This window comes from Brachyistius frenatus, unplaced genomic scaffold (assembly GCF_029030835.1).
Source record: "Brachyistius frenatus isolate BFR_SWC_R1_liver_20210118 unplaced genomic scaffold, ASM2903083v1 Contig_3, whole genome shotgun sequence".
Classification (NCBI taxonomy): Eukaryota; Metazoa; Chordata; class Actinopteri; family Embiotocidae; genus Brachyistius; species Brachyistius frenatus.
In genome coordinates, this window is record NW_027210602.1 from 4,344,534 (window position 1) to 4,416,622 (window position 72,089).

Below are 72,089 nucleotides of genomic sequence, written 5' to 3' on the forward strand. Positions count from 1 at the left end.
TAATACATTTCAAATAGTCCACAAATAAGACTTTAGAGTTCATGTTTGACATGATAAAAAGCTTTGTTTTAAGCTGTGAGGACGTTATAGATGAAAGAGATAAAACCATAGAAAGGTACAGAGAACTGTTACAACACTGTTACAATGTTGGAATAATCTGATTAGGAGATAAAAAAAAATAACTCAGAAAATAAAATGTATGAAACGTTCACTGGCGGAAACATACATTATTTTAAGATATACAGGGTGACCCAAAACCTTTTTTTTTAATCTAGTACTGTGTATGCAGAGGTGCCAGATACTGATTCATCCTCCCTGCAATCTTATCATCTTTCTGTTTGTATCTGCACACTTACTTGAATTTCAGTGTGTTTGTGTACATCCCGAAACATTTGAAGGAAAATCATAAACGCCTTGGCAGCTAATAAAAGCTTAAATCTGTTTTAGGTGATTCTCAATCACAGCATTAATCACTCAGATAATGTGAACAAAGCAGGTAAACAGCCCCAAAGGTGCCAAACTCAAAATATATCATCTAAATCTTTCGCACAAAAACAAAGTCCTGATTAGCAGGGCCTCATTTGAGAGGGCTATAAATATTCATAAATTAATTTCGTACTTTGTTTAACCCCACCTGGAAGGGTTGGTTCTGTGTGAAAAAATGATAAGAGCCCAGGGTTCCCATTAAGTTCCTGACTAATCCCAATAAATCCACTTGCCTCCACACAGCAATCCAACTTGACGTGTCTTGCTTCTGAATAATAGCGACAGCTGCAGCACAGAGACATTTTGTCCTTCATGGGTCATGCCCTGTCCAACCTGTCACTCCAGAGAGTCGATCACCTGGATTGACTGCACAAATCTTGACGTGAAAGGTGTGTGAGACATGCCCGGTGTCCTCTGGGGTTATGACACCGCATGAAGCAGGTGATAAGGAGAGACAAAGAGGCCTTCATAACAGCGTTGTCTGACACCTGACCGTTAAACACGGAGACGAGCTGACTCTGCTTTCAACAGCTGTATCAGTAACTGATCAAGACTTGAAACTTTGTCCAATGTGCTGCTGGATTCATTTTGCGCCAATAAATTTAATGCAAACTCATTATTCAAGATGGTCAGTCACTTTAGTAAATTTTAAGGTGTTGCATCAAGCTTAACAAGAAAAAAAAAAAAAAAAGATTCTAAATGTGGAGAAATGTCCATTTTCCATTCATGCTGTCACACAGCTGCTCGATACAAGAGGATGGAATTGGAAGATTTATATTATTCTCCACAGAGTCAAATCTATCTAATGTGATGATTTAATCCTCTCAGAGAACTATTCAGCAGGATTAAAGTACAGAATTAAAGCATTCAAAGTTCCTTCGTGTTGTTGTCACATACTAATGCATAAATTCTTACAGCCGATTATGGAGACATCGTCCCCATTAGGTTCTAAAGGGTCACTCTGTTGAGGCATGTTTTTCCAGCAGTACTAAGTATTAAATGATTTCTCAGTTCACAAATTTCATTGTGAAACAGCAGGTGTTTCATCGTACATTTCATAAATTCAACTGTCAATATCATGTCCTTAATACTGGGTGGGTTTGGCCGAATAAAAAACTGGACAATGCTGTGATCTTTTGACTGCATCATTTCAGAAATACAAACTCCTGTAAAGAGAATTTTTAAAGGATTTTTTTTATTCCCAGCTCTCAGCACGAACTCCCTGAAAAGCCTTCATACTGCAGCTCTGTGAGAAAAGGCACTCGGCTGCATCCTGAACTCTTTATATCACAGGGTTTAACAACAGAGCAAGAACTTGGCTCCTCCACTTATTTACCAATACATCAAGAACTGATGTTGTGATCATTTGTGTTTTAATGCACTGTGTGAAGCCCATGATATCAGATGAATGAGGCACTAACTCACAACAAGAAATTCCAGAAGATATCAAGGTGTGCTGTTTGACTATCAGACAGGCAGCATCATTCACCAGCAGCCTTGCTTGAATCTTAAAGTGGTGAGTGTGTCATTGGACATATGGTACTATGCAAAAGTTGTTTGGAAAGTTGTTTATCCATCATGCATTAACATCAGGGATCATTATGCAGCATGACAGCAACCCCAAACATAAATCCATAGTCCGCTGTCATTTCAGGGGCAAGATGAGGTAAAAGTCATGCAACAAATGGTCCCAACACAGACCTGAATATCATGGAGTCAGTCTGGGATTACATGAAGAGACAGAAGGCAACGAGACCTTCTGAATCCACACAAGAACGGTGGCAAGTTCTCCAAGGTACTTGGAACAACCTGATCAACAAGTGACTTGAAAAACTGCAAAAGAATACCTTTGAGCAGAGCAGCCAAATTTTGACCTTCTTTGTTTTGCCCCCATGGCATTTGACAAGCTCATGCTTATTCTCTTTATTCTTAAGTGCAATGAAATCCTAAACATAGACAGATAGATAGCAAGAGAGAGAGCGAGAGAGAAGAGAGAGAGAGAGAGAGAGAGAGCCTTAGAAGACTGGTGTTTATTTAAGGCAAAAGGATGGTCGCGCCAAATACTCATAAGATTATATTTTTTTGTTCACTGCACTTTATATTAAGTGAAGTGATAATTAATGGCGTTGAAGGCATTTTTTTTCAGAAAACAGCCTTGTTTTACTTGTAGTGCCTAAAACTTGTGCTCAGGACTTCATCTCAGTATTTGAACATTCACTGTTCCTCCAACTTTTATGGCCTAGTAGTGCTAATAAAAGTTTAATTAACATCAGCATGTAATATAGTCCTAAGTATTGATAGATTGGACTCTTCTATTGTCTTTTGATAATTCAGAGAACACATGGCAGAACATACAGCTTGCTTTTATTCAGTCTGTATTCTGTTAAAACTGCACAAAATGGAGCGCTATTTCATATTCCATACATATTAGAGAAGAAGATGCATCATTTATTTAGAAATGACTGAAATTGTTAAATAGCGGTCAGCCCGAGAAATCAATCACTCCTTGCTTTTGTCAGACTGCTGGCGGCTTACCTTGCTTTCTCCTGTCACCTATATCTCAGGACTGCCAGTCTGTCCAGTCTGATGAGTGTTGCTTTGGGCACACTCCTGCAGTGCTGCTCTTCCTGGTTATTGGTGCACCCTGCAACATTAGTCCATTGCCAGGAGGTTTGGTGTTTTTCCTGCCTTGGTCTATGCTAGGTCTGGACAGGACTAAACATACCGAGTGTTTTGAGTATTGCATATTGGCCACCTTTTTGACATAGTCCATATTCTGGAAATCAAGTATTTTTACCTGATTACCATGATACTTGTGTTTATTATTTTTACATACCAACATACATGTGTATATATAGTACTGGTACTATTACTGTTCTCCCATGTTATTTAGTATGTTGCTCATGTTAGATTTTAATTCTTTATTTTAGTTAAATTTAGTTAGATTGTTCAACAGACTGTAGAGGCTGTACCCATGTTGCTGTCCCCCTCAGAAAAGGAAGATCAAAATTAGATTCTTTGTCATGAGTTGTCCTTCCTCCTGCAAGTGTTAATTGAAGCTAACAGTATACATTGTATTGCAACAGTAGCTGAAATAAGTATAACATATTAGTATATCAAACTGCACAAGTCTAACAGGCACTAAAAGCTGTGCAACCAAACTGTAGCAGCAAGTCCACAGGCAGCAGAAACAAGGTGTTCACAGGTAATCAACCTGCTGTCTGACTGGTACATGGACTGATCAGGTGAACCCTGAAGCTCCTGAGCTGTCACAACTGTTCGGTATTCGTGAGAGTTGTGGCTGCTTTTAAACTAATGATTAGGGAGTCTGGGAGGAAATACAAGTGTTTCTGTATAGATTTCACCTGTTGCCGTTATAAAATGTTAAACTGTATGGACACAGCTTCTTTTTTTTTTTTAAACCTTTTTTTCCCATAAATATTTAAGTAAATTTCCCCACTGTGGGATTAATAAAGTCAAGTCTGAATCTATATTTTTTTCCACTGACTGACTTCTTACTGTCTTACGTGGCTGGATTTTATCTTTTGTTTATTTCTCTTTTTTAGTGGTATATCAAACATGCTCCTATTTTACTGATCTCAGCCCACTAAGCTCTACTGATTGTACTGATTTATGGATGTATAGTGGTAAGAACATACAGGCAGAAGATGCCAACCATGTTATGCTTTCCACTCTGTATCCTTTCAGCACTGACTTCAGTTTTTTTCAATAAAAAATACTTTATTGTTGAATTTTTGTCTACTCAGTGAATGGGGTTGTGTGTCTTCTTGTTGTTAAAGTGTGAACGTGGAGTCCTTGGTTGTTAGCATCCATTTCCTGTCAAGGTTTTGCCTTTTACTTTGTTGGGTTTCCTGATTTATTTTGAAGTTATTCACCTTTTGCATCTTGTTTTACTTCCTGCCCTGTGTTTTTTACCACCAGTTCTTGTGCTCACCTGTGTGTCATTGGCCTTTCAGCACTCTGTGTATTTAACTCTGTCTTTCCCCCTTTCAGTTGTCAGATCGTTGCATGTCTTCGTTCTGCCTTGTGAGCTCATTATGTTCCAGTTAATTACCCTACTCATGCATGACTTTAGCCGTTTTCTTTTTCCTTTTTGCCTGCAGGCTTTTGAGAATTGTGTGAGTAAATCCGACAATTTGCTTTAAGGTTCAGGTGTTGTGTATTTGGGTTCCTGCACTTCCTGCAATTGTGACAATTTCTAGTAATTTCCTGGGGTGCAAATCCCCTGGTGGTGTTGTTAGTCTTCTTATTCACCCAATAGAAATGGCCTCTTTTCCCCATATGGTTTGCATTGTACTGTAACATGTGCCTAATTGAGCACAGAGTTGTTTTAAGTGCATATTTATATTAACATCTCTAGAGCCCATTGCATGTGTTGCTTGTGTCGAACTGCATCTGATATGTCGCTTTATGTCCTGATATTTCTACTGACTAAAATCTTGTATTTCTCTGCTTGTTTAACTATTTAAAAAATACAAAAAAAATAATATTATGATCTATTTTTGGGTGACTGTGTCCACAGATTACAGTAAAACATGTTGTCCCTGCTAAATACATTAAAATCTTAATTTGTCTCCTTCCTTTAAAGCAGTCTGGCAGATGGACATTATTAATCCTTGAACACTTTATTTATTCACTGTAAGAGTCTGAGAATTACTCCCAAAACGACAGTGGATGTTAGCAATTCTCATGCTGCCAAATCACTAACAATATTATTCAAGCACCCAAACAATGACATGTTTACATCTGACCTTCCTCACAAGTCCACACAGAGCTACAAGCACAAAGGGTGAGACAGCAGGAGAGAGGCATACATGATCCACATTAAATCCTTAAGTGTACGGGGGACTTTGCTGCCAAGATTAACATCAGTTGGCTTTCTGTCCATTTGTGAATACAACTCTCCAAGCTATTTAATTTACCATCTAGTAATTAGGAATGGGTTATTATAATGCCTGAATAAAGCCCAACATGACCTACATACCAGCCCCTGAGAACAACTCTTAAAAATGTATATTTCACTCACGGTAATTAGAGCTAATTTGTGTTACCCTGCGTTTTCACACCTGACAAGTGTGAGTACACTTTTCATGAGCACACCTATGACTTAAGGCAGGTAAACATTTAAGGCAATAATTATAAGGAAGTCCATAAGAAGTACCCAAAAATCCACTGTGTACTGTGACAATGTAGAAATATTATTTCACATTTCATCCAAAATTAAATAATATGCTTTTTTTTTTTTTTCAGTGCATCTTTGATGCACATGCTTACAAGTAAGTCTTACATGTGTACAATTTTAAGCTTGTAGAGACCTAACGGACTAACTGAGACCATATCCCTACATACAATGTCATATTTAATAGGTTATACTGGTGAGAAATGGAACTCACAAACAGACCAAGGTCCCATATGCATCTGTATAATACATACAAATGTGTCCACTTCAGTAGCACAAAGCATTGTCTCTGAATACTTCATTGCTCTCAGTCCTTCTTGTCTCAGCCTCATGCTTTCATGAAAACCTATGGACAAATTTTAACAGCCGGAGGTTATAAATAATAGAAGGGGCAGAAAAAAACCTTTGTGATCAGAGCAACAAAGCCAACGTGCTCTTTTCTCTTTGAGTGACTGTAGCTCAGCTTTTTACGTCACCAGGCTTACTGAGATACTCAGATTGTCTGTGGTAAATAATATGACATTAAATGGAACTGTTTGTAAATAAATAAAAACATGCATTATAATATTTAAATATTAACACATCAGTGTATATCCGACTCATTACAAATGCACTTCTTATTTCCCTTATTATTTTTTGACTACAATGTTGTTTTGATCCCAAGAACATGTGAATATATTTGATTGGAAGGAACCAGTAGAAAAAAATATATTTTAAATAATCGGAAATGACTGAGAGGATTGCTCATGCTTATTTAAAGTCCAACATTTTCACCATTTTTGGGGGAACTTTGACCTTCATCATTTTGCATCATAATTGAATGCATGTTGAGAAATCAGTTTTTATGATTTCAGCTTAACAACAAGTTAAGTCACTGATTAGTGTTCACCTTGTGTATAAGTGCGAATCCAGGTCCCTTAGAGAAAACGGGGGGGAGTGAGACAAATATCAGATTTTATGTTCCTGTTTTAAAATAGTGATCAGTTAATAGGTGTCTGTAATATGTCCCTGAACGTATCATCATATAAAGCTATAAACTATCCAGCCAGCACTACAATTGCCACAACAGTGGCAGGTTTTAAAACTCGTCAAATGTTTTGTTTTTTGTTTTGTTTTTTAAATATGTCTTACATGCATATATGTTGCTGTCAATTGTCCTGTTCTCACTTTCATTACATGTGAATGTTATTGATAATAAATATATATATATATATATTCGTCCATGCGCCTCTCCCTTGGGTGTGTAGATTACATGTTTGATACCATAAAAATGGAGCTGTTTGCGACGGCAAATTATTTTAAGAACAAGAAAGAAAAAGTCAAAAATAATGAATAATTGAATAAAAATCATTTTGAGAAGGAGGTTCACACAACATTTTTCCAATGTGCTGTTTATTCACAACTATTTTTGGCTACATTTCATTCAGGAAGAGGAACCAATGGCCAGTAGCTGCTTCAAGTCCTGCAGGTTTCTGTAATAAATTAACAGTATGGTGATCTTAGCTTATTAAAATCTAAATAAATGTAAACCTAAACCTTCCTCATCCCCCGATGCTATCAAATTGAACAGTACTGCTGCTCTTTAGTCAGAAATAGCATCATAGTGTCTCTTATTGTGTACAGGATCCCCACAACAAACACATCAAATATTCATTGCGCAATGCCACCATCAGTATTTTCTCCCCCATTTTATTGTCTCCTTTGCATTTTGCCTCTATGTGTTGCTTACATGCTGTGTACACAGGAGTACTGAAGAAAAACAATCTCTTTTCCTGTATTCAATTCTTTTCATAGGCTCTGGAGAAAAAAACATTATATATTCTCAACCCAGATATAGAAAAGCCTCTCTTTGCCCACTTACGGTGTCACATGACTTCAAGTTTTGACTTTGACCACAAGCTTTCTTGTAAAAATTGTATTGCAAAAACCTTATCAAATGAAGCAAAGAGGATGTATGAGTAGCTATCTGATATGTGGTGAAAGGGTAAAAAAAAATAAAAAAATAAGTAAAAGCAAAACAGCATACATACTGAAGAGTAAGCTTACTTTATATCCAGTTTTATATCCACGGACAGCAGATACGTCTGAGGGTTCTTCAGATGATTATTGGAAAAGGAAAGAAGACAAAACTCAGAAGTTCTGTACAATATCTCCCTCTGATATGTAGTTTCGTGGAAGTATAAAGTTGCATCAAATGGAAATACTAAAGTATAAGTACCTCAAACTTTTACTATTCTGTTGTACAATACTTTTTTTGTTGTTGTTTTTAATCACTGCAGAGAAGTAAACTTTAGCCCTATAATATGTGGATTCTTGATCACAGTATTGATTAGTTCAGTGCTGCCAGCTGTGACAGCACAATGCAACGGTTCGTTAACTGAAGCACATTCGACACGAATCAAAAAAACGACTATAATGGCGAAAATACGATTCTTACACAAGTTATTCTTCAGACGAAAAAGTTCGTTAATAGCTCTAAAAAAAAAATAATAATAATAATAAAAAAAAAAGTAAAGTGCAATGATCGCACATTATAGTACATTTTAATGACGCAGAGGGGAAAACGTCGTAAGTGCCGACCGGATACGCAGCTGCATTTACTCTCTTTTCAACATGGCGGCGCTCAGCGTGTAGAGTTTTGTTTTGGGAGAACAAGTCACGGATTATCGTAACATTTGGAGCACTTTCAAAACACCCAGTACCCGTCATTACTTCCCTACCTCGTAAGAAACAACAAAAAAACAACCCTACTATTTCCTGGGAGATGTATCGGCGCGGAGCGGCGAAGAAGGAGCACAGCAACAAGCCGGCGAAGAAGAAGAAGGACGTGAGCGACAGCGACAAATACGCCGACCTCTTGGTTTTCGGCTACGCCTGCAAACTGTTCCGAGACGACGAGCGGGCTCTTTACCACGAACACGGAAAACACCTCATCCCGTGGATGGGGGACAAGAGCATCCTGATTGATAGGTCGGTTGAACCAAAACGTAGACCGAAACATTATGCTAACCATGTCTCCTGTCCCCCGCTAGCCTTGTCGGACCGCTTCGGAGTTTGTCGGAAACAACTCACGACCTCTTGTTGTAAACATTTTTGTTTTGTTTTCTTTGCCTGCTAACTTGTTCTGAACTGACGGCACATGATAATCTGAAGCTGCTACAATAACATGCCGACATGCAAACGCCTCCCGGTCCTCAGTAGCTTTCAGCCCTCGACAGCGCAAACACCTGGTGAACCTGCCGTGAAGGATGTGGTTCAGCAGTGGTGGGGAAGTAACGGAGTACATTTACTCAAGTACTGCAGCCTGCTGAAGTATAGGTTTGTACATGAAGGTGTTCAAAAAAAAAAAAAAAAGCACGACTTCACGTACGTCCAGCACCAAAATTGCACATTATTAATGCAGCAGTGACATTAATCCCCAAAAAACAAACAAACAAACAAACAAACCAAACATTATGTGTGATAAAATGCTGACGGGGTGAATTTACTTCATCGTTTGCACTTTCATTTTTGATCGTTTTAGTGCATTTTTCCTGATTATAATTACATAGTTTTGAACCCGGGGCTTTTACTTGTAGTGGAGTTTTTTTTTTTTTTTTACTTTTCACAGTGTACTTTTACTTAAGTAAAGGACCTGGATACTTCTTCCACCGCTGTGGTTTATGTCAGAGCTGTTGTATTTGAGGGCGTTAGCGTTGGAAAAAAAAAAAAGGCTTTGCATCTTGACATGTTAGGAGAATTTCCTCTGGAAACTTAAAACTCCTGGCGAACTTTACAGTTGAATAATATGAAGATGTTTCATTCCTTCGTACCTTTTTTTTCCAAACTGAGTTTTTCCTAAAATATCAAATGGGATTTTATCCTGCATTGTTGATATTCACAAGGCCAGAGCAAATTCTAACCCAAGACTTAAGTTACTGCAGTTAAGGTGATTCAAGGTGTTAAGGAGAACCTCAAAAGTTTTCACCCTTTCTGCAAAATGTTTCTGCGGGCGGAGCAGCGTTTTGTCGTCACCTCCTTGCAGAAACAAAATAAAACAAATGTCTCTCAACAGTGTCTATGTATTTATTCTACTGAATCACCTTGCGCTGCAGTGACCCACTTATGTTTCGTTTGTACAGCCTATGTATGTGTGTCTTTATCACATAACCCGGTTTTTCCCCAGCAAGGTAGGCTAAGGGGTCCTTCCAAACCCCGAATGCCACCCACAGCATTGCCTTCATGAAGAAACTGCAACAGAGAGATGGCGTAGAGGGACGAACCCTGGAAAATGTCGTCCATTTGGGTTCTTACGGATAGGTATTTATGTGCTCGGGTTTGTGTGAATGTAACTTTCTTTGCAGATGTAGAAGTAATGATGAGTGTTACAGGGGGGAATTGAACCCTGTAAGGTAAGAGGCGAGTTGCTTTGTTTGTCTTTTGTTTCTTTGTTTTATATTTTTGAATGTAGGGTGGTTGGTTTGTAAGACTTGTCCAGGAAGGAAATAAAAACAGAAAGTTTGCAAGGTATATTAAAAGGACGATCAAAAAGTAAGTCCAAGGACCTAATTAGGTCAGTATAGTGTGTTCAGTAGTTTGAGAAAATGTCAGAACTCCTAGTAATTTGTATCTGTACTCCCTCATGGCAGACTTGCAGAGGTAGACCAGGTTTGATGTTGTAAATTGTGGGTTTTAGGTCCCACTACCTTGGTAAGTAGGTCCATGTTTTGTATTTTGGAAAAACAACAAAAAAAAAGCTTTGTCGGCTTCCTTCTCTCTAATCCTTTTTATCATTCAACAGATATGATGGCCGTGGTCACTTGCATGACCTCTCAGAGTACGACAGCGGGTCATGGAATACATCCTACCAGCTGTCAGAGGAAGAGGCCAGGATCGAGGCGCTGTGCGATGAAGAGAGATACCTGGCGATGCACACGGACCTGCTGGAAGAAGAGGCGAGACAAGGTGGGTCAGAGCTCTGGTTATGAAATTCACAATATTTGAAATGTAAAAAGTAAAAGAAAAAAAACACTTGTGGCACACCTTAATGTAAATCGGCCTATAGTGGGTCATGCATGAATACGTAACCTCTTTCACATTTAATGAAGGCAAACGGCTCGCTGGCAGAGGAATAGTAATGTTATTGGAATATTTGTAGACACAGGAATCCTTCACATCTTTCACCCCATCATGCAAATTCATAGTGCTGTCAACACAATGCATGTCTTTTAAAAAAGATGGCAGTAAACGTCATTATCTGCCCTCATGGTGTGTCTCTGTAACTTCTACTACCAGTGTTTGAAATGCAAAAGCTTATAATAGAATCCTGATCAATTCAGGCAGCAATCATTAGGATTAATAGATTTTGAAGGCCATAACCAAACACTATCAACATGGCACAGCAGAAATACAGCCAAGTCATTGAAACCGAGCCTGACCGGCACTGCATTGTTGGGGCTGATCCTGTCTTTGGGAGTAGAAAAGTTCTGATATCAATTTATTGACATATTATTATTATTTTTTAAATATATAAATAGAAAGATAGGTAGCTGGATATAGATATTGTATATACAGAAAAAACACAAAGACCAAATTGGTCTTAATCACTTTAGACACTTATGACAAAGATATACAATGGAGGCTGGATATTTCACAGTTTATTGTGCACACTGGTATCAGTACATTGAAACAGTAAAGTTCACTGGGAATTTTATGATGATCAAATAATTAAGGAAAAACACTCACAAATAGAACAATTTCTGATTTACTTCAATCATCTTTTCCAGAATTATGTTCTGTAAAATGAGTCAGGTCAGTGTTTAAATTAGTATCCAGATGATTTTCTCTTGTAACACGTGTCCTGCATACTTCCTCTTAGGATAAAACAACAAGCCTTTCTGTACAAACAATAAAGCGGTGACTGTTAAACTTGCTCCAAACTTTAATCTCGGATTCTTGGCAAAGTCAGATTTCCCAGGACGACTCTTCAGAGCAGTGACATCCCTTCAAAGGTATATTCAGCTTTCTATCTCCAAAAAGGGCCGGCTTTAAGTGAGCTCAAGAGCTGCCATTTCATCGGGGATACTTGCATCTCCGCCATTTTACAGTACAATGAAACTGGCTGCTTTGATGACAAAGCACCCTTCTGAAAGATGGAAGTAACGACTGTAATTGAATTAATAGGCCACAGTTTTAAGTGAAATATGGTGTCTTATGCCCAAACTGACAACAGCATATGAGTGAAATGGTAAATGGTCTGCACTTGTAGAGCACTTTATCACCTTTACAGTCTCAAAGCGCTTTATCAGCAGTGGCTAGCAGCTAGTTTGAATGAATCCGGTACGTTGCCTTGTTGATAATGTGGGCAGATGCAGGAGGACCTTTTTCTGGTTTACCATCTCACTCTTGCCTCAGGCACATCTAACCAGTGAGCAGAGTGAACATTCTCCGGTGGATTATTATGATGCATTGTGGCTGATTTTTTTGTATTTCTGTGTGAAAAGAGAAGGAACCAAGGGAACCCACAACAGGTTAATAACTCATCCGCAGATTTGGACCATAGCAAACAGATTATTGGTTTGAAAAGGCCCTAATATTGTCATAGAGTATTTGGTACCAATTTGTGATGTTACCTAAATATTACAAGTAATGCAAATCTGCCTGGTAAGAATAATGTAAGTTATCCATCAAGATGATCATCACTGTAGTACATTTTTCTGTTTCTTATCTCCCACAGAGGAGGAGTACAAGCGTCTGAGTGAGGCTCTGGCTGACGAGGGCACTTACAATGCAGTGGCCTTCAAATACAGCGCTGACTACTACGACCCCTCACAGCCCACCGAAGAGGAGGAACTTAACAGGGAAAATGGTAAGAACTCATCAAATATATATAAGTATGTGTATATATATATATATATACACACACACACACACACACACACACACACACACACACACACACACACACACACACACACACACACACACACAGCTTTTATTAGTAGAGTTAACACGACACAGAAATGGAAATATGCAGAATGGCCCTTTGTAAATTCAACAAAGTCTATTTTTTTTGTTCCACTGTGGCACTAATGTTCTGGACTTCTGGTGATTGAACATAATCACACTGCAATGTGCATGTGAATGGTCTGCATTAAAAATCTGGGACCTTTGTTCCACATCTTGGTCTGTGATATATTGTTTGTGCTGCTTGACTTAGTTTTAGTAGTTTTTTGTGAAGAACACAGAATCAGATTTATTGCCAAAGTATGTCAACACACATAAGGACTTTGGTTCTGGCAGTACAGATAAGATGCGTTATTTGTATACAATCATTATACAGATCATATAGTAGACAATCAATATGCATGAAACAACAGTAATGTGTGGGAATATAATTGTGAAGTGTATTTGTAGATGTGGAGAGTGATAACTAACAAAAACACAGCAGCTCTTTCTCATGCTCTTCTTATTTCTTTTTGAACTACTTTAAGCTGAGTGACAATCTGCTGATGAACACCCTTGAGAGGGTTGCTGATGTTTAATTTCTGCCTGCACAGTGCACAGTGAATGTGTTAAAATCTTCAATATTACACAAAAGTATCATCGTATTCATTGAAAGTACCAGTATTTATATCAAATATTTGAGCCCTGAGTGGAAGGATGTGTGATGTTTAGACTGCTCATCACATGTCAACTTTAGTTTTCCATTAACATCTGACTTCACACACACACATCTGTCTTTGTGAGGACACTCATTGATAAAATGAACTCTCGCGCCCTTTACCCCAACCATTAATATCACAACTCGATACTCAACCACATACCTTACCGCATACTTGCTTTTGAAACATGCGCTCGTGTTTACAGCCATTCGCATCATGAACGTTGTTGCTCACATACTTGCCACTGCGTGTTGCTGTTGGACTCCACTACAGGGTACACCAGGAAAAAAAAAAGGATATCATTAAAACATCTGGATTTTCCTGATATACACAATAACTTGGGGGCAATCAAGGTAGTCACTATTTTGTTGATTCTGAAACCACTGGAGGACAAAGCAAGCTGTCGGCACTATCCCCACTTCATATTTCCTACATTTTCCACCGTGCACCAACGTAACTGTCTCTGACTTGTTTCCATTTAGCTTTGCAGGTCTCTGATCCTGCCACATCTCCATACTACCCCTTCGTTGCCCTCACCGGTCGTGGGTATATTGGATCTTGCATATAGATTGTGTTCATTTCTGAGGGTGCACACAACCAGTGTTCTAAACAGACACACGATACGCGAGGCAGCCATCATGCACACACGAATGCATAGTTTAAAGCGAAAATATCTCTCGCCTATGATAAACCTTATTGTAGCATGAAGTCAAAAATCCAACAGACCTTTCAATGTGACTTTCTACAAATCTTCTCACCAGGGTGGAAAATTACCTTTTTTAAAAAAAAAAAAAAAAAAATGGAATATCTACTGGCCACTGAAAGATGAATGTTCAAACTCACCAGCCACTCGATGGTAAAAAAAAAAGAAGTTGTGTTTGAAGTCTACCGACCGCTTCCATGTTTCACCTACGTTTGTCCGTTGATGCTAATTTCCCACCGTGGTCCTCACTCTCAAGGCCAAAAACTCCAGTCGGTCCTCAAAAGGATAGGCATTCAATTATACACACACACATACACACACACTTCTGCAACTTTAAATATTTGATGTAGAGATTGCTGGAAGCACTTCCAGTAGCCTGGCAGGAAAGCAGCCTTTATGCCTCTCGGTCTCTCTGGGGAATTTGTTGAACTGAGTCCGGGGTATTAATACATCCGCTAAAGCTCACGATGCTTGTAGGATTTGCCTTTGGGGAATAAGTCAAAAAGGTGTACTTGTCTCATTGGCCATTTTGATCTGCTTTCAGGTTTCTGAAATCATCATAAATGCATATTTATGAACAAAAAAAAAGTAAAAAGTCTCCTCCACCGCGATGCAAATTTGTAGCCTCGATGAGAGAGAGTTTGGGCTGACAGATACGGAGACACATAATCAAAGTGTAAATCAAATCATCATCACGGTTACTTTCATGATAATGTATGTTCGGAAAATGAAAGCTGAGTTGGGACATAAGATGGAGTGAACACACTGCAAGGCCGCCAGAGGCTGATTTCAAATTGCACCCATGGCACGTCGTACACGTCAAGCCAAGTACTGAGTGAAATCTGTGGGCATGGCAGAAAGGCAGAGTTTTTTTTTTTTTTTCACCATGGTATGCTTTGTATTACATTAATGGGCTCCTTTATCACTCTGCAAACTCCCCATAGTACAACATAAAGAAATTCATATAATTTCCACCTGACCTGCATGTTGCTATCAAGACGAAGTTCAAGGCTAGAGTGGTATTTCACTGTGATATATTTGTGTAGTCTAGAGAATGGTGGAGGTCATGTGTTTCACTCATATTTTAGATGTTTTAAGAATTCAGAATTAATCTTAATTTAACTGCTCAACTTGATATGTATTCAGTAGAGTATTTAAATGTTTTTGTTGCAAATGGTGAACAGGAGTTAATCCCATTCTTTTCGTTGTGTTCCACAGAGGAGGCGGAGCCTGAGGAGAGTGAAGAACCATTCGTTGCTCCCGCAGGTCTCGCTATCCCTCCTGATGTGGAACTGGTGAGTGTCAGTTATCCTGCTGCCTTACTGATGTCGATACCCTTCTGTGCTCATACAGTATATACAGTACGCATGGGGGAGGGCAGATCCAAAAGTTCAAAGACTGCTCCCGTTGTGCGAGAACAGAGAGCAGCAGTGACGTGAACGAATCAGGGAAGATATCACCTCAGGAAATAAGTGTTCCAGGTTTAGTCATTTGATATTTTTATTCTTGCCGTTATAGTTGAGGTATGCAAATGCTGGCAGACTGGCAACAAGAAAAGACACTGACCTGTTCACAGCTAACTATAAAATATATTAAATGAACATGCCTATTAAGAAATGTTTGTGTTTCTGACCAACAGTCCAAGACACTGAAACATTTATTTTACTATCAAAAGAATAAGAAACCTAATGAATTTTAGTTTTTCTGTTTAAAAAAACAAACAAAAAAACTTGATCATAAATAATTAATCTCTTCTCAACATGTTTTTGACTCTTTCCATTGCCTAAATGATTGATTGACTCAGTGATCAATGATTTATCATATGAGCTTTTGTGGAAATACCTGAACATCTAAAATAGTGGAATACACAAGGTTTGCCCAAATAAACTTTGATATTCAGGCACCCATATCCTGACACAACGTGTGCTGTTATTATTTAATGACCGTCTATTCAATAGCTCTTTTGAAATAAAACATGTCCTCCTTTCCTCTCTTTGAATGGTTTATTTCATGAAAGTATTAACTTTTAAGATTGTATAGCGCACCTCTGCTACAAAATAGCACATATCCCTTGTAACATCTGTGCATATAGATAATGCTTCACACTGACATACCGGCCAAAGAACACAGTGGTGGACTGAAATATTTAAATTGCTGTTGCTTTGTTCTATCTGGTGTTTGCAGCCACAACTCTCTCGACTCCCTACAGCTGCCTGTTCCTTACTCATAACAAGGACGATGAGCTTTAATGCTGCAATGGACTGTGTGCATATTCACTACATTCCATGCTGGGTATAAAACAGCCCAAACACTCTTGTGTGTGCATACATACAGTGCAAAACATAGTTGCAGAACATTATATGCATATGTCATTAGTCTCTATTCCCTAAATTTTCAAGGAATACCATTCTTTCTGAATACTTTTCACTGAAGTGTATTTCTTACATGTGATGTTGCTCCTTTATTAAGGATTTAGTCTGAGCTGATCGTTTTAGTTACCGAAATGTTGAGAAAATATCTGTCTAATACACTGTTTACAGCTGTAGCCTAAATTTGTCACACACAAGCAAAAGTTATCAAGGCCCTGGTTCAAAATGAATAAATAATTTTATGACATGAAAATACGCTGTTATTATAGCCGATCCCAATCTGTATTCATAGGCATAGATTGTTCCTGATACCTATCCTAAGGATAGACTTGGCCAACTCCATTTGTCATTATTCATTTTTGAAAGGTTTTTGGATTTCCTCGTTTTCACATAATTTTAGCAGAGAAGGACAGGCATCATCTTGAGAGAGAATGGACATTATTTTGTCAAAGGTCCCAGGACAGAATCTAAATACGATGTTTTCGTCCATTTTTGACCATAGAGTTCCCAAGAAACAAATATTTATGAGTAAAGTGCAGTTTATGATGCTGAAGCAGTTTATTGTTGGTAATATATTTATTAAACCAAGATTATTGAAGTGGTATTTAACCTTGGTACACTGCCAGCAATGGGTTGCAACAGAAGCACCTTTAGTACTGGTGGAACTGGCTTGGCTTGACTCTACTCCTTCTTTGGGAGGGAGGGTTTCAGTTGGGAAAAGTTGTGGATCGTACCTGGTACCTGGTTTTTGGTATCACTAAAAACTGCATACCACTGATTGGTCTGAAAGAATCGTCAAAATGATTTTTTTCAATTTCTTCTTCGGAAACAAAATTCGTTGCGACAAACAGCCACATACTGAGAATCAACAACAGTACGCCCTCCATATCCTCCGTTGTTTGTGTGTTGAGTCAAGGATGACATCATGATAGTTTCAGGATTGACCCTTTAGTGTGTGTGCAATGAAAAAACTAAATCCAGAAAAGTACCTGGAACCAAAAGTGAATAAGTAGAGCCGGTTCTGGCAGTGGTAAAGTTGCTAAATTGTAAACAGAGGTGTCCCAGATCTAATTGAACATCATATTGTCTTTTTGTCTGTACATAAATGAGATTTCATGGCTATTCTTTGAGCAACATTGTTGCTGAGCTATAGCTGTGAGGACAGATGCTCTCCCTGCGTACATTACATAAACAAAAAATAAGCATTACACACCCTTTTTCTTCCTAATTGCTAAGTTCTTAAATTGAAGCGAGAAGGGTCCTTGTATGTCAGGAAGTCCTTGGCAGCTCAAAACACAATAATGATTTGTTGGTGCTGGACGTTGACGTCTTTTTGGCTCGTGTCTTGAAAGGTAGTATTTATTATGATGTTCATCTTGATGAGATATGTGTGTTCTTTTGGAGATTGCTGCACTTCTCTGTACTCTCTAGGTAATGACGGTGATTAATCATTGAAAGCACACAAGGCGAACAATAATGAATGAATAATGGACCATTTCTTTTTCCAAGGATTACCACCTCATATGTATTATCAGAATTAATGTCATCACAATGAGCATAATAGTGTTTGGCATGAAAGTGGTTGAGACACACAAAGACTTGTGTCCTTGGCATGAATCAGCCGATCACAGTGAAAATTGCATCTTATTGTTCACTCATTTTGAAGCTCAGTTTTCACTATATGTGCTTGATCTTTGAAAGTACTTCCAAAATAAATATGTTCTAATTTGCACTTTTAACTTGTGTTTAAAAGTTTGTTATAATTCGTCCTCATTTCTTGACTATTTTTGCAGCCGGCGACCATCAAGACCCACAACATCATCGAGAGGACGGCCAACTTTGTGTGTCAGCAGGGGGCTCAGTTTGAGATAGTATTGAAAGCCAAGCAGGCCGGCAACTCACAGTTTGACTTTCTCCGCTTCGACCATTACCTGAACCCTTATTACAAGCACATCCTGCGGGCCATGAAGGAAGGTCGGTACAACCTTCTCTCCGCCGGCAAGAAGGAGCAGCCGCAGGGTGAGTTTCAGAAAGCATTCACAGAGTCCGCAGCTGTTCTGCACTCCCATAGATATTACATGTGCAGAATAAAGAAGTGCCCTGTGTTTTAGCTAAGGCATATATTACCAATCTGCAACGCGTCAGCAAACAGCACAGAGTAACATTAAACAACATTACCTGTTGGCATGAATTCATGTTTTTGCTCTTTTGTTGTAGAATCTAATTCTGATGATTCAGATGAGGACGGAGATGGCAACTACCTCCATCCCAGCCTTTTTGCCCCTAAAAAGAGCTCTCGCCTGGAGGAGCTGATCAAGGTAACGCTAGTCAGATGTAGTTCAGCCAGTGTGGTGCTGACGCTGTCCCTGCTTTGAATTGTGTCGTAGTCCTGTGAAGACCATGTATCTCTTAAAGTTTCACTATCTCCCATCTATATTCTGTCTGTCTTCATGTTCTTACAGCTTCGGTTTTATTAGCACTTTCATGTGCCTTGTCAGGACAGTCATTAGTCTCGTAGCAGAACAGATGGAAGCATGTCGCTTTAAAGAGACATAATGAGAGAGGCTGTCACAACTAAGGGACATGTTTCATGTTTTATGAGAACTCTTAAATTCAGTAGATCTCTTATTCTACACTGAGGAGGATTACTGTAAACAGGGGCGGCTATAGCTCAGATGCTAGAGCCCGCTGACTTTAAGGGTGGCGGTTCAATCTCTTGTTTTTCTTGTCCACATGCTGAAGTGTCCTTGAGCAAGACACTGAGCCCCAAGTTGCTCCCGATGGCAGGCGAGCACATAGCATGGCAGCTCTGCCACCATTGGTGTGTGAGGGTGTGTGTGAATGAGAGGCAAAAATTGTAAAGTGCTTTGAGACCTTAAAGGTAAAAAAGGAGCTATAAAAGTGCAGACGATTGATTGTATCAATTCTTTGCAGATTGATGCTTATATCTTGCACTGCATTCAAATACAAGCAAAATTCTGGTTTCAGGGTTGTTGATGTCGGGGAGCTTTGAACATTTGTGGTGTGCATATATATATATTATATATATTTAATTTTCCATGCACAATGGCTATATTGTATGTATGTATGGATGTATGTATATATTTATGTATGTATGTATGTATGTATGTATGTATGTATAAATGTATATATATGTATGTATGTATATATATATCTATATATATGTATGTATATATGTATGTATATGTATGTATTATTGGGGTAAAATGGTTCTGTCCCGTATAATACCGATGTGGTGAGATCTCAATTGCTTGAGTATTCTTTTAACAAACTGACCTTGCTCTTTGCAGCCTCTTCAAGTAATGGATCCAGATCATCCTCTGGCAGCACTTGTAAGAAAAGCCCAACAGGAAAGAAATGGCACGGCAGCAGTGGCAGCCAAGCCAGAGGAAGTTGCACCCAGCACACCAGCGCCGTACACTGCTGACTGTGAGTTTAGTTTTTTTTTTTTTAGAGATAAACACACAACACATCTGACATTCATGTTGACTTTAGTGCTCTTCACACGTTATTCTCTTCCAGCTGTACTTTTACATTTCCTCCTGTTTTTCTCTTTGCCCGAGGGGTTTGAGCACAGCAATGGTTTGATTAGTGAAAATGACGCAAAGCCGGCCTGTCTTAATGTGCAGGTGTTGGACCTGCATTTTTCTTAAAGAACTGAAGCAGACATTTGACTTCCTACTATTGGACCATCTCCTGCTCAGTGTTCTGCCATTGCTGCATATTCAACACGACTGATCCATACTGATGCTGACCATAGTCTATAATTGATGTAATGGGATTTTCGGTGCCTTTGCGGCGAAGTAATTTTAAGTTTAGAAATGTTCCAGGGTAGACAAGAGCTCCTGAAAACCAGAGGAACTGACCTGAACCAGGTCAGACTGTGAAATGTCATTCAGACTTGACAGGGGTTTAAAACATTTGCTACTCATGCTGGTCAGGGGACCAAAACAAAGTGTATGAATGTATAGCCATTGTGCATGGAAAATTAAAGGGAATTTCAGGTTTCTTTTATTTTTTTTTTTTTTTTATTTTAAATAGTAGTGATTTAAATTCAAGCACATTCTGTAAGCTCATCATTCTTATAGATGAAGAATACAGCAAATGTCATCCAAGAGGACGTTTTTAAAATAAATCAAAATTAAATAAATAGAATGAAACAGAATAATTACATTTCATTTATGTTTGTTAATCTCTGCTGCAGAAACAGGGCCTGATGATGTTAGTTTAGTGAATATAATCATTGCCTCTGACCTTAATGGTCATGAGTATGACCTAGCAATAGGAGCAGCTGAATTAAAAAAAAAAACAACAACAAAAACTTCCAAATAAAAGTCAGTGGCTGAAAATATCTCGTGATCCGATCACATCTGAAATCCTCATCATGTATCACATGACAAGTTTGTAAATGAGAGCCTCTGCTTTGGCTTTTCATTTTCTTGACGAGAGAAAAATTGGATTTGTTATTAAAGTCAAGTAGCACAGTGACTAATGTGTTAATATCACACCGTCTCTACTGTGACACTGACCATTTATTTTGTCCCTGTCCTTGTATTGCCCTTCTCCTCTTCTCTTCGCCCTTTTCAATTAATGGTCTTTGTAGTACAAACCCACTGATATGCAAGACAACCTTTTTTCAAAACAGTGTTGATTTATATTTTGATCTTCCTTCTGATTAAATTAATTGGTGCAATAGACATAATAAACATACCATAAAAGCAAAGATTGACGACCACTGCACAAAGCAAGCTTCAGCAATAAAAGGCCCATCACACCACAGCCATATAAAGAACCCCTCTGTACCACAGAACTCCTCAAGTATGACCTCAACAACCACAGTGATGTTTTGCAGCTGTTTTGCCACCACTCCCAGACACAGTTTAAAGTATTCCTAATCACAGGAAATCTTAGAGCGTGATTTTGTAGTAGCACTTACGTTAGTTTGATTCAAATTTTTTACCCCATGTTTTTAACTTAGTTTATATTTGCAGACTACCCCGCAGCGTAAACGGAAAACAAATCCTATATCTATACAAGCAGAGAGAAACCGTGGCTGTTGGGTTCAACTCGGTACTTACAAATATTCTTGGAAAAGTTGCAGTGGTCGTAAAGGGCTATATCTTTGTCCAGCTTTACCCTGCCTTGAAAATGTAATTTCAACACAGTCACTGAGCACAAATGTGGCATTTGTGTTATTTATAGGCGCATTAACAGGCCCATTTTTACACTTTCCATTTCCAGTGGCAGGTGGCATTTCCCTGACCTGTTGATGTTCTTTACCAAGGTTAAAATAAAAAGACTGCATGATGCAAAAGGCTGAAATGAATTAGTAAATGCTCCATCACTTCACGTAAAATTGAAACAATTATTTCACAGTACTTTTCATTTTTTATCTTGACTCTACAAGGGATGGACAAAGGAGAAAAAAAGCACACTCGAAGGCATAAAGTCTCAATAAAAACAGAATTATGATCCTCTTAAAGCTATTATTTACTGCATGGGTGTGAAAATGTATCACATTGTATTATGCAGTTTGTGTCTACATTCAGAAGCAGCGTTATTCATCCATTCTTCTATACATCCCAACCGCTAACACAGTGCTGCTTAATTATCCATTTTCCCCATTTGTAGTAACAGAATTGTTTGTCCCAGTTAAATCATTTCTGTAAGGTTTTTCATGTCATGATATCCTCCTCATTTGTTCACAGCAAATGCAGCAGCGATGTATTACGGCTACTACATGCTTCCAGATGGCTCGTTCTGCTTAGCCCCGCCTCCCCCTGGTGTAGATGCCAGCTCATACTATAACAACATGCCCTCAGCTGTCATGGCGCCCCCTGCTTCTGCTGAGACTTTGCCTCATTTGGGGACGACTCCCACCCCTGCTGAAATTGTCACATCAGCAGCTTCAGCCCCGACTCAGGTTTCCAGCTCTGCTGCTCCAGCGAGTGTACCAGAAACAAGGTAGGATGTAATGGACTTCCATATCATAGCCTTAATATAATTTAAAACTCAAAATTAATTCTGCTTTATTAGAAATTTAATAGCATGATTTAATAACATGATTCTGATTTCATTAATATAGTTCTTAATTATATTTAAGAACCTTTATCAAGCATGCTGATATTTAAATAAAAAGAGGTGATGCCTCAGTCGAATGTTTTATATTTTTATATGTATATATATATATATATATGGAATTATTACATAAAGTAGTTAGATACAAATGTGAACAGATTACACAGTTTTAAAAGATTCAACGTTAACTCTCATAATATCTTGAATTTCCCCTCAAAACAGCTCAAAACCCGAAGCTCCAGTCTCCACACCAGTGGCTCCAGCCATCATCCCCCCTCCACCTGACATCCAGCCAGTCATAGACAAGCTGGCTGAGTACGTCGTGAGGAACGGTTTGAAATTCGAGGAGGGCGTCCGTGCCAAGAATGATCCTCGGTAAGTGTTCTCACCAGGAATAAATCTGTCGTTTCAGTCTTGTCTTGGTTTTAGGAACTCTTATCGGTAACTTTGCCTTCAGATAGTGCTGAGCCTCTTCATCATCCTCTGGCTCATCTTTTATGAGCGCTCACCTCTCTTCCTAAACAGTATGTGCTCTTCTCTCTGTCCACTTTAGGTTTGACTTTCTGCAGTCTTGGCATCAGTACAACACCTATTATGAGTTCAAGAAGAATTACTTCATGCAGAGGGAAGGAAAAACCTTTCTAGAGGTATAATGAGCTCTCTACAGTATATATATTGGTGTCTGCATTTATGTGCCAATGAATCTGATCTTCTTCCCCTTTCTTGACCACTTAACATTGACACTACAATGTGTTTGATACAGTCGAGACTACACCTACCACATAGCCATTACATTTAGATGTAATGAACATAATAAATTGCAATGGTTAATAATTACTCTACTGTCACCCTTTTATCACTTGAATCACAGCTGCTACAGATTCATTAATGATTGAAATTACCATATAAAGCCCTGAATAGCTCAATAAAGCTGTGGCTTATATGACTCCTGAGTAGCATTGCTGTCATGGACACAGAAAGGAAGAGTAGTTTTTCCAAATTCAGTGAAGAACATTTTCAAAAAGAAAGGTCAGTGTCAGTCAAGCAAAAATAAACTTCATTTTTTTTTCCACTTCAATCCGAAGTACTAAAATTGCAGAGCTGATGATATGAAATGATAGCAAATGATCCTCTGCATGCACAGTGGGATGGAACATTTGTCAGAACCTCCAAGCATGTAGAAAATCAGCAATAATTTGTGTGCTGGGGTGAGGACATGACACAACATTACACATGTAGTCTTTAAGATTCCCATTTAAATATTAAAAATTAAAACTTATCCTAATTATTTTAGACAGTCAGTTAAGAGCTGTTTTACCTGCTCTTCTTTGCCAATCACTTCAAGTTCTCTTACATTGTTAGGCTGACTTGCACAGGCAGCATGTTTAGGATCTAGCTGCAGATATTCAATGTTTAATGGTGGATTTTGAGGTCTGCTTTAGACCCTTAACCTGTTCCAAAGCCCAGCTTCTTTTCAGCTTCCCTTTCTTGACTTCCTGCTTGACATTTTCATCCAGATTTTTCTGAGATTTAATTGAATCAGCTCTCCTCTATCCTTGCCGTTCAACTGCCTTGACAGCCAAAATATAGAATGACAAAAGTTGTCTAATCATTCACTGCACCTACAGTCAACCTTGAAATTAGCTGGATATGGTTGCCGATACGCTTGGGCCTGCCATGCTAAAATTAGAGACATCCTGATCCAAAATGTCAAAATGATAGAGGAGAATAACAATTTCAATGAAGAGATTAATTGTCAACAGTATTGTCAAAAGTCAAATTCAACCTTTTTACTGGGAAATGGAAGAATTCACAAGCTAAACCCATCATCCAGTCTCATTTTCTACCTTTTTAAGGCTCACAAGTCAATTCCTCCTGTTCCCAGTCATGTCAGTTATTTCAAGGTTTTGATTATTTTGAGTCTATCTTGAAACGAAGCAGAAAATCGCAGTTCTAAAAAAAAAAGTAAAAAAAAATTATATTCTTGAAACAAATTGATTGGTTTGCTACAATAGTATGCTTTGCTGTGGGCCTTTAGTTTGAGGGTATTTCAGGTTTCCCTCATCTGTGTGTAAGTCGGATGGATGGATAGCTTATACATATGAACATCAAGTGTGCATGCATTCAAGGGTTTTTAAGTTGGCTTTGTGTCAGAAAGAAAAAAAAACAGGAAATTATTGAGTTTTGTAACAATTTGTCATCTGACAAATCAAATCTATTAGCTTGTCTGAAGTGTGGCCCATTATGACGCCGTTCAGCCTGCTCCAACAAACAGCTGCTCGTCTTTTCTATCAAGAAACCTGCCTCGTGTGAGGGATTTGTGCTGTGGCTAATAAGATGCAGATATCGATCCTCTGTTAGTGCCATTAGTTATTATGTCATAGTTAATGAAGACGTAAGAAAAGCTGCTAAAATCAGCAGCTGTTATCTTGAACTATTTATAAGTATCAAAAAATTTTACAGAATGCTGAATTTTGAAGTGGACAAAACAAATTCTTATCTAAAAAGAAGTATTTTGTAAATAGCCCAAATTATCAAAAGACTTATCACCTTCCTGTTTGAAGAGTTCTGCTCATAATGTGTATAGGAAGCCACAGGTTTTGTGATATTGATATACTAGGTTTAATGGCAAATTTTCAGGCACACAGTATGAAAGTACCATTTTAATTAAAAGTTAAAGGTGTTAACTTTTAATTAAAATTATGCTTTCATACTGCTCTGGCATCGAATATAATACTGAAGTGCTGTGCCTCTTCTGGAAACACCTCATCATTTAAAAAACAACAACTCAACATGCCTTTTATTTTGCTGGCATTTAGTAGCTCCTGTGTTACTTTGACAACGTGTTGCTGGCTAAAATGTGACTGGAAACATCAGAAAAGAGTGTGTTTTCAAAAATAAATAATTAACTAATGTGAAGTCAAATCATGAAAATTGTATAGAAGGAGACAAGCTGTCATGTTCACAATTGAATCTGGGCACAGCCACTGCACGCTTATGTAGGATATACAGCACAGCCGTTTCCATCCACTCAGCTGTCAGATTATCCGTGATAAAGTCAATTTCACACATCAAGTACAATGTTCAGCGTTTGGCTGGACATATTACTGTAATGTGACAGTTCTTATTTTTTTTTATAAACAATGACAATACCCATTTTTTAATCTACTTTTCAATTGAGCTGACAATTCAGTGCAAGTCGGGGTCAAAGTAATTTTTTAGCAAATCGGGGAAGTGAATCAAAGCAGAAATGCTTGGCACAACAGTCTAATTCATTTGGGAATCAGTCAAATGCAGGCTGTGTGAAAGTATCCAAAATGTGGAGCTGGACAAACTTTTGTCTTTTTTTTGTTTGCTGCAATCATTTTCCGTCCCTGTGGAATCAAGTTTTCAGTTTACGAAGCTCATGATTTCCTACGTGCAAAGGAAGGATGTGTGGGAGTTCATGTATCTAAGGATTGTAAAATCGAAGCTAAAGGTGCAAGTGAGAACAATCAAAATCGTGCATTTTTCAACTGAGGTCTTCTAGACTGGTTTAGAGTGTTTTGTGCTGCTTCTTCTCCTGTAAGCTTTGATTTTAGAGTTTTTTTTTTTTTTTTTTAGGAGTTATATTCTCCGGGGTCCTGGTAAAGTGCTCTGACTGTTGAAAGCACTGTTCAATTACAGCTGAATAGTAGGAGGTTGCCTTTGAAGCGCTCTTCAAACGTGATAAAATGGTTCTCATGAGGTTTTTCCCTCCTGTGGCATTGGCTTCATCACCACTTTTCCATCTCATTCCATCAGTAGTTTATATTTGGGATGGCAGCGTAGATCACTCGGTCCTCAGGTATTGCTAGTCCACAGGCTTTCTGGTTATCAGGCCTGTACACACAAGCCATCTATAAGGGCTTTGTGAGGATACTTTGTTGATTCAAAGAGTAACAGACCATACAGTGGAATATTAGAAAACAATGTAAGTGAATGTTCACAAAAAGACCATTTTTACTGCAGTTTACCTTACTGAAGGGTGCATTGTGATGAGAAAAACTTAGGCAAATTTGCTTCTGATTATAGACTAATTCATAAAAAAAAAATGAATGCATTGTTAAATTACAGGCTTTTTACTGCTGCTTATTTCATTTACATCGACTGGAAATTATTTTCTATGGTGACTGGGCGAGTGACATTAGTTCAGTGTAAAATCAAATAAATCATCTTATCAGATTGGCTCACCTCTTATTAATAGTATCCACCTCTGACTATTTAAATATAGAAGTAACAGATAAGAGAACATGAAGTGAGAGCCGTAATTTTCGGTTTTCCGCAGCTGCTGTTGGATCCTCCACAGAAACCTTCACAGCAGGGAGACGTCAACTGTGGCTGGAACCCTGCCCATGAATAGCTATAGTAATTAAATGCAGCCGATATACTTAAACCAACAGAAAGGAGTGAGTCAGTCTAACATCTCATCCATCCATCAGTGCTATTATACACTGACGAAACATTTACGTTACACAAACACTGGAAGGTGTTTCTTTCAACGACCGAGGCAGGTACATTTAGATGCTTTTTATTTGGACAAACTAACTGAGAATGGATAGACAGCCGGCTCTCCTCGGTTTTGTCTGAAGTTCACTTCCAATTCACCATAAATGTACATCAGGTAAAAACGAAGGCATTCAGTTCGCTGCGAAATCTCATTTTCAGCACCATCTGTCTCGTCAAAGTTCCACCGGTTTACCCACAATGTGGATTCATTGCAAAAAATGCAATCAAGTTTAGAAGGTATTTAGAAATTGTGCGACGTCTAAAAACATATTACTGGTTTAACTTTGAAACATTTTAAACACTAAGAAGCTGATCTACTTTTTCTCCTACTTCTCTTTTGCTTCATGTAGAGTGGAGATGATTGTGATAAGCTTCAGTCAGATTCAGACAAGGACTCCAAGCTGACAAAAGGTAAAGGAAAAAACACACAGAACACATGGCTACTTGCACTTTCTTTTCTTAAGTTTATTCCTTCCTTAAATGAGAACCAAACCCTTCGGGTAAACATGTTTATATGATGTTTATATTTGTGTGTGTGTGTGTGTGTGTGTGTGTATGCGTCATATGCCGGCGTTTATGCACAGACGCCTGTGAGTCTGTTGGTATTTACGCTGGCAATTTCATTTGGTGATATCAGACTGGAAATATCTATGCAAAGATGAAAGAGTCTGCGTAACACGACGCTGGCAGGAGCCGTAAACACGCACACGTATTCAAATCAACGCATGCCTTCACACAGACCAGGATGCAACAGATCAAAGAGCAGGCGAGGGAAACTCTTAACTAGGCCGTATAAACTATCCGGGTCTCCACAAAAAGGATCAAGATCATATAGTAAGGGCACTTCATCAGGAAATGGAGCACACGGTCTCTTTCACATCTACAACAGCAGAGATATTTGATCATAAAATGGAAATGCATTTTTTTTTCTGCCTGCTGTCCAGCCTCTCTGTTTGCCAGGTTCCTGTATGTCTCTGTATTTTGTTCAGTAAAGTCTCTTGCACTTCATGTTCTGCTCTTCAGTTCATTTTGCTACGTTTTCTCCATCCTGTCCATCCACCTTTCTGTTATCTGTTTGGTCATCCTTCTCCAGACCTTGCTCTGGCACACTAAACACAATTAACCTGAGATGATGTGAGGAGAGGGACTTGTCTATCTGTTCTGAAAGTACACTCTTTGCGATCCTTTTTGATTATACCCAATCACAAACCTTCTGTCCCTGTGCCATTACAGCCTCGTTTGCCCCCATCTGTTTTGCCATTAAGGCAAAGGAAAATGACATGCTGCCATTGGAGAAGAACAGAGTTCGATTGGATGATGACTCTGATGAGGACAAGGTACCAGTTCAGATTTGTCTTTTCACTGTACATTCTGTGGGTTTAGGTGTTTTATTGTGGAGTAAAGACTGATTGTTGAAAACATAGTTTTTATTAGTACCTTTAACATTAAATTATCTATTATGTTTGCTTGAAGTTGCTGGAAGAGAAAAGCCTGGAGGCTGTGATCGGTGGAGCTGAGATGGTTGACAAGGAGCCTCTTCCAGTCAGTGCACCAGAAGAGAAGAGACCCTCCCTCAGTTTGGAGGAGTTGGAAGCAAAACAAGGTGACATAATAGAAAATAAAAAACACGGGAATAAAAATTGAATATGCACTGTGGAGACAGGCAGTGCCACTACAAAAAAAACATTTAATTTAAGGGATAATTTTGGGTGTTTGACAATCAATTTATTACCTTTAATTGATTAACTTTAAACACTGAGACAGTGAAAACACTTTTTGAAAGATTGAATCCACTTATCAAGTGTTTAAGGTCTATACCTGCAAAACACAAAGCCTTGTAATTTGGAACAGCAGCCATGTCAAAAACTAGCATATGGCCAGACGATGTATGAAACGTTAGAGTGCTTTTAATTTGAAATGAAGGCTTTTAATTTATAACAGAAGCCACTACTTTCAGCCAATGGTGTAGCTTTGAGCATTACATTACATTTCATTTAGCTGACTCTTTTATCCAAAGCGACTTACAAGAAGTGCATTTCAACCATGAGGATACAAAACCCAGAACAACAAGAATCAAGAAAATACAATTTCTTCAAGAAAGCCAAACTACAAAGTGCTATCAGTAAGTGCCATTTTAAGCGCCACTAAAGTTCTACTATTCAAGCACACAGTCAGTGACAGACATTCATCTTTTTGTGACTGACTCGAGATGTTGTTTGTAGTCCTGCTAAAAAGCTTTCGATTCAGTAAACCAGCAGGATGCTTTTATTGTGAAGCAACTACAGGAAATGTTACTGTTTTCAAACAAACAGATATTTTGATCTACTGCGTAAGTGAACTGGTGGTCATTGTGTCTGCAGACACCGGTAAGTGAGCGTAGACTTAAGGTAACGCAACCACTTCACATTCGACTTCTGTTTATTAATGGGGGTTGTTTTGTGTTTGGCTGACGTTACATTTGTAATAACAGATATGACGGTAGGCTGTAATCTTTGCTGGCACACTGCTCCGAAATGTATTTTCACATATCTATTTTTAGGTGCAAATTCGAATGATACGCTCGCACTGTAGATGCCTCTTAAGTTGACGACATCATGTTTGTGCACTCAAACTATCGTCTGCTTCATGCTGCCTGCAGTTGACAGGATGTTGGAAAAAGCCCCTAATAATGGTTTCCTCAGTTAAAAAAAACAAACAAACCTGAATTCTTTGTTTCAGCGTCAGCAATTAATGCATGTGCTTACAAGACATCTCTGTCACATCTACTCGCATGCTGTCACTTCTGGGAAGTTTAGAATTGGTGGAGAAACAAAAAGGGAAGAGGCGAGATGAATACATCCACCAAGTCTGAATTATAAATTCCTTCAACATTGTGTACCCTGCAGTAAGAGACTAGCATGTAGTACAGTAAACAACATTGTATATTTCTCCCAAAGGTGTGATGGAGCTGTATTTTGTCTATTTTTGCCTCTGTTTGTCTTGTTGGGTTGTGGATACAGAATGTCACACACTGGCTCTCCTCAGTCTTCCTAACCTGGAGCCTCAGTGACTTATCATTAAGAAAAACAAGTACAGCAATACAGGAATATTAATGTGCAGAAGGCATACACACACAAAAATCCTCTTTCGTTCTGCAAGAGATTTACACTATAAATACACCGATCAGGATTTTACCGTTACAGAAAGCTCCTGCATAAAAAGACTGAGGAAAAAAAATGCCACATTTGCCACCTAGTTGTTGCTCATTTTATTTAAAAGGTCAGAGTCACTTCTCCAAAATAACTACATATTTTTTTATACATTACTGGATATTAATTTCAAAAGCAACTGGCTTTTTCTTCCTCGGAAAACTGATACACATGAAATGTATTCATTGTTATACTTTTACAACCTCCAAAATCTGCAGTTTGTCCCTCTTTGGATAATCACAAAGAAGCAGAAATATAAAACAATATTCTAAAAAAAATACATAAAACATGAAAAACAGCAGATGTCGTCGTAATTGGGATTATTAATAATCCATTTGACCCGTCTTAACACCGTACGCACTAGCCTTCTGTATGTGAATTCAGATTTGTACTGTCATCTCATGAAAAAACCATCATATCTCTGCGTGGGTTAATCAATTATGATGACTGCTTCTAATATTGATGGCTTGAGCGCGTGCTGAGTCGTCTGCCTCCTAAAGACTCCTCCGTGAAAGCTTAAATGCTCAATTGTGACGCCATAAAAGACCAAATGACCGAGAACAATTTTACAGCAAGAGATTTCCTTTCTTTTTGCCTTTTATGTCCATATTGTTCAAATATTCAAGGCTGTTATTGAGCTGAATATCACCAAACCAACTGTAGTGACCGGCGTTGTAATACTAATGCTTCATTAGGTTATGTATGATACAGTACAAACAGAATGATCTTAAACAATTAGCAGCTGCTTGGCTGCATAATGACTTAAATTTACTGAATTGTGTTTGAACCTTTCAATCATTTTAATTTCTTTGAAAGAAAATAACTAACTAAAACAAAGCAATCTTTTGTTGAAGTGCGCAATTACCCCTGGTGATTTTCAGTTTTTTTTTTTGTGGTGTGGATTTGAAAGGTGGTTGCTAAATGTCTATCTCCGAGCCTGTCAGAGAGACATCATTGAAGTGCCAGTCCTCTTGTCAGTTGTGCGGCCAAATGCTCTTGAGACAGTGTCGGTCTTTAAAGTCGTGTCTCTCCGCATTTCATGAGATCGAGAAGATTAGAGCAAAAGTGTAATAATCTTCGTTATACCAGAAAGACAGCTGTGAAATAGAGCCTGACTAGATAGACAGACAGACAGTCAAAGACAAATGTGCTTGTTTTTAGCATAAAGGGGGTTGACAAGTCCCGTTTAGGTTCAGCGGAACAGTCTCGGAGTATAATGGCCTCGCTTTGGAGCTGACAGGCGGCCAGAGAATGAGGCTGGAAGAGCCTAATAAAAAGCTGACTGAATTGGCTTTGCTGTGCGGCAAAGTGGCTGTCAGTCAGCAGGCCTAACTTGATCAGATAGCAGGAGAATCAGTGGCAGACAGCAAAACACTAATCTCTATTGATGGGCTGGAAAATAGCCACACACACAAAATACGGTTTTCAGTGATAAGCACATAAAGGCTTTCCAGTGGATGTGCATCTATTATAGTCTTGGTAAAAGACTTTAAATACCATATTGTATCTAAATAGCATCTCTTAAATCAATGTGGAGATTCAATTGGTCAAATGTACTATAAGTATACATATACCTTCTGTAATAAATGTATGTACTTATAGAGACTTACTGACTTTTATTTTGCTTGCCGTATTTTGGACTTTTAAGCACTTAGATGATCATTTTTAAATAGCACAGTATCAAGTGACAGCATATCAACAATTAATTATCAACTGAATTATCTTAAAACTCCCTTTATGGAGATTTTTGGTGTCTTTCAGCTCATTGTTTTGATTTGCTCTGTTTTTCATTTATGACTCCTGAAGGCTTTTTCCATCAACGTGGACGTTTTGTTGTGGTTCACGAATCTAAATTTGAACTTTTCCACGTTTCACAAAGAAACTAATACACAATTAAATAAAACAATAAATAAGACATTTAAAACCACAAAAGTTGAGAACCACAAACTATTTCAGACCAAATTGTGATGATGTCATGAGCGTGAGTATCTTATCTAAAAGGAAAAATGAGTATGTACTCGTTATATCGGCTCAATATCCAGAATTGGCTTACGTAAAGCTGGATGTGTAAACAAGCAACTGTTTGAGTTCAATTTATAAGATGATATCTACATTCACAGCGTCTTCTTTTTTTGGGAGTCCCTAGTTATCGCTTATAAAATCAAATTATTTCCATTATCTATATTTTATTTATGTTAATGATTATTTGCATAATTTTGTCTTTAGTCATTAGCCTAAAAACAGTAGTTTAAAAGAGAGAAAAGCAGTTGAACCTGGAGAATGTTTGGAGTTTTGCTTAATATATGACTGACATAATGACCCGGTTATCAAACAATGTTTTTTTTATTAATGTCAAAGTTAGTTGTGTAACTTTTTCAATACTTTTAATTTTAAATGAAACATTCTATATAATTTGATTTGCTAAATTGATGGTTTAATTAGTCTAAAGATAGAGAAGTCAACCTGAGCCTGGCCGGGACATCGCGTCGTCTCATTGTCTGGGGTACAGATGGATTCTGCTCCGCTTGGTTGTTGTTCACTGTACTCAAATATGATTTGCTTCGGCAGCTGGCCTATTTTTAACCCTGACGAGATAACAGTAGTCCCAGTGGTTGCATAACTTAAACAACTTGTTTTCCGCAAGCATTTGTTTTATATTTTGCTGTCTTGTCTTCTGTTCTCTGCCTCGCTCATGCTGTTCTTGTCTATCCGCTACCCGTCTCTGTCACCTCATCTCCTCGCCTCATCTCTCAAACTGTGCTCCCCCCCCACTCCCATTGTCACTCGGATGTCTGTCTTCTCCTCTCCACCCACATGTTCCCTCCCTCTTTGCTTTTGCTGTATAAACCTTTAATTGCATGAAATTATGTATCACCAGAGACTTAGCTCAGCCCTATCTTTTTGAGCAGGGACTTTGCCAATCTACAGTAGCTGGAAACTCAGAAGAATGAAAAAAAAAAAAAAAAAGCCAGACATCACCTTAGATGTGACAGTAAGAGCGGGAAATTACTCTTGTTATCTTTTCAACCTTACTCCTGTTTTCACTTTTCATCCTGTCGGACATTTTTTTTCTTCCACGTCCCCATTCGTCCCTCTTCATGTCCTCATCTATATCTTTCCTCCCTCTTCTCTCTCTCTTTTAATTATTCTCTTTACTTGTGATGAGGGCTGAGCTTTCCATCTCTCTCGTTTCAGTTACCACCATTTGGTCAGAGGTATATCTCGCTGAAAAAACAAAAAGAGGGACAATGACTGCAAACCAACTGTGTCTCCTGTGTTTACCCTCTCATCTCCTTTTCCCTTAGCCAAGCAAAAACTGGAGGATCGTCTGTCAGCTGCAGCCAGGGAGAAGCTGGCCCAGGCATCCAAGGAGTCCAAGGAGAAACAGCTCCAGGCGGAGAGGAAGAGGAAGGCAGCGCTCTTCCTGCAGACCCTGCGCAGTCCATTCGCTGGGGAGCCCGAGGCCAAGAGAGCGGAACTCGATTCGTGTGCACAGCTCGAGGTAGGTGAAGGGTTGAGAAGGGTTGCCCAGTGTTTGTCATCGCGTGCGTGTGTCTATATATTTTTTAACGAGAAAACTGACCGAGTCATTCTTGCTTAGATTAGGACTGAATCCCCAAGTGGTTGATCCTCAGAAACAAATCCCAAATTTGGGTCATTTCAGGTCACAAGTGCCACCGGCTGCATTATCTCAAGAGCTGATAGAGTTTAAATAGGATAGGGCTGTGATAAAAAAATGTATGGCAATTAATGACATTCAAATTTGTTTCATGTTAATCTCTGTGACCAGATGTCTGCAGTATTTTCAAATGTAATAATCTATTGGCAAGATACAATACGTGTGTAAAAGTCTCCCACACAGACACACTTACTGCATGTACACACCAGAGTCCTACGCCGTACTTTATAGAACGCTGAGACAGCATTAAACTATTCGCTGACAGGTTATTAAATCAAATGCTTGATATTTGTTTATTAAATTGCTGTTTGATATCCAGCTTGAATTTAAAATTCCCTTTTTTGTATTAGCTAAGCTTTTGTAAACCAGGTGATTTAATCTTCCGCTTTGGACATTTTTTCTAAAGCTACTTTTACATTTTGTTCTAAAATCCTTGAAGATAAACAATATCACTGATTAGGGTGAAATTTGGGGATTTTTGTAATATTTGGTCAGACAGGTTAAAGAAAATACACCCGCTAACGCACCAGTGACACACAAAAAAAAAGTACCTATTTAATTAGACCAAATGGAACATCAGTCGAGTCAGGCAGATCAGGTTCTTGAAGGTCCTCACTCAGGCAAATCCTGTCCACCCTGATGTCAGTTGCTATTTTTGCAGACGGTTTTTTTTTTTTTTTAGCTTTCAGCCTCTAACTTCAGCTGCCTTTGAATCTTTGATCAAAGGAGAGCTTCTGTAAATAGGATACATAAACCATCATATTTGCTGCAGTTTGCTCATAAACCAGGACCTCAAGCTTCACATCTGAGTGGGATTTTAGACAAAGTAACTACAGATGGCATTTTAAATTGTCCTGTATTAATTGATTACTCTATGTGCAAAGGAAATCGCAGGCACCTACAGCTGCCCAGCATTTCGTGTGTCCGTTTATGGCTGTATTGACAGCACCATTCAACATCCAGTACCAGATTAACAGATTCATTTCTGGTTGCTGTCACAAAGAAGTGAATATATACAACAGATAAAACATCACATATTGTATTGATGTGGGCTGTAGAGGTTTGAATCTTCACTGGCCTCACAATTTTATTACTACTCACCTGCTGACATTTTGATTTCGATGCCGTTTAGAGGGTAAGAGTGTGAACCAAGTTATTTTTCTGTAACTACAATTTGCAGATGTCCCCTAAATGCCTCGGCTGCAGAGTATCGGCAGACAATTTACCAATGTCATATTCTGTCACTGCATCGAAGCCCGCCTCTCAAAGCATCAGATTTCCTGTGCTGAACGTCCAGCTTATACTGCTGATTATGTGGGCAGCTTTATTCCTGGGAGTCACTCAGTCATTTCAAATTAAAAAAAAGAGGTTTTCTTTGTATGCGGAATGTGAATATCACCATGCAGCTGTTAGCATTTATAATGAAGCGTTGCATCTTTTCCTTGAACAATAGTGCACCGTTTTAAAGAGTGACCTGCTGATAGAAGGTTGAATCATTTCCAACATTTTTGCTAATAAAGGAATGTATTAGATTTTTTTTTTTCCCCTCCTAAATTCAATAGAAGATTATGATTTGTTTTCATAGGAGTCAGTGTATTTGTGTGTGTACGTGTATAGGCTTAGACATAACAAAAATATTACATGGTATGAAAAAGGTATCACTATTAACATGCATTTATCTCTACAACTGGGTGGGAAGGGTGGAGGAGACTTTTTATTTTATTTTTCATTTCGAGCAATGCCACTTAGACACACGTAATCATCCCTTAAAATGCTCTGAGCAGACAGTGTGGAGGTGGAAAGCCAGCTAGCACATCTCCCAATGTAGCTCTGAAAATAGAAAGCTAAAATCTCAATTATAGCAAACTGCTTTACTTCTATCCACTAACTTCCCTGTTCTCTACCTTGGCGCCCCAGAGATAATACAGGGCACTTCTGTTTTAAAATTCTCCTTTGTAAAGTTTCAAAAGGCTGTTGCTATATAGAATTTTCAAAGCCTTTGGCTGTTATGTTAAACCGGACAAAAAAAGAGGCAGGGATACTTTATAGTGTAAATACGACTCAGTGGTCATTTGATGTGTAGATTGGCTGTCTGTGTGATGGATGTTGCATGTCAGCGCCTCGTGTTTGCCCGACTGATGTGTGGGGAACTGGCCTATTGCCTGATAGACCAGCTGGCAGTGGGCAGGCTCATGTCACTGTTGCACCAGCTCTGTCATTCTTCTCCAGATGTTCTCTTGACTTTTGCAGTGACCATCAGAGCGAGCGTATCCTGAAGGAAACGACCAACACCGCAACTCCCTGGTCTACTGAGGAGTAAATAGATGTTTTTAGTTGGATGCCATGGATGTTTTTTGATTGCGTACCTTGTTGGTAGTCAGTCTCCAAGGTACTGTGTGACTCAGAGGGGGAAGAAAGTAACATTATTTCAGCACAATAAACACTGGTAATAGTGACTCACCACCGGGACAGTAAGGAGTGCAGTATAATTGTTCGAGAATTTGCGAACTAATTGGAAGACTTGGTCTGAGTCAAAGTTGAAGCCGGATAAATAGAACAAATCAAGTCTGCGCATTGATTTGTTCACTACAGGAGACCCTATGGAGAACAAACGTCACCTAAATTTGGAGCAACAGAAGGAAGATCAGGACAGCTTTAAGGTGATTAACACTCCAACTTGTAGTGAATATTCTGGCAGCAGCATTTTGTACATTGAAAACAGGATTGTGCCGTGCAGTCTGCTGGGATCCTGGATGGGTTTGAGGACAGATGCGAGTGCTGAGGCAATGTCTTTGTAGGGTTAGCACAATAAGCCGACTTGGATCAGTTGACTGTAAACTCTCCATGTTTCCTGCTCATCATATTGATTCTGTAGCAGTGCTGTAGGAGACAGTGTAAACTGTCACAAGTAAATGGAAGTGGAGGCGAAGCTTTGGAAGCCCAGACAATCTTTTGTTTTTCCAAGTGACTCATTTACTCCTCTGACTCTGTCATGTACCTGCTTTTATTGGCCCATCTATCTGTACACTGGTGTACAGTGTCCTTTCTGACTCATTACTTTGTTCTGTGTTTTGTTACTATTAGCATATATGGTATGCTATTTTATGTCTTCTAGTGGACCAGTATGCCGTCAGTCTGGCACAAATTTGACAACCTTAAAACCATTTTCAGACATGGACATTGCTGGCTTCACCTGTCGTTAAAGCGATGTGTTTTGACATAAATACAGGTTAAAGTTTCTTCCAGCTTTACTCGGACATAAGCACTGTCACGGCTGAAACTTTGAAAACCCTCACCTGTGACAAGTCTGATGGGAAGCGTAATCACTTAATGTGTGCATAATGCTGGTAGACCTATGACATGCTAGCATTACCTGGCAGGTTTGCACTCCCTGGTAACTTCAGCCAAGTATACTTTGTTTAATTTTTGGAAGCAGTTCCACACAGAACGTTTTGACTGTAATCGTAGACTTTTTTCACGTTTCTGCTGTTTGCATCATGACGTCTAATCTCATTGGGTCACACATGTTTTACCGGTGCCTGGTATTCACATCTTCTTCTTATCCTTTTGATGCTTAACTGTGGTTGGCAAACAGCTTTTAAGGTTCATTACCGCCACCTTCTGGTGGTATAGTAGCTAAACTATTAGATTTTTTTTGTTGTTGTTTTTTTTTTTTTAAATCCAATAACATATACCACACGACAACCGTGCGTGAAACAACAAATAACGAAACACAATTAATCAATTGCATCACATACACAGAAATGCGGTCTGTACATCCCAGACTGTGTGAGGTCGATTAAGGCCAAAAAGCCAAAGTTCCGAGACCTCCCAGAACAGTACAGAGCCACGCTTCGACATCGCCCAGGATGATCAATTCAACAATTAACAGTTGTCCTTCTTAACATGGTCAATGTAAGGTCCCCAAATTGGGGATGACTATTAAAAAAAAAAAAAATCCTTAAGTCATGACCCATCCTTACTGAATATAGGAATGAATTGGAGAGCGATTATATGAAGGAGTGTTTCCAGCTCTCCCTTGCTGCCATCAATGGTGGATATTAAAACTTATTCTGCAGTTGAATACTTAATTAATGACCATTGTGTGCATGAGAAATGTTCAGCTGTTTCTCACAGTGAATCTCCCAATAAATCCTCTCATTAATTAGACAGAGATGTCCCCAGCCCCGTTGCCTATATGATTAGTGTTTATGAGGATGTTTTTAATGTATATAATGTAGCAGATTTTTCTACTCTCCTCTCCTGGGACTTTTTATTGTTACTCCTCTAACTGTCTGAACTTCCATATCTTGCCGGAGCAGGTGTGAGAGGGCAGACATTTTCAGGGGCTGCTGTTGGGATAAGACTCCCAAATGTCAGTCCTAATTTCAAACCAGACTTTGCTTCCTTATCATTTCGTTATCTTTCCCATAACCCAGACACCAGATAGTGAAACACAACAGTGCAACAAATATCACTCCTTTCTCGACTTCCCTGTCTATTTGAGGATGCTTATTGATTGTCTTCTGTCACGAGCACGTTGGCTTGGTTCTTTCTTGCTTCTGCTTCTTGTCCACATTTGCCTCTTTCTTTCATTTTCTTTCATCATCTCCCTCTTCATCTCTCTCTGCTGCTCCCTCCCTCTCTTTTTATGCTCCACCCATCTCTCACAAGTAGTAGCAGATGGACAGATGAGGTAGGGGTGACTGAATTGGAGAGACTGACCATACTGACATTTATTTGGGCTCGTATTTTATACACACACATAGCCACACATTTATTTCCTTTCTGACTTATTACTTCACGTTCGGGTTGTCCTGTGTTTTGTTACTATTAACATATATAGTATGCTATTTTATGTCTTTCCTATCCAGACGGCCTTGTAGTGACAGGATGGCTCACATTTGTAACATCGATGGCCTCAGGAGCAATCAAAGACCCCACCCTGACCGATAAAATCTGACCTGGGAAGATTTAGTGCCATGTTTAATCCACTGATGGACCGAAGCCATTTCTCTCGGTGTAAATCCTGCAGTGGCCCAATCTAAAATGAGCACACAGACCCACATTGGGGTAATTAGAGCCACTTTGCAGCTGACAGTTGTAACTCTGTGTGTTGCCAGCGGGCTATATTGTGTTGTGTAACCTGCACCCTCTTTTAATCAGCTGAGTAAGGATTTTTTTTTTTAAGACTCTGACTTTTCATGAGCCAGCCAGTTATGATAATATGCCCCGTTTTAGTGCAGGTTTGATTATTTATAGTACATTTCATTATATACGTTTTTCTCCTCCACTTTTTGTCTCTGTAGAAACATCTATACTGCTTGATATAGAAGTCACCTACAGATAATATTTTATTTTGTTTGTTTCATTTGGGATTTTAACCAAAGTGTGTAAATATTCTCTATTTTCAAAGTCAGGAATTTGAAGGAGCTTCTGAATGATAAAAAAAAAAAAATCACAAAAAACATTTTTACATTCAGGGTTGAGGGTTTCAGGTCAACTGTTCACGAGTTGTGATTGAATACGTTCTGATGTGTACATGCAACAATGCATTTCATTGGAACAACTGTGTGATGAATACATCAGGGGTTTGGTTGCTTTATTTTTTTCACAAATTTTCTGCAAAGACCTGCCTTTAACTGGCCCTGAACTTGATATTCTTACCCACTATTCATTTCCCCAACCTCTGAGAAACATATGTTCACTCAGAGAGAACAAAGGCAGGAAGTCATCCGTTTTATCCTTTACATAGTGCAATTTTTGATTTGATTGGTTTATGAATAGGTTTAAACTCCCCATCTGCAACCAATTTAAAAAAAAAAAATTCAATCAGTTTTCTGCTTGTTGATTCTGAATGAGGAGTTTTTATTGAACACTTTTTATTTTTGGGTTTTTAAACTGTTTTTAATCCGAATATTAGGCTCTGTGTAATCATGACTATTGTGAGGTTCTCTACAAGAGAAGAGTAGAAACGTACTCTACAACAAATAAACTCACCGTTTTCAGTTTTTTTTTTCCATCCATTACCATGCGAGTTTCATTCAGTTTGGACATTTAAAGGGGGTGTTGCATAAATGCATCTCTAATCTGTACGCACAGCCAACCTTGTGCATCGTCTGCATCTCTTTAAAGTTGACAGGCATCCAGGCACAGGTTGAGATATTAAACACCTGAGAGTTAATTTAATGTCAATGATGTCAAAAAGGAAGACTGAATGTTTTATCCTATCTTATGCATTATTTTCTTTCTATCTGTGAACCAATCAAAAGGAGAAGATCCAGACTAACGGAGTTATTTTTACTCTCTCCTCTTCAATCTACTTTTGTCTTCAGCTGCAAGAAGCCCTTTTGGTTCTGTCCGATCCTGCACCTCAAGTGTCTTTTGCGCCACCTGTGTACCCTCACGATCAGAGACTCTCTGTGGAGAACCATGGAGCCCATCGTGGCAGGGAGGCCCCGTCTGTCTCGAAGTCCTCATCCTCATATGCTACCGCCAAAGGGTCAGATCGGGACAGGGATCGGGACAGGGATCGGGACAGGGATCGGGACAAGGATCGGGACAGGGATCGGGATAAAGATCGGGACAGGGATCGGGACAAGGATCGGGACAGGGATCGGGACAAGGATCGGGATCGGGACAAGGATCGGGACAGGGATCGGGATCGGGACAAGGATCGGGATCGGGACAGGGATCGAGACAGGGCTCGAGACAGGGATCGGGACAGGGAAAGGGATCGGGATCGGGACAGGGATCGAGACAGACACAGAGACAGAGATAGGAACAAAAAGGATAGAGACAAAGACAAAAAGAAGAAAAAACACAAGAGGAGGTCTAGATCAAGATCAAAGAGCAAACACTCCCTCCCCAGTGCCTACAGGAAAGCCCGCAGGTCCCGGTAAGACACAATTACTACTGTCAGTGGAGAGAATCCCCAAGTACCATTTCATTTTGGTTCAGATGGCTGTGATCTGATCCCACAAGGATTCCTGATTTATTGACTTTCTCTCACTGTAAGACTACATTACAATGATATTTATTTACATCCATCAGGAAGAAGCAATGTTAGATACTGATGGTGACACATTTTGTGTTTTTAGAGAGAGAATATGAGCCACAGCTGCCTTTTATTTTATTTTGTCCTTGTCTTTTTACAGTTTTTATGCTGCCTTGATGCAGAACTAATTTCCTTTAGTGCTAAAGTAAATATCTGAACTAAAGAGGATGAAGTGTTACAGTATTGGTTTATGTTCGTAAGCTACATGCATGCTCTGCATACTAGCCAGTGGAACTAAATAAATTTAGCTCTGCTCTTTATGGAGAAAAATCTGAGATGGTAATTAATCTCTTACTCTAACCATAAATATTTAATGGTGTTTTCTTCTCAGGCTGGTTTAGATAGAGCAGTATTTCCATATTGAGAGTTTATGCGATATAATTATTATTAAAGTAATTAACTCCGCCATGCGTTTTTACTCAGTGGCCCAGTTGCACTGTATTTAGACAGTGTTCAACTGCCTTAATGTAAATTCTGCCACATTCAGGTCTTCAGAAAGTTTAGTGGAACAACTGAAGATCTTGTTCTAACCCTCATCTGCCTTTTTTTGGTTTTCAGTGGTGTGAAAAATATCATCTTCCACTTTAACTATGTCATTGTCATATCACGCTTTTCTCCCTCTTCCATTGTTGCTCTTCATTTCAAATGCATCAGCTTCTCTCTCATACGCGTGTCTCTGTGATTTAATGGCTTCTTCCCATCTTACGTTTTCTTTGTGCTCCCATCTGGCCAGATCCCGCTCGCACTCCCCAGGGAGAAGGGACAGGAGGGGCCCCTCATCAGAGAAGAGACGTGAGGAAAGGGAGCGGGAGCGCTACCATCCCAGCAGCAGCTCCAGCTTGCCCAGGGGTCATTCGAAATCCAGGTAAATCTAACAGCAGGTGTCATCAGTCGGTGGTCAAGAGGAAGAGTCACGGATCGTCACACACAGCGGTGTTTGTTCTAACACTGAAAACAATGTTTATTATAGCTGTTAAGGCAGGGAGAGGTACTGGTGCTGACACACCTGAGTGTTAGGTCTGAAGTCTTTGACCCTGATGTTTTTTGGTAAGCTGATAATGTTGTTTACACATATGCGATACATTGTGTATGGTTTTACATTGTATTTTTGTGCTTTACACACTGTACCTATAAGAACGATAGTTAAAACCCTTACGACCACTCGTGTAGCTTCTAGTTTTGCTTGATATCGTGTAGAAATAAGTACATCCCACGGAAACGGTTAACTTTCTTAGAGTCAATTTGAACAAGCAAACACAATTATATTTTGAAACGGCGTGTACAGACAAAGATGATATACTCAAATAAATGACACATGATGTTGTCAGTTTTCATAATTTAAAAATAACTAAAAAAAAACAGATCAGGGGGTCGAGATTAGGTGCCAATGATTAGAACTTCCTTTTTAAAACCTCTGGCATCGAGGATCTGCCGTGCTCTTTGCCACTGAAGTGTGTGGTGTCATCATGCCGAGATGTAAAAAGCTCTCTAATGGCCTTCAGGAAATAGGTTGTGAATGACTGAGTCTGACAAGGGATCTCCAAATTATTTGAAAGAAGTCATTCCACTGTGATGAAAATCGTCTGCAGTACAAGTGGTATAGATTTCGAACAACTGTTACTTTGTTCAGGACTGGCTGCCCCCAGCAAATTCAGCCCAAGAGCAAAAATATATCTCCATCACATGATCTGGAGGCTACTGCATGGGTCTGCAATCAGATAGAGATTACACAAATGCTGTATGGAAGACGTGCCAGACAAAAACCCTTTGCTTTCAAAGTAAAACTGCAGTTTACCGGTAAATAAATAGGGGTCTTTTGGAGTATTGTACTCAGAACATATCAGCAAAAATGGAGTCATTTTGGCCACTGTAACAGCAGACATGTTGGTTGCAGATCAATGGCAGCTTTTCAGGAGTAGAAACTCAATTCAACTGTGAAGCACAGTGGTGGAAGAATTATGGTTTGGGTTGTTTTGCAGCCTCACAAACTGGGCACTGCAGTCATTGATTCAAGAAGAAATTCTGCATAATATCAAAGAGTGGTTGAAGATAATAACAGACCATCTGTCTGAAAGATGAACCAGAAGTGGACCTTTTTAACAGGATAATCACTTTAAGCACACAAACAAATCCAGCAAGGAATGACTCAAAAAAGAAGGATGGTCATGGCGTGGCCTAGTCAAACCCTGGATTAGAATTATTTTGAAATGTTTTTCTGGACAAGCCCTCCCATCAGAAAGTATTCCCCGCTTTGGTTGTGTGATGTTACTGCCTGAACCCAAAATGTTCAGCTGCTGTTCTCGTCTTGCTTTTGTCTCCCAGGTCCCCACCTGAGCAAAGGAGGAGCTCCTTGTTATCCTCAGGACAGATGCAAACTGCAGGTTCCTCTTTCTCCCCATATCTGTCACCCAGCAGAGTTTTTTCCCCATCAGCCAGCCCTGTGTCCAGCCTGGCCCACTCAAGGTAACGCGCTTATACACAAACACATTTAGCAATTCAGTACTTCAGCAGTGGGTTGTTATAGCAACCTCTAAAAGTTGTGCTGATGCACTGTGTCAAAGGCCAAACTGAAGATGATTTTTGTGTTATTATTCTTGTTGTGGAGTTTTAGAAAATAATTGACCGTTGGTCAAACCTCTCCATTCAACAATGTGTGTCTGTGATATCATGGCTTCCAGCCAGTGTCTTCCAGCTTCGAGGCAAAAAGGCCTTCATGACCTCTGCAACAGAGGCTACTCCTTCTGATGTCTTGGGGTTGTTGCTCTGCTCTTTAAAATATTTATTGCACACAGTTAAAGCTGCACACATTAACTTTTGAATGCTAGAGTACAAAACAAACTGGTTAACATATAATAAACCTCCGTTTACCCTCACGTCATGCAGTAAAACAGCCCTGCAATGTCAAATATTGAAGGAGAATTGTTCAACTTTCTTTTCATTGCTTTGGCTATCTTTCCCATCAGCTATAACTTTTCACTCACCAAGTTACTTGCTGAGGTCATGTAAGAGGGCAAGTAACTCGTGAATAGAGGCACATAATGTGAAAGAGGGCGCTGTGGTAATTTTAAAATGTGCTGAACCCAAGCTCTGTTAGTCTAAACTTATTTGCCGAAGCTTCCGGATACAAGCAGTACGATTTTAAGAGTCATTCCTTCTAGTTGGTCAAATCAATACCCAGTATAACCTTTAAAGTCTCTTTTAAAAGTTTTTCCTGGGGACATTTTTTAATTATGGCAAAACTTGAAAATATCTTTGCTTGTATCAAACATAAAAGCCCCTTTTTGTGCCTGGCATTGAGGTTTTTTTGTCCAACAGCATCCAATTTATCCAGAATATCAGGCAAGTCATGCACTAGGTTGCAGACTAGAATGCTTTTATTATGAAAAAAAAAAAAGGTGTTTTCTTTTTATTATTTTGTAAGAGTAATTGATCTTCTTTTTCAGAGAGGTACAATTATTTGAGCAGGTACACAAACATCACCATTGCAGGAGAAAATTGGCTTGTTTTTTCTTTTTGTTTTTTAGTATCAAAACTTCTGCTTTGCCTTTGGAGGCAACTTCCTGGCTGTAAATTAGAGTTTTGCCGTTTGCTATCTACAGGGGAAGGAAACTAGTGCACAGTGCTGTAATAATACCAAGAGCTAAACAGATGTTGTACCCGCAAAACAGTTGGTTTCAAATTGGCTCACTTCTCCGGCGGACTGATGCCAAACGACTCCGAAACACGAGCAGCAGTCTGCTCTACACTTTCTTGTCACCTGTTGTGTTCAATCAGCTTGATGTACATGACTTTTTTTTTTTTTTTTTTTTCTATTTTAAAAATCCTGTGATGAATTATGAAGTGTTTGACTAAAGAGAGATTAAAGTCTTTGGACAGAGCCATGAAGTTGTTTTTGAGGCCTGCAATTTTGCCACCATTTGTCAGCATGATTATCTACTCAGCTGCATTTGGTGGTTTTGGCCCCAAATGGATATTTTAGTTTTTACACGTCACACGCCTTTCTTTTTTATTTCTTTTTTATTTCTTTCATTTTCCTCCTTCTCTTCCTTCTCCTCCTCCTCTTCCTCTTCCTCCTCCTATGTGCCTATCCAACGTTGAACATTTCAGAAAATATCATGAATATTGTATGTCCTCTACTGTTAACATGATTGATTTTCTCCTCTCCGTCTCTTTTTTTGTCTCCCTCTCTTTCTGTCTTCACTCTCGTCTCTTCAGGGGTGGTTCTCAGGAGAAAGACAAGGCGGTGTCCTCATCCATAGTATCCTCCGTTCAGTCCAAAATAACTCAGGTATTGTTCTTTGCTTTTATCCCAGATACATCCTCCGCTGAACTTTACAGCGTCGCCAATAAAAGTACTGAGTGGTGTTCTTTTGTTTCCATCATGCAAAGAGGGAGGACGCAGAGTGCTGTTCACTTTCACACACTAAAATATAGCTAGTTTTTAGCTCATGTCCGGAACATTCTTGTGAGGTGTTACTTGAATTCATATTTTATTTAATCCCCACTAAAACCACTGTATGTTAGTACGTCACATAAACGCATTATATAATCGTCAGCTTTGTTTGTTTGAACCACTAGGAGGCTCTTATCTTTACATCTAGTGCGTATTTGATCCTGTGACCTCAGTAAATTGCTGTAGCTGTATATATTTCTCATCTGCATCTTGTAGATAAGCTAATCTGTGACCTGAAGTCATTTTCCACCACACACATTCTCCACTGAAGGTTGTGTGCGTGTGTGTGCGTGTGCGCTTGTCACAAATAATTGTCCTTGGATCCCTCTCGCAAAATGTTTGGATGTGTACCTTTGCATTTGGGTAATACATCTTTGTAACACACTGAGTTTGTGCTTTCATGTAGTTTATTTGCACTGCAGCTGTTTATGCATTTGTATCAAGTTATATTCTGTATTCAGTGGTGATTTAATGCAAAGAAACTGCCTCTGACTTCAAAAATAGCAGTTAACAAAAGAATCTGAGCTGGGGTCATCTTATTTACATCTTCTGGAGCTTTCAACCGTATCAAATGATGATCCTCATCAGATTGGAGTTTTTTCAGTTTCCATTGAATGGCAGGTATTGAAACTTTTCACGTTTCTGCTTACCTCTGGGGCTTGACATGCATTCTGTATCGCATTTTGCCTCAATCTGATAACCGAGTGAACGGCTCTTTGGAAAAGATGATTTTGTCAAAAGTGTCTGTGAAGCTTACAGTCGACTGATGGTAATATCTGAGGCCGTAGCTTCTCATGGTGTTGAATAACATTCCTGAACAGTGTTGCTGGGATTTTGTCTACCTCTGCAGGGGTACACGTGATGTCAACTCTGTAGACCCCTATTTCAACACAAACAAAAAGGTCTGCTGCTAGCAACTGTAGCAACTCATCCTGGCTGAAATTGCACTTCCGCCTCTTGCACTCATTCTGGGAGCTTTGCCAGATGTTTCGGAGGCAGAGAGAGAGAGAGAGGCTAAATATTGGTCGATGTTAGTTGAGTGGCAGGCAGAAGCAGAGGCATAAGCGAACTTCAAATATCTTGGGAATGTGGGATTTCACCTCTCTGCTGAGGAAGGGGGCAAAACGGATGCATGTTCTTGAAATTGTTTGCCTTTGAGTGCTCATCAATTCAGACAAGAAGGAGAGTTTCCCTTTTAGTGTGGTACGTAAGGTTAAGTTCAGCAAGTTGTCGTTTTGCGTTAACAAAGCACTACAGTTTCTTTTTTTTTTTCTAATAGAGTTTTTGGCTCCACAGCTGAAGCCTGTGAATGAATAATATTTTTTTTTTGTCTTCTTCTTCTTCCAATTTGACCATAAAGGGCTATATCAATTTGCTCAAAGCTTGACAGAGTTTCATATCGAATTTCAGCTCATTATTTAACTGCCGATCCCACAACTTTAGTTTTGTTTCACGGTCAGGACTCGTGCATTGTCTAAACCACTGCAGACAGAGGTTTTCATTACCGAGCGGCAGACGTGTACATGGTTTGCTAATAATTTGGTTTAAGTCAAGTGACAAGTGTTGTGTTTTGTTTCTGCTTTCATCAAGTGACCAAAAAAAAAAAACATGTGTTTATATGTTCCTGACTGGATGGCTGCCATCATGGACTCACAGTCTCCTGTTGAATGTTAAAAACCTGTTAAATGATAGTCATCGCACCATGAGCCTCTCTGCATGCAGCCACTTTGTGACAGTGGTCTATACCAGCTGTTAAAATACCAATTGAATTGTACGTACTGCTCACATCAGCAACTTCACTGTTGCGATTGTGCAGTAATTAAACATTTATATTCTGACGCAGCCAGAATGTTGAGGTAGCATAGACCTGTAATTTTCCACACAGGACAGTCAGAATTTCTGTTCTATTAGCCCACCCCTTCATTTTGTGAATGACGATTACTCTACATAGGACAAAAGTATGTGGACACCCGACTGTGCTTTGTGCACCAGGCTATTGTTATGTAAAAAAAAAAAAAGCAAAGGACTAAACTGTAGCCATACAGTTGGATGGACATTATGATTTGAAATATCAGTGCACCTTGTAGTGTCAGGGTTTCTCTTAATTTGAGATCAGGGTCTAAAGCCAAACAATAAAAAAAAAAAATAAAAAAACATCCCAAAGGAAAAAGAAACGTGTTCAGAGGTGTAGCCTACTTTTTGCTATTTTGGACTCAACTTCGACGATCTAAGTGCTCGATCTAAAGCGCACAGCACAAGTGAACTTAGTGCGTGTCCAGGTCCACTTTTGCTGGTTTAACATCTGATAATCTCAGCGGCTGGTGAATCGCATGGATCTAAGGGGCTGCCGTCTTAATTAATCATCGGTGTGTTTTGGGTGTAACATGAAACAAACCACTCAGTGTCAGCTCCCATTCCCTTTTAAGAGCCGCGTTTACATCTTGACTGATATTATAACAAAAAAGTAGGAAGGAACGCTCCTCTGCAGAGGAACCAGATCTTCTCATGGGCAGATCGAGCCAGTTGTGATCTTTTTTTTTTAATTTTCAGTCTCCTCCGTGTTTGTGCGCCGCTGCACGTTCCTGCGTGTAACAAGCAGAATGTAAGTTGAATGTGAGCATTGTTCCCGACTGTGTCCGCACATATTCTATCGTCATAATACGACCTTATAATTACAGTAAAATGCTGCACCGTTGACTTAAGACCGGGTTTTTGTTGTTTGGTCACTGTCACTTTCTGCTGCCTCAAGGTCGCTCTGAAACTATAAAGACACTCGGTGTCTCCTCGCGTCGGGTGTAAGATAGAGCCCTGCGTGTATTGTAAAGGACTGACTGGGTTGTGTGTGATAAATTGATCGTTGCTGAGCGGCGGGACGCGTCTGTTCGGTCTGTTTTGGGTGCTCAAAAATGACGAATACGGAGTCTCAATAAGTGGTACACACTTATTACTCACAATGTAACCTGACCACGGAGACCTCGTCAATAAATCCTGACCCCGGCAGACACCCTCCCTGCTCCACCCGGTTTAAAATTCCGGTGTCCAATTTATGGCTGCAACATGCTGCTTTCACAAACGCCAATCAAATGCATTTGCGTTTTGTTCAATAATTAGAGAAATCTGCACAGACACCAGTGGATTCTTACAAAAAACGGTTTTGTCTTTATTGTTCTTCATTGTTTGATTCTGTCGCTGCTCTCTCAGCTGTCGTTAAATCGGCAACGAGGCTCCAAACTGTGAAGCGAGCGAGTGAACGTTCACTCAGATCAGTTACCATTGAGACAATATACTCCCTTTAATTCTTCTTTGTCTGGCTTCTACGCAACGCTGTGATGTGCTGTTCATTTACCGACTTGTCAGCTGCTGTGTAAACATGAAGAAGCCTTTAAGCTTTAAGACAAATTTCTGAATCAATCGCTTTTATCAGTTCAACCAAAGACATTTTTGCAGCTGTCGTGGATCAAATGTTTTTTTGTTTCGTTGCAATTTCAATCTAAATCGCCATCAACATCTTTGATTCAACATCAGTAACTTAATTTTCTATGTGTCTGCACGTTGCACAAAGTGATGCAATGAATTGATGATTCTCCTGCAACCAAGCGTGCAACTAAACACATTAACCCCGGTGGTGCAGGGCTCAGTGTGTAGCGATACACGCTGAATATTTAGTAACGAAATGATTCAGCGCTGAGAAACGCGTCGTGTAGGAACAGTTATACCTCCCAAGGAAACGGGTGCTACAGTGAATGTAGAGAGGCTGCAGTGTCGGCCAGAATTCTAGAGGCTCTGAGACTTGGATGCTTTTGGGTCAATAGAGGGTGAATGAAGAAGCAACGCTGGCTATACTTCGAACACTGATGCAACTTGCACTGAATTGGAACTTATTCCTTCTGCTGGCCATGGGCCACGTCTGTCTGTCTGCCTGCCTGCCTGTCTGTCTGTCTGTCACAGACAAAAATCGCACGTCTTCCATCTGTTGACGCTTCTCTCTCTCTCTCTCTCATCGGCAAAAAAAAAAAAAAGGTATTTTTCTTTCTCATTACTGCGGTCTCATCTCCGGCCTTCATCTTAACACAGCAACATTAGCGAGCTACTGAAAACATGCTGTTGCAACATGTACAGATTCAAAACCACTAACTGCTTATACCCCATCTGTGATGTTTTACAAACACATCTTGAATAATTCAGCACATACTCATCTGCCTAATGGGCTCCACTTCCCCGAGGGTGCCTGGTTGCTATTTGCCTCATCCCGTCTCTGAGTTTCCTCGTGTTGGTCTCCTCTGTCTCGGCTGTACGTTTGATAAATGCTTCCTGCGCCTTAAGATTGGTCTTTAGACCTGCGCTGGATGCGTCTTTCATTGGCATTGTAGTGTTTTAATTTGAATCTTAAATGCTGTGCCCATATTGTCTGTTTTTGAATGTGTATGTTTGCCATAAGAAGCAAAGCTGTGATATTTACTTCTTAAGTTTGAGCCGGAACTAGAGCTACCGAAGTCCTCGGTAAGGATTAGAGGAAAGATGGTGTTTGCACAAATTACTCGGGGGGGGGGGGTTAATCGTGTTTCCTTCTAAGGCCAATCATTGGTGCTTGGGTCTCTGTGATTTCACACACCAGTGAGTTAAGTGTTTTGTTCGGCGAACTTGTTTGGAAAGACGTTGCGTTTCAGTTCAATTTCTGTTTGCGAGCAAAAAGAGACACAGTGCAGGAAGGAACATTTTATTAAAGAAATAACATCTAAATAAGATCCGGTTTCAAAAGTGAAACGGCAACTGCAAAGTGTGGAGTCATCACAATACCGTTTCTGTTAAAGTTAGAATCCTTAAGGTTTTCACCCGGTTGATTTACAATATTTCAAGTTGTCGAAAATGCAAACAAGGACCAAGTCTATGTCAAGATTCATTCCTTAACTCGCCAAGAACAGCTGTCTCTCCAGCAGTGGAAAACAACTCAGATGTTAACTCTTGTTCTCCTTTTGTTTTGCCAAAATTTTCAGCCATCATTGTATTTATTGTTCCATTTATCGTAACGGGAAGTTAGAATACTTCTTCCCCTGATGTTAGACTGAGGGCAGTCCTGACTCTACGTTGACTCACTGTACCATCTGGTGGTACAGAATGGTATTATGAGACAGGACGGACCACGGCTAGTTTGTCCGCACACATTACATAGATGTCTGTCAATTGTTTTTGTTTTACACCAAAACTCTTACAGATTGCTCTCTTAAGGGTTCGAACTTAAAAAAAAAAATAAATAAATAAAAAAAAAATGTCATTTGATTGCTTCATCACTTTTAAAACTTGATGATAATTGTAAAAAAAAATACAAATGTTGGCAAAGACTAAAAGCTCAAGAGAAGCATCAGGGAGGCTGCTTGTCGCCACAGGCCTTTCACATTGGAGTCATGAAGGTTTCACTTTCAAGTTTAGGCGTCCCCTTCAATTAATGTCATAAGGAAATACTCCGCTGGTAAAATGTACCAACTCGGATATAAATACGCCACCATTGACTTACTGCGTTGTGATAAACAGATCGGTGTGGATTGTCTTATGGTTGGTTTGGATGAGGAACTGTTTTCAGATGTAATCTTTAATTCATTTTTTTTCCCCCAATGTGGAGTCACATAGTCAGGTGAACATCCTATGCATTGTTTATAGAAATGCTTTGTTGTAAGTGAGCTCCAGGCGTTTTCATCTTTGTAACCACAGTAAGTTATCTGATGTAACCGCTATGATGTGTGGGATTTTTTTTTTTACCCCCCCGCCCCCCAAGATGCTTGCAGCTGACATGATTTAATTTGTTTAAGCAACTTTGCAACTTACTCTGTAATAATTTAGAGCATCATTTGTCACATTCCCATGAACGTGTGTCTGTCTGTCTGTCTGTCTCTGTGTGTCTGTCTGTCTCTGTGTGTCTGTCTGTCTGTACTCAGATACTCCAGGGATTTGAGAGAAGCAGCCTTTTGAATGATTTGATATGACAGCTCCTTCCCTCTGTGGTTACAGCTGTTAATTTGTCTCATCTGTCAGGAGAGCTCAAGGGTGGATATTTGCCCATGCGTGGGATGCAATGCAAATTAACACTTGCTGTTCTGCAGTGTGAGCATTTGCCCCCCCCCCCCCCCCCCCCCCCGCCCGCCCGCCAGGTCAGCAAAATTTACATTTCTACCTGAAGAGAGTGAAGGAAGGGAGATTGAAAACGTAAAAACGTCAGTTTGGCAGCTTCCTACGCCGTGTTCCCCACATTTTCTCTGCTTATCTCTGCACTCACTTTTTGCCACTGCAGCTTTCTACGAATATTTGTTGTTTTTTTCCCCCTCTCATCAACCTGTTTATATACACTAGTATCTGAAATTGAGGATTAAGCCCCTGCAGGTATGTATGATTTGAGGAGGAGGGTAATATGTGTGATTCCAAGGACATAGACGGTATTCTGTACTTGAAATACAACAAATGCTCAAACCTATTACTTTGCGGTGCTACAAAAGTCCAGGCTGGTCTGAATTTTTTTACTGGACTTTTTTTTACTTTAATTTTTTTTTTTTTTTTCTCCACCGGACCTTCATTGTTTTGCCAGAACTCCCCGCATTGGCAACCCCGCCGCGCTGATCGACTTGCTCTATTAAAATGAAGGAGAGAGACGCGTTCATTCATGCATGTCGCAAGCAAAACTTGAGCTAAAACAAATCGGCGAGCTTCAGGCATCTGGAAGCTGTATAAGTTGATTCCCAGTGGGAGCGGCGCTACTAGCAGCTCTTTCACGCCTCGGGGAGTAGCTGGCTGATTAATCATCGCAGAAATTATTCTTCATTGAGGAGCTGTAATACAGTGTGAAGAGAACATCAAAGTGTTACGAGATCAACCTAATCCCTTTTGTCAGTTGTTTCAAAATGAAGTAATTTGCTCCCAGCTTTCAGTGCAGCGTGTTGGTCCTCAGCTCGGTGGCTGATTGTAGATCAATTGGACTCGGAGAGGAATCGGCAGATCTGCTTGTGTCAAACTAAAACGGGAGTCGGTAAAGAAATGTACTGCCACTACTGTCTGTTAGTGTGGATATTAGTATTACCGTTGAACCAGTCAGTGGTAATACACACACACACACACACACACACACACACACACACACACACACACACACACACACACACACACACACACACACACACACACGCAGAACAACTCTACAGTCTTAATAGGTCAAGCTCGATGTTCATGCTCCATAATCCACTCAAACGCATGAGATTGGGAGATTTGTCAATCAATCAGACTTTATTTGTGAAGCACTTTTTGTAAAACTGTTTATAGTATAAACAAATTCAAGTAAAGGCCAGACTAAAAAGCCTGTTGTGAAATGTGTTGTAAATCAAAACTCTTTCCTTTTTTTTTTTTTCCCCCCGTCTCTGTTCTCAGGATCTGATGGCCAAAGTGCGAGCCATGCTCGCCACCTCCAAGACCTTCCAGCATCCCACCTCCTAAAGAGGGCACGACTTTCTCGTCGCCACGACGACCTTTGCCAGTTAGCGAGCGGTATTCTCCAATTTCCTGGAGATTCATGCGGCCTGCATCTGTTTCTGGTCCCCCGCGTTTATCCACCGTTCATTATTTTATCATGATTTGAGCATCAACAGACTCGGGTTCGGCTGCTTTATGTCTTCGGCACCATCGCGATGGGTGAAGTGCGCTTAAGTAACTGGTTTCACGCCTGACCTGAGAAAACAGCTGGGAGATAAAGTCGCCGTTTTTGTCGAGAGGGGAATCAAATGTGGAAGTAATCCGTGTTATTTTGCAACTCGTTTTGAAAAGATGTTTTTCATTATATCATCACTTATTCTTCGCAGCCTCACCGAAAGCTGCTGGAAGTCTATATTCTCTCCTTCTATGAAGGGTTGTGTTTTGATCATTTCATTCTTCTCCTCCCTCCTATTCTCTGCTCTGTTGTTTGCCCTTTTCATTATCTTCCCCTGCTCCCGTTCCTCTGCAGCACCTCACCCCTCCACTTCAGAGGCAGTTTTAAGTTTTCACTCTGTCCCTCAGCTGTAGTGTGTGGCCTTCTATTTCCGTTCCTGGTTTGTATTGTAATGAGTTTAATGCAGAACAACTTTCTAATCCAAACTGTCAATAAAGTTTGTTATGATTTAGTTTTCGCTCTTATTCCTTTACTGTCAGTAATTAAGTTTCCATCCAAACGTGACACAAATTGTAACCATATTTTTTTTTGTATATAAATTCTGCACGAGGAAACTTAAATTACAGCAGGTTTCCACCCACTACTGTAAACGGGAATATCAGGAGTTGACACGTCGGTATGTTGTTGGTCACAAGAAGGTTACGGAGGACCGGAATTTAATGTGCTTTGATGATTATTCTCCGGTGAGTATATTTAATTTTTTGTGCTAGCTTAAACTAAATGTAGGGTTTATCTTTAGAGAGACGTTGGCCTTTGTCATTTTATTTTACTCATCACTGATAACATTTTGTAAATGACTAAATTATCAATGAGTGACGAAGGACAATAAGATAACTGCGCGCTATCTGCATATTGCCAAAAACTATTGACATTAATTGCAATTCGAAAGTGTTCAACTTGCATTGCAGGTTGTTTTAGTTTTTTGTTATGGTCTATTTCTGAGAGAACTACTGAGAATGTTGAGGCAGATGGCGGCCAACGCCGCTGCTGCATGTGGAGGATCAGCGGAGCCGCTTTATGGATTTGGACGTAGGTGGATTAAAGGTGAGTTTAAACAGAAATATAGGAGCCTTTAACTGAACTGAAACTTAGTTAACTGGAAAAAAAAAAAAAAAAAAAATATTGAATGCACTGAGCTGAACTAAACTTCAAATAAAATAAATGTAACTTTCATCTAAAGAGGGAATTGATGAGGACTAAAGAAGAATGTATTGAACTCGGGATGTAATGCTACCTGGGAATTGTAATGGTGGACAATTGGTTTGTTTGTTTATTTTTTTGCTTCGGTATCTGAATAACGGCTCTAAACGAAGGTGGATTTTTGAGACGGTGTTTTTGTTGTATGGGGGGGCCGTTTTGTTTGGAATACATTTATTCTGTCTTGTTTTCACCAAGTAATATTTGTGTATTACTCATCCTCCTTCATGGGCCTAGACTTAAGGTATTGGTGAAAAAGTATGTAACTGGCTTTTAACCTATTTCCCTATAACACGTAGTTCCACTTAGAATCTGGCTGAACAGACTTTGTTCTGAAGAAAAATGGTCCAAAAACTGCTCCTTAGATTAAAACATGTAACTTGTTTTCTTTTTTTTCAACCCACACTGGAAATGTTTAATGACGTTTAATCATTTTTGTGTGGCAAGTACGTTGTGTAGGATTAAATCACATATTTTATGACAAATTGTTGCAGAAGACCAGGTCATTTTTTTTTAAAGGGTTTTCTTGCTCTGGGTGTCTTTTAGTATAAGAGACGGGGGGCCTAAATCTCAGCCAAGGACTCGGTCCGTCTCGCCTCCCTCCTGTTTTCTGGGGTACACTGATGAGATGGAATAAAGGATGAATACTGACCCCCAAGCCTTCACCTCTGTTGACTGCATGAAGTCCAGTGCCACAGCAGCATCGCAACTTGAAAACTTAACAGCTGATTGGCTGATACCCTGCAGCTGCCTGCTGCTGCCGAGATGGCACCTACGACCCAGTTTAACCGTGGCACAGAAATTGTTGGTAAACTCTAGCTTAATTACCTCAGGCAGAGTACCGGTCCATAAGAGATTAAACGTTCAAAACAATAACCCTTTCTTAAAAACAATCAATAAAATGCCAAAGTCAATTTCCAAACAAACAGGCGACTGAGGAAGAAACTCTAAAACAGGGCAGATGTGCTTCTTACTCCTCTCCATTTAAAAGTTTTGCTCCAGTACTCTGCTGTAACCACAAACTGGAGCAGGATGTTCAGAGCAGAGCGATACTGTGGCAAGATGATATTAATCCATTACATTAGTTTAGCGGTGTTTTTAAATCAGGCTAACTAGAGGAGGATTATTTAGAGAAAAATAAATGAGTATGAACCATAAACTGGATGTGAAGCTCGATGACAGAAAAGCTCAGAGGAAGTGCAGTCAAAACATATCGATAAGCCCCCCGGTGACCGATTACAGTGAAGTTTGTAAACCTCGCGTGCTCCGTGACGGCGGATGGGACACAGGCCAAACTAACAGATCAAACTACACCTCATCAAATGTTCACGCTGATGTTTGTTCAAGTAGTCATTTTCCTCCATAAGTTTGGTTTTTAAGTAGGTACTTGATGCGATAAAATCGGGAGTCTGACATAGTGATTCGCAGCCGCTCTTGAGTAAAATGAACGCAGAGCCTCGGCTGTACGGACAGGACCACGATATCACAAATTCACCCTAAAGTCACCTACTGCATAGCCTCCGGTTCCCAAAATGTCAGCAATGCAAGATAGCAGCAACTTTATCTTGGATATTTTTGTTGGAGACGCGTCATCCGTCTTTGCATCCAGTCTGCGGTCTGAACACGCAGTCGTGTAGCACATGCAGACCTTTCTCACCGAGGTAAACCGCTCTGACCGTCGCCAGTTTTGCTCACAGCATGGTCCCGGTAGGCTAAATTACCAGCAATAACTCTGACGACCAGACCTCATCGCGCATACGCAACGATCCTCACCTTCAGTGTCGCAGGTCCGTCACTCAAAGTCGACGGCTCCTCTCCTCCACGCCTTTTAATGCACCATCAAAAACATCCCAACTGCTCCCACTGACTCAAAGACTCCATACAGTACGTATCGTTCAAACCTCCTCTCACGACAGCCGTAATCAGTTCTGCCCTTCATTAGAAAAAAAAAAAACTCTGCAGGAAGATAATTAGCAAAGGGAAGAGCTGCTTCAAGCCTCGGGCCACAAGAAAAGCTGACTATTTCCTCCAACCTAACCAACAGAGATCTGACGCGAGCACACTGCAATAACTGCATTATTATTTCCCCCCCCCCCAGGCCTTATTGACCTGTTGTTACCGCACCTACCTGCTCAGTGAGAGTTTGAACACAAACACCTGAATTAATTTCCAGTTATAACAACCCCATGTTTGCTTCCTGTTACGGGGTTCTCTCTGTCATTGTTACATGAGCATCAGCCTGCAAGTTTCTTTTGTTTTTCCAAATAAAAAAAAGAATGCTGTCGTTGGCAGTATAACTGTAAATACAGCAATGCAGCGTGTGTAGAGTTTTAAGGTATTTGCGTACTACCTGCCGAAAGTCTGCCCCTATGTTAGTGACACTGCGTTAGCCGAACTTGACCAGATGCACTTAAAGGGGATCCGTTATTATCGTTTTAGTTCTCCAAAACGGTGAACGGAGAAATGTCTTTCTGCTCGGTTCATCTCAGTTTGTAAATGTCTGTTAAAACTTGTCAAATCTCTTGTGAACTTAACTCCTCCCTCTACCTGCAGCAGAGGGAGGAGGACAGAGGACAGGAGGAATGATGTTTGTGTCATTCTCTCTGAACTTCAGTCAGTATTTTGATGTCAGGACTGTTATTTATTTCACTGACATGTTTGGAGTTATTTTTGGTTGGATATTAATCCGTTTATAGACACATAGCTGCTGTTGAAAACAATGTTTTGTCATGTTCAAAATATAAATCCTGTTCTGAATTTATACGTGTATATTGTATCATTACAAAATATTCTTTTGTAATGAAAAAGACCCAATAAGAGTAACAATAACATAAAAAAATAATAATAATAATAATTTAAAAAAAAACACGTTACATTTGTATTTAACAATGTTTGGTGATTAATATTTTTATGGCACACAGTCCATTGATTTAAATAGATATTGGCATGATTATAGTCCAAAATGATGTGAAACTGCATAGTATGTGGTGAAATATGTCCCCATCCCCCACTCACCCTAAGACCTTCATAAACCTGTGGGAAACCCCGTGTTGGAGTGAATACATTTTAGTAAATCGGGAAGCTGTAGGTACTCTCATCTCAAACCACGACACCGCTACAAACCTATTGCAGAAAACACAAAGCTGTTTAACACCATCGACTGTAGCAGTCCGTAGGTCAAGCCACATCTCACTTGTCAGCCGGCGGCCTCGTTGCATCCCAAATGTGTGTGGTGAACGACCTTCCACAAACACCTTTATCAAATAAGGAGACGCCATCAAAAAAGTTTCCAACAACTTGGCTCTCTTGGTCCCATTAGAGCACTCGGGCTGATTTTCAGTCTGTTCAATTTGATTTTAGCGCTGCATTGTCCAAAGAGTACCTGGCGCTGTGTAAAATTGGCGTGGATTGTTTTCTCCCTTAAAGCCCCAAATTGTCTCAAGAGCCTCAAGACTCTGATATCTCAAAAGCTGATCCATTCAGCATTAAGATAAGGTCCATTTAAAGCAGTTGTTCATATAATTAAAGTAAAAGTGACTTTTAAATGGGCAGAAATATTTGTCGGTAGAAATTGAATTTATACATGAATTGCTCAACTTCTATGTTTGATTATTTACTTCCTGAGTAAGCCAATTTACGTTGCTTTGCGTAGCACCAGAGTTACACACATGTTGGTGACCATCGGAGTGGTACAAATTCATTCCATTTTTTTTTTAATGCAAAGATTCAAGTTGAGCAATTCAAATTCAAAAAATTCAAACGTAAATTATTTGAATTCAGTTTTTACTGACACATATTTTTGCCCAAACGTTCACTCCATTATAACTCGAAACCTTTGCTTTAATCAATGCAGTTTTTCTCTGGTTAATGGAAGCTGCAGATTTTTGAATCACATCAGAATGTCGTAAGGTCTGCAGCAACAATCACAACAACAATTCACAATGAAATAGGAGAAAATTAAGGCAGTGATATTGAAAGAAATTTACAAGCTCTCACCTCTTTCCCTGCAAATTAGACTTTAACAAATACAAAGACTCAGTCAATAATCAGCTAAATAAAGTGTTTATTGAACACAAAGACTTGCAACTTAGGTTTTCATGAGGAGAAATAGATTGAGAGGAAACTGGTACTCTAGCAAGACCAAATACCTCATTTTGTCATAAGATTTATTTTTTTTATATAATAAGAAGATAAAAGCTAGACTCATCACCATTGGCTTTGAGGGACAAAAGTTTTGCACAGCTAAGAAGAAGACATCATTCACAATACAAATATTCATTAAATCCAGAGGCTGATGAAGCTTTAAAAGCAAAAGCACCTCGCACACCACAAGACATTGCAGTATATCCATTTGATCGCGACAGTTGACAGTCACAGTCTGAACCACGATGGAAACACCGTTGAGGGGCGAAGGACAGATTTGTTGCCTCCAGGCAACGATGAGCTGCAGCGACAGCAGGCTGAGTGTCTGTAGTGCCGACAGCCATTCTGCACCACGCTGTTTTTGTAGGAAACCAACCTGACCACTTTAAAGTGTTTCTGGTAGCTTCAGAGGCTCTCACTTTTCCTTTCTTTCGAGCTTCTCATCGAAAAGGTCGAAAGGAGTTCGAGCAGCACTGGCGGAAGCCAACTAACAGTCGTATATTTACCAGTGCTTTTCTTCCGTACGATGGTTCTTCGCGACGAGCAGAAAGGTCTTTTATTGATTTCGCCCTGGACTGTTAGGTAACTGCGGAGCTGTATTTTAGAGGAAAACTCGTAAAAAAATTTTTTTTTTTAAATCACTTGGAACAGGTCCAAATCATCTGCTGAAACATGTTAGTGAAGTCAGGTGCAAGTCCTTAAGTCAAGTCTAACGTCTTCCATGCAGATATGAAGGGATCCAGATTGAATATATATAAAAAAAAAAAAAATAAGAGCAGAACTGAGAAAACCTGCTGGCTCAAAAACTATTTAGAGACACATTTTATGTAGTTTATTCATTTATGACCAAAATCTTCTGTAACGGATCGAATAAACAAATACACAGGCTGAGTTTCTAAGCAGCTGCTCACTTGGCCTGTTGTTTACGTTCTGTACAAGAGGCTCTCAGAGTTACTCCAGAGGAGGAGACTGTTTTTTTAACTACTACTACAAAGAACCATCAGCCTACTCACTGGTTTGTCAAAGACAGCTTTATACCAAATTCTTCAAGTGATTTCAGGTGTTGGAACAAAACACCAGCTTTCACATCACTGATTGTGGTGCAGTTTCATTTGTAATATACTTTCAGAGAATAGTTTCAGCAACAGCTTTGTTGTGTGTGATGTGGTGGAGCTTGTGCCACATTTTTATCGCACCTGAAAATCTCCTTCAGCGAAAATCAAGCTTTAACCTTGTTAACATGTCCTTGTGGAGGTTTTTATATGCTAGAAAATGTATCGGGAGCGGAATAACCATTAACCCCAAGGCTTCTCAGAAACACAAACTTCGTTCCGAATCACATCCTTTTTTCTTTTTTACTTTTAGTAGATGCTGCAGCTACCACTAGAAAGTGTGTACCCTGCCTGTCGTACGCATACTGATTGGGATATAGTACTTCGTCATAAAAATGCCCCTTGAACTTGGACGGTGTTGGTCATTTCCGCCGTGATACGTGGAGCCTTTTAATGCCTCTTCTTCGTCTTTTTTTGCAAATTGCAACAGCGGAACATTCGTGCCATTTACTCTCTCTTACCTGTCTCTGGCTGTGCAAAGGATTGTGGGTCAGTAGAAGTCAGAGAAGCATGCTGGACTGCTGCTATCCATATCATTGAGCTGCAGGTGATCAGCACAAGGATGGGTGGACAAAGAGGCGGTGTCTGCATGCATATTCAATGGTGAATAAATGAGAGCGTTCCCGCTCCTGATACATCTTCTAACATATATTTAAAAAAAAAAAAAACTCCACAAGGACATGTTAATAAGGTTAAAAGCTTGATTTCCGCTGTTCGAGATCTTCAGGTGCGATAAAAATGTGGCACAAGCTCCATCACGTCACACAAAAAGCTGTTGCTGAAACTATTCTCTGAAATTATGTGAAGTTAAATCTCAGACACTTTAAAAAAAAAAAAACGACATTTTGATGAACAAAGATGAGTTTTTAGGGGTCTGATCAATTCCAGGAGCAGAACCTTAAAAGACTTTTTCATTCCCACGTTTCCCTACGGCATGACTATGTAGGAGCTATTCATTCATTATTTACTTCCTTTATTTAAAAGGATGTGCTTGCTGAGACTGATCATTCCATAAGTCCACAAGTACTACAAAGTTTCTTATAATTCCTCAAACAAGCTACAGATGGAACGCATCAATTGTTGTACGTCATGGATAAGTGAGCCAAACATGTTTTGCATGTATTTAAACATTATTTTTACATGAAAGCATAACTTTAATAACTTTACGAGCTGATAAATGAAATAAACGCAATTTTTTTTTTTTTTTTTTTTTAACATTCCTTAGTGCTATCAGCAACTGTCTCGCCTTGATAATGTACGACACTCAGGTCAAAAAAAAATTCAGCAAGCAGCTCATCTGGTCAATCCAGAGTGTGAAAAGACACTTATTTGATTATTTTTGCCTTTATCTGTCTGTACAGCTGCACTGGCTTTGATAAGAAAGGCGAGTGATGCCTTGTACAGCATTTTTCAACGGGTAACTGTGCGCTACCACTGAGGAATAGATAAGTATGAACCCAACAGAGTCTAGTGAGGAAGATTTATGTGAGGGATGAGCCTGTATCCCTTTATTACCAAAGCAGATCCTCTCATAGTGCTTCAAAGCACGTGTGAAGTTTTTGTAACATTTAGCTCTTTCGGCCCATTTTCCGGGTCTCAAAAGGAAAGGAGGAAAAAGTCACTAATACTGTCGCCAGGTTATGCTTCATCATATCTTATCCCCATTGCTCTTTTTAAATGTTTAACATCATGTTTTTGCAAATGAAGCAGCGACGGTTATTCTGTTGCGACTGTCACTATAAATCAGCTCTAATGGCCCTCAAGGTTAAAAACATGCTTGTAGAGTTAACTGCCAGGCTGGCTAAAGCCTGTAAAAGCCAAGGAGAGTAGATCAAAGCGATGGATGAACAAGGTCGTCCTTACCTCCACTCTTCTCTTTACTGTTCATTTTAGCTCCTTATAGCTCCCTCCAATTATAGCGTGCTGTGCTAAGAGATGACAGGAAATAAACGGGGGGGGAATAAGAAGTGGCAATGATGAAGAGCGTTGTGTTTCTCCCTTATTTTGAAATGACTCGCCTCATGTCTGTTCTACTTCCTGTCCTTTTGAATTTGTTCTTAACTGCCAGTTCATGTGCTTGCTTTTGTTTCATTAGTCCAGCAGCGCGACGTCTGTCGTTCTTCCTCTCCACCTTTTGAGTTGGCCAGATTGTCTGTGTCCATCGACCTCGTTCCGATCTTTGGTTTTTTTTTTGGGTTTTTTTTGCCTGTTCCTGGTGGCGCTTGCTCCTTGAATTTTTTGCTTCGTTTGTGCTATCTCGCTGCAGTTCAGATTATTTCCATCGAATTATTTCCCTCAGACACCTCAAAACGTCACAGTGGAACTCGGCGTTCTCGGACTGTGACGTTCTCGCTGCTGTCGAAACACAAAAGCCTCTTAAAACGCCTCGCCCGGCTCATTCAGCGCTTCGCGGCTCTTGCTTTGAACTCCGTGGTGTCGCAAAAGCGCGCGCGCGCCACCGCTCACAAAGACACCAGTAATTCAGGTGCTCGTTTTGATCAAGTGACGTGACTTGAGACGCGTACTTGTGTGAAGCTTGTAGCTTTCTCCTGCGCCGACGCCGATCGCTGTGCTGCGCTTCATTGGCGCAAAACAGGAGCAGTCTCAGAAGCTTGTTGATTGCTCCTGCCTGTCCAATATGAAAAACAAAGAGTCAACAGCAGCATCACTGCTGGATGTGTGTTAGCAAATGGTTGCCAACACGTCCAGCTGACTTTTAGTTGTCACAGATTGTTGCAGCTGTTGTTGCTGATGATGAACTACACTGAGGTCATGTTTATTTTGTAACATCTGACACATTTGGAAGACAACGACAGATTTTCAAAAGCCTCTCGACTCACAATAGTGGAAATAGTTTATACTTGTTACCCTGACACATTAGTGCCAATAGCCCATCAATAAAAAAAATAAAATAAAAAAAAAGTCAATAAGTCCTGTGAATTGTGAGTCCGTCCTGCGTGTTTATACCCCTGTCAGTGGAGACTGTAATAACCACAAGGGTCCAGCCAGACATTAAATCACACTTTTATATGTAATCAAATCAAGCTCATCACATCTGCGCTGATTGATTCCAGACTGAATTGCTGCCTGGCATTTCTAATTTCATTAACTCACAATGGCAGAGAGCGATTGTGTGTGTGTACGACATTGAAGCAGAACGGGAGAGTGTGCGGGCCAGAGTGACTCAGGCAAGCAGTTAGAGAGAAACATGAGGGCAGGAGAGTGATTTGTTTGTTTTACGGTGCCTGAATGCGTCGTAATTCAGCGAGACGTGCGAGGAGGTGGGAGGGGGGAATAAAAGAAGTTGGTAGTGAAGGAGGAAGGCTTCCATTCCCAGACGCAATTCATGTTTATATTCATAATTTTATGGCCAAACATTGAGATGATTCAGCTCCCAGGCGAACCATGATCGGATTTGACACGATGCTGAGGTGCCATATGATTTTTTTTTTTTTTTTTCAATGCATGGCTGTTTGATGTTTAATTTTTAAGAAATGCTGAACCACACTCCAATACATTTCGAGGGAGGTGCGGGAGGAGGGGCCTGAAATGGGTTTGACAGATGAGGTCTGACCGCCAACTAGAGGAGCTCCTGCACATGGAGTGAGGAATCAGGGCACCTTGACCACAGACCCAAACACAGACAGAGACACAGTGGTCTAATTAAGACATGTGGCAAAAAGAAAGAGAGCAGACAGGCAGAAGTCCCGATGGTAAATAGAGTCGAGGACAAAACAGATGTAGAGATTTCCTTTTTCTGTCTGTCTGTCTGCTTGTCGCCGTGTTTGTTTGCGTGTCAATCTGTCTGTGTATCTATTGATCTGAATTTCATAAACCATCTGTCTGACCCACACTCGGTGCACCACTGGTGAAACTGAGAGTCTGGGACTTAGTTTAGGTTTCTCCCCTCTTCCTTCTTGTCACTGGTCTTAATTAGACCACTATGTCTTTGTAAGACAAAGGTGCCCTCCGTCTCTGCTTTGTGTGGCTGCTATAGTCGGGCGCATTAAAGTCAGTCCAACTCGCACAGAACGCAGCAGACGATCTGCTTCATGCCCCCCCCCACCCCCCTCAACCCCGTCTGATCCACTTAATGTGATTCCCGTCCTTATTGCTCTACCCTGGATGTTCCTCCGCGGTAGGTTGATCTAAAAGTGCCCGGTTATTTGATGCTCTGACCTGCTGCGTGGTGTCACTATTAGGTGTCAGGTTTGTTCAAAATCTGCACGGTGAAGTCTGGAAGCCTCGTGATGCTCAGTTTTATTTGGTTACTGGTGGATTGCCAACTCTTTGGGGCTCTAGGTAATTTGTAGTCTTCAGTTCCTGTGCCTGTTCAGGTTTTAAGATGCACTTGTTTTAAGATGGGATGAGTGGTCCAGGTGATGCCTGAGCAGTGCCAGTTTGGCATGAAATTTCCTGCATGTTTTTCACCAGATAATGAAAGCGTTTATCATTCCTATGCACACAGAAAACATTTTTTGTTTTGTTTTATCTTTCACTTTCTTTTAGTTTTGGTTTCTTTCTTGGTCTCTTTCCATGGCTCGAATTTTCTTCCTTTGTTTTTCTATCACTTTTTTGTGTTGACCCCTTGTCCGTCCGTCCATCTGTCCCATTGCGTGAATGCGATATCTCAAGAACGTCTTCACGGAATTTATTTTCATGTGGAACAAATGTTCACTTAGACTCAACGATAAATAGATTTGAATTTGGAGGTCAAAGGCCACTGTGACCTCACAAAACACGTTTGTGGCCATAACTCAAGAATTAATGCACAAATTATGACAAAATATCACAATAATGTCCAATGGGATCAAAATCATGAAGTGATGGCATTTCATATCTAAAAGGTCAAAGATCACCTTCACTATGATATCATAATTATTTGCAAAAGTACTTTTTTGGGCATTTTTTAATACTATATACCTGGGACAGAAGGAGAGATTTTGGCCATATTTCTGATTTATGTAAACACTATATTGTTGACACTAATCTCGGGTGTCCACATTGAAACTGTGATGATAGTACAGATCTTTTGTGCTTTCAGGTTGAAGATGTGTGTGAAGCATCCATATTTTAGAATTTGTAGCTTTTTTTGCAGCAACACCCACGTTTGAAGCATTGCCCGCCATCTTGGCAACAGCTTTATTTTCCATGAGAATCTGCTTTATTGGTCAAATTTCCCAAAAAAATACTCCATATACGAGTCTGGGCAGACATTGATGACTAAACTGGTTGGTGAGGGCACACAGCCATGAAGAGGAAATTCAAGTTATTTATGTGCTGAGTGAGGAGATGGACACAGACTGAAAGACCATATACCTAAACTGAAACAAGAATGTGTACCTGCAAACAAACTACATCTTGTTAGCGCCTCTTCTTTGTTTATACATGGCTTCAGACAAAATACCTTTTATAATGGTTTTTTTTTATTCAGTCAGCATTCCCTCATCAAGCTCCCAGCAGAGGCCCGCTTCAGTGTCCGTGTTGTCTTTATTTGCGTTTGATTTCGGTTATTCACATCTGCTACCTGCTGCTGTTGTCAGGGTGATTTTTTTTTTTCCCCTGATTAGATTTCGAAGTCCAGCCGACCTGCTGATACTCTGATTTTGACATATATGTCTGTTCCCAACTGTATATTGCCTTTAAGTCCACCTGCTATGTATCTGTGTGTATATTTGGATCCAAGCCCCTTTTGCTTGTTAACGTGAAGTTGAGCCACTGCAAAGCGTGGTGCTCCTAGTTCTGATGAATTGAAGGAAAAAAAAAAAAACATGTATATTTTTGTCTTTGGGTTATTTTCTTGCAAATTACTTTGATAAGTAAAAAAGCTCCCATATGGAGGATTCACAATGATGGCAATACCTCCCCCGCAGTAGCATTGTAAATGCAAATGTTGCAAAGAGCACAGTAGGATAATCGTCCCCTGCACTCCCACTGAGAGATCCGACCCAAGATCCTGAGATAAATTGCCTGAAATCAACAAATAGATGTCACTGATTTGACACCTCTGAATGCTATCGAAAAGTACTCATCAGTAAATGTTGGATTGTTATAATGGATAGCTATTACTCCCTGCTTTCCCCGGCCAGATTTTCTGGCCCACTGCTGCTGCCAGAGTTTAGCTTTGCTTTGGGACCCAAAAGAGAAAAAAAAAAAACATTACCCACTCCTGGTCTTCAGTCTGACCCACAGATCTGAAGAGTTGCAAGTGTATTCCTATTTCTGCAAAGTATAAAATGCAGGATTTGAATGTGCAGTTATATTTATGTGCGCAATGCCTCATCTCCCTCTTTGCATTGTACTTGTCTGGACTAAAATCAGTCACTCAAACGTGTCTCGAGCCTCAACACTGGCGCAGATGACGTATTTCACGATTAAGTGTGACATGAAATACAACGCTGACAATCACACCTGTCTTCATTCAGTATATATTTAGTCACATCACATCCCTGTGTCCCTGCAATGACAACTGGATAATGGCCCCTGGAAGCCGAGAGTCAACTTAATCTTTTCAGCAATCAGGAAATAAGACAGAAAACCACAAAGTAGAAAAAGAAGAGCGTGTGCCATAAATCTGGGTTCGAAACTATTCTTATCTTTGAGTAGGCGATTTGGAGGACTGTCATCAACAACATAGTTCATTGTGTGTGAGGGAATTACCATAACTTGAATCGTATCCTGAATCCACTGATCTTATCTTGGCTACATTCGTGCCGTACAGTTAGCAGCTATTGTCCGCAGTGACAACTCTTATCATTACAGCTCAATTGTCTGTCTCAGACGGCTGAATGCAAACTGGCTACATCCAGGTTTATGCTACTTCCTAGTTATGGTGTACTGGTGCTGCTGCATGCAAGTGGAAGTGAAGAGTTTATCAGACATGATCAAAAGGTGAATAGTTTTTATATAAATCTTACAGGTCATATATATGGCTTCTACTGTTCTTTGAAGGCATTTTATTGAAAACAAGCCTGAAACCAAGCTCAGGATAAAATGTTGGTCAGCCAGTGTCTGACTTTTTGCGGTTTAATTTAAGTCTGAAAAAATGTTTCCTTTTCAGACGCACTCTCATGATTTACCATTAAAGCTTCCATATGTGCGACATTTCTTAGAAACAAAGCAAACGGTTTCCCTCGACTGACCAATACCCAGTCCCCATCTGCCACAGAAAATTTAAACTAGTGGTGAGGTATCGAAGAGAATTGAAGTCCCTATTCGCTGCTGAAAGGCATCAACACAGAAGCCAGAAAGAGTGTTTTCCCTGGTGAATATTTGGTGTTGGTAATAATGCTTGTTGGGAGAAGAAAATGAAGCAAATTCTAGTCTACTCTTTACTGCTGAGAGCTGCTGCTGTCGAGCGCTGTCAGTGAGTTTATAGTAGCCTGCTATTTAAAAGCCTTCCGAAAGTATAATAAACAAGGTTTGACGTTCGTCAAAGCTTCTTATTTCCTTGCTGTGACTAACAAAGTACCCTATGGATTTTTTTCTTTTCTTTTGTGGTCATTTGATTGATAGTAAACTTTTCATCAAGTGAAAACCCTATTGTTACCCGTGTTCTGATTGGGGCCATGTCCTCACCATAACATTGAAGAAGTTTAAAAGACTGGAATCAAAGGTTTTCCGTGAACACCAGCAATTTCTGATCATTGGGTGAAAGCACTGAGCTCACACTGAACCTTCCAAACCAAGGTCGGATTGACAGACCCATTTTGGCAAACAGTGCTGATATTTATCTGTACTCTGCTCAGTCTGAGTATGGCGGTAGTTTTAAAGGTTGATTTTCCACATCATTGCTGTTGCAAGTATACACACACACTACAAGTTCTAGTCTCCTCTAGTTCCGTTTCATATTGTGAGTAGCTCCCATTATAAAAATCTGTATGAATGATGCTCTAAGATATGCTGTGATTTGCACAATATGAGCATGTTTTAACTTTGAGAAGAAGAAACGCAACAGCATCAGTCAGCTGTGGCCAAAATGACTACGGGTGGGCATTTCAAGCAAAAATAATATTCGATATTCAAAATGATTGTTGATCTGCGGATGGACCATTTGCTTGGTGCTTTGCTCTCGGCGCATAGATGCGGTAGACTTTGGATATTGTAGCTTTACCTGGCAGAGTTTGCACTGCACCTCATCTTCGTTTATATTTTGGAGTTCCACACTGAACTTCTTGATGGCTCTGATAGTCTTTGCATATGTCTGATGTTCATAGAATTTAATCTCACAACGCCACACACGTTTTACCAGCTCCTGATAGTAATGTATTATTTTTCTCTTCATTTTGATGCTTAATGCCTTTTGGCAAACAGCTTTTAGGTGCATTTCCGCCACCATCTGGCAGTAGTAATACATTGCTTCCAGGCACCGGCAAAAAAAAAAAAAACGGATGTAAGACAATACCCGCATAAACTAAGACATACGTTTATGTTCGACTGACATCCTCCAGCAGCAGTTGTCATCAAGACTCATTCCAGAAAGAAGTCTGACATTATTATAGTCAACAAACATTTCCTACTGACAGACAGTGTTGTTCTTTCTTAATCATGTGGTTAAACCAAGCTGTGATGTTTCGACAGGTCAGTTATCAACCAGCTAGTTTGTCATTTTCATGTCCATATTGTTGTGTACATGTTCCATATTATGGCAAAATATATAGACAGTATATGTTCACATCAGATGCTCACAAGTTGTACATAATATACATAATATTTGTGAAATGTTTTGGTGAATAAGCAAGCCACGTTGCTGTACCAATTTTAGCCCTGATTTTATTTTTTTTATAAAACTGCTGATTGCGAAGCAGAGCGGCATTTCATTTTTCACATAAGAATGCATAGCAGTGTATTTTGGGCATTGCGTTTCATCTCTTTAGTCACAAGTAAAGACAGAGATAAAACTGAAACAGGTACAAGAGAGTAAAAAGAAACACTTAAGAGGAGCAGAGACATTTTCAAAATATGAGAAAATAGACATGGAGAAAATATTTCCCTCATTGGTGTTACATTAGGCTCATACTGCACCTTATTAGTCAGAATGTACTTAATGTCACCAAATGTACAGTAATCTGTCTTGATGTCACTGCTGCAGTGTCTTTCACCATCAGCTAATACTTTAGGGAAACTTGAGCCACAGTATCACCAAAACAATCCAATTAAACGTTTCTCTGACTCGAGAGAAGAATTTTATTCAAGCGTCACAAAATAGTACGTATTGCGTCGTTACCCCAGAGAACAGACTGACTGGTTGTGCGTTCAGACAAATTTTGTGAGCATCATTTGACTTCTGAAAGTTGCCCGGCCAAGAAGAAGTAGTCCAGTTGTCTGTAAAACCACAGCTCAAATATGTTACGGCTATAACGAAAGAGATATATTATGTTGACGAGTGAGCTTTGTGGAGGTGCTGAGAGGTGTACTTTTGGAGTTTGAACAGAGATGTTTCAGTTAGACTAAGCGAACCAGCTGATAGCTGTAGCTTCACCTTTAGCATTCAGATACGAGAGCTTTTAAACTGTTTCCAAGGAAGTGAATATGTGACCTGTTCCTTTAAGATCACCTAGGTTTACATTTCCCGACAAGATACTAAATGTAGCTGTGGAAAATATGACTGTCCTCTCTCAGCTGTACAAAATGGAAGTAGTGAAATATTATACTGCAAAAAAAGAGAGAAAACACTTAGCGAGAGGCTCTGAAGGAATGTTGAGAGTACAAAGTGTTCAAGACCAAAGGATGTGGTTTGCGTCCCGTATGTTCTCAACCGCACACATTTGGAGGTGGGGTTTTAATCGCCAAACACACCTTAACCAGATTACCAAATATTTAGATGGATTATTAAAAATGACTTATTTTAACAAACTTGTCGGATATATGCTTGTGTTTAAAGGTGCAGTTTAGATCAATTTAATATCCACACAGGGAGCCTTCAATTTTCATTGAAGGGAGTCTTCAATGGAGGCCACCATGTTGCACCGCCTTGTTTCTACGGTAGCCCAGAAAAGGACAAACCGAACTCTGGCTCTTTTTCGTTTGTTGTTTTGCTTTGCAACCACTGTAGTTTCTCCCACATGCTTGAAAGACAAAGGTGAAGGGAGTGGTGTTCAGATGGTTGCAATCTACAGTCTCATCATTAGATGCCACTAAATCCTTCCCACATCTCCTTTATACCCGGTGAGGTGTAAAGCCGGCAGAATTTATGCCACAACTGCCCTTCTCTTCCAAGGGCTTGACATTTTTACCGTGCTCCTGTCCAAAACACATCTGTTGGCTTTGTTCCCACTCTTCTATGTTTTGCCAAATGTCGGCTAAGAAATTCCAGCTCACATTGATGTAGAAAAGGTGTTGACACAGCTGCTTGCAGAAATACCAGAGTTCTGTGTAAATATACCGGAGGGTTAAAATCAATGTTAAGTCAGTTGGAAATAATGTGACTGCTCTAAATATGATTCCAGATTGTCTTAATATGATTATTTTTAACTGCGTGATCCTGCTTCGAATTGTTACTTCTGCCTGATGTGGGCTCATGCTGAAGCTGCATATCACACACCGCCGGGCTTTGGGCTGCTGCCTGTCAGTCGCTCTGCATCAAATCCTTATGGGGAAAACACAATACCCTGAAAACACTCGCGCCGCTGAGACGTTGTCATACAATGTGCTAAACACACACTCTGTTGCACATGCACACCCTGATACACTTATTAAGTACAGCTGTGGACAACGCTGAGCTTTATCTTCTTTTTTTTTTTTTCTCTTTACCTTCTTTCTCTTCAGCATCTATTTTACAGTCAGCTGAAAATGTCTGAGTGCCTTCAAGTGCATGCTTCAATTGTTTCACTCCTCTTAGTGCAGCAACACAGCTGGGAGACATCTTCCCCAGTGCTTTTAAAACCACTTACCAGCTTTTGCACTCTGTACAAACAAGTGTAGAACTTGGGTAGCCATTAGTGACATGTTCCTTCAGCGCTCATTATGAATGAATTTCATTGTGTTTGGTGCCTTTTCTGTCTTTTCTCATCGTTTTTAGTGTTAAATTTTGATCTTTCTGACTATTCATCTCTCCGCGCCAATTGTTTGTCTTTTTTTTTTCCCCTGTTTCTCTCGCCCCTTTCCCCTGTTTGCCTGCGTCTTTATTCTTTTGTCTTCCAGAGGAGCACAATTCATCGAAATGTGAATCTGGATGGCTGCAGTGTTTTTCTAAATTTTTCTAAACATTTTCAGAGTAGAGGAAGGAGTGTTTTTGTATTGTCTTTCTCTGCCGCGTCTTTCTCCTCCCGTGCAAGACGGCCAATTAACTGTGGGAGGACACAGGGGGAAGGAACATTTGGGTTTTTGCCTGAGCACCAGGGCTTCAACAGCAGCCGTACTGTTCCTGTTTTTAGCCCACGTCTATTCTCTCCTGGTGTTTGTTGCAGTCTCTTGGCCGTCTGCTCTCACTGACAGACATCCCTGTTTTTACTGGACCCCACTCGGTGCGAGGCAGCCATTGTTTCCCTCAAGCCTAAACTCTTTCCTACCCACGCTCTCAGGCTCCACACTCTGGAACACAGGCAGAGCTCTCTGAACAATGGCCCCCTGAATGACCATGACACTGGCTCTGCAGACGTCTCACTGTAATTGGAAAAAGACCTCTAATGAGTGACGCTGAAGCCCGAAGCCTGCGAGTTTGTATTGTCTCTCTCCTCTGAAGGCTTTGGATGGAACTACTTCGGCATTGTCTGTGAGTGTCTGCTTGCATGTGAGAATAACCATTTGGGTGAGCGGTCCATTCCCAAAGTGCACATCCGATCCTTTGGTCTTGCCTGATTTGCATTCGCTCTAAAGGCGATGCTCCTATTCACTGATGTGCTCCGTTGACTCCCTGTGCATCCTAACTACCTTTCTTGGAATCCACATGCAAATCCTCTTTTGTTTCTTTTCTTTTTTTTAAATTTGATCAAATACTTTTTATATTCCCTTTTTATTTCTCTCTCCTCCTCGTTGGATAGACGTGGTCGAGAACAGCCAGCTGGGGTGATGCAGTTTTTTTTGGTAATGAGCTTCCAGTCAGCAGAACGGCCCAGTCACATCCCATATCTCCTAATAAAAGGAGAGTGGTTACTTCCTTCTATGCAGGGAGAGCTATTCAGCTCTAACTTGTTGCATTGGGTGAGGACATGTTTTAATTAGGGGCATTATTGCTCCAGGAGGAACATTAGGGAGCCTATGAGTGCCATATATTCATGTTGACCTATATTCATGTTGACCTCTGATCCTGAATATTGTATCATCCTGTAGAGTTTATCTTGGCTGTAAAAAAAAAAAAAAAAAAAATGGATATCAACCTCATAACCGATTCCCATCCTCTCTGTGTTCAAGCATCTCTCCAACAGCAGAGCAGCGGTGGTCTCCCCCTTGCCCTGATATTGCACGCCAGCCTCTCCACATTCAACAAAGACAGCTGAGGTTGCAGCCTGTCTGAGCTTCACTCTGACTGGCAGGCATGATGGGTTTCCCTCCTTATAGCAGTGGTGTGCATTTGATCTGGCTTTTGACCACGCAGCCGTGTGTGTGTGT

The 72,089-nt window shown here is 39.9% G+C and overlaps 1 protein-coding gene across 3 annotated transcripts; it reads left to right on the plus strand.

The window, feature by feature from the left end:
- Nucleotides 1-8,442: 8,442 nt before the first annotated feature.
- On the plus strand, nt 8,443-53,539 carry sfswap (splicing factor SWAP). Of its 3 annotated transcripts, XM_069704020.1 has the most exons (20): nt 8,614-8,656; nt 9,852-9,985; nt 10,467-10,630; nt 12,402-12,533; nt 15,251-15,327; nt 18,195-18,420; nt 18,619-18,719; nt 19,713-19,851; nt 22,131-22,386; nt 22,723-22,875; nt 23,054-23,147; nt 27,378-27,438; nt 28,261-28,364; nt 28,501-28,630; nt 33,521-33,717; nt 40,230-40,792; nt 41,685-41,816; nt 43,274-43,414; nt 45,167-45,239; nt 52,812-53,539. In XM_069704020.1, exons 2-20 carry the CDS (start codon nt 9,957-9,959, stop codon nt 52,875-52,877), a joined length of 2,838 nt encoding a protein of 945 aa, XP_069560121.1. In that variant the 5' UTR covers nt 8,614-8,656; nt 9,852-9,956; the 3' UTR covers nt 52,878-53,539. The 3 variants fall into 3 exon arrangements, with proteins under 3 accessions (XP_069560102.1, XP_069560110.1, XP_069560121.1); XM_069704001.1 differs by lacking the exon at nt 9,852-9,985 and having other exon boundaries at nt 8,443-8,656; XM_069704009.1 differs by having other exon boundaries at nt 8,563-9,985.
- The last annotated feature ends 18,550 nt before the right edge of the window (nt 53,540-72,089 follow it).

Excerpts from the sequence above, each read along its gene's own strand:
- sfswap (XM_069704001.1), top strand. The coding sequence starts at position 8,451 with ATGTATCGGCGCGGAGCGGCGAAGAAGGAGCACAGCAACAAGCCGGCG. Across the intron at positions 10,631-12,401 it reads GGAAGAAGAGGCGAGACAAG|AGGAGGAGTACAAGCGTCTG; the intron begins GTGGGTCAGAGC and ends TATCTCCCACAG. Across the intron at positions 18,421-18,618 it reads CAAGAAGGAGCAGCCGCAGG|AATCTAATTCTGATGATTCA; the intron begins GTGAGTTTCAGA and ends CTTTTGTTGTAG.